The sequence below is a fragment of the Lepidochelys olivacea genome (assembly GCF_965140295.1).
Source record: "Lepidochelys olivacea isolate rLepOli2 genome assembly, chromosome: 3".
NCBI lineage: Eukaryota > Metazoa > Chordata > Testudines > Cheloniidae > Lepidochelys > Lepidochelys olivacea.
The window spans coordinates 156728119-156799713 of NC_140413.1; the positions used below are offsets into that span (position 1 = coordinate 156728119).

Below are 71595 nucleotides of genomic sequence, written 5' to 3' on the forward strand. Positions count from 1 at the left end.
ATGTCCACACTATGCTCTTTGTGGAGGCGGAGTGCATCCACACTAGCAGCTCTTGCATCAACACAGAAAGCAGCATGCTGTGGGTAGCTATCCCACTGTGCATCTGGCTGCAGGGTGCTTTGGGAAGGATTTCTCCCCCTCCCCCCGCAGCGATAGCCTGCCCTGCCTTCCTTGCCACAGCGTTCCTAGTGCTGGGGAGAGCAGGATTCCACATTAATGATTCTGTGATTCCCTCCAAGTTCTCCCACAGCTTCCTCTTCCCACAGACCAAGATGATCTACCCCTGTCCTGTAGTCCAGGCATGAATGCGTTTGCTGCCAGGAGCCAGAATGCCCAGCTGCTGGACAGTAGCTATGAGAGCTCTCCACACTGAGGAATGTCAACACGTCCCAACACTTCCCCAGGGTTTTGAAAGGGGAGGGGCGCATGCCTGTGTAGCTGGATACAGGGCAGCGGCATTCAAAACAGTGAGCAGAGTGGTCACGGCGGGTATTGTGGGATACTTCCTGGAGATCAGTTACAGTGACTTAACAAATGCAGAGTCTACACTGTTGCTTTGTCGCCCTAACTTTTCTGCAAAAAGCTCTATGCCAACAAGAACAAATGGATATAAACTGGTCATCGGGAAGTTTAGACTTGAAATTAGACAAAGGTTTCTAACCATCAGAGGAGTGAAGTTTTGGAATAGCCTTCCAAGGGAAGCAGTGGGGGCAAAAGACCTATCTGGCTTCAAGATTAAACTCAATAAGTTTATGGAGGAGATGGTATGATGGGATAATATGATTTTGTCAATTAATTGATCTTTAATTATTCATGGTAAATAGGCCCAATATCCTGTGATGGGATGTTAGATGGGGTGGGATCTGAGTTCCTACAGAGAATTCTTTCCTGGGTATCTGGCTGGTGAATCTTGCCCATATGCTCAGAGTTCAGCTGATCACCATATTTGGGGTCGGGAAGGAATTTTCCTCCAGGGCAGATTGGAAGAGGCCCTGGAGTTTTTTCGCCTTCCTCTGTAGCATGGGGCACGGGTCACTTGCTTGAGGATTCTCTGCCCCTTGAAATCTTTAAACCATGATTTGAGGACTTCAATAGCTTAGACATAGGTGAGAGGTTTATCGCAGGAATTGGTTGGGTGAGATTCTGTGGCCTGCATTGTGCAGGAGGTCAGACGAGATGATCATAGTGGTCCCTTCTGACCTTGATATCTATGAATAAGGTGGTTTTATTTTGTTTGCTGCCAAAAGTAGCATTGTTGTATGTCCACCTCTAGCTTGAGAACATCAAGTGGGGGGCAGTTATGTTTTTTGGAGTCATCTAGTTGAGGTGTGGTGCATAGAACCAGATTTCTGAACTTACAGTCACGTCTGAAAGGTTGTTTAACATTAAAGTAAAAATACCTGACCAGGACGATTGGTCTGCAATAATCTTTGTTAGGATCTTCAGAAGCTCTAAATAATGATCTTCAGTTCAACGCAGTGCGAATGAACTTTGCCAGACAGTACCCCAATACAACCACCAAACAGTGCAAAGTAAATTCTTCATGAACTGGACTCCTTTCCCGTTGACCTTCTGTAGCATTAGCATGTCTCCTAAGGCAGTATATAACCCAGGCCCATTCAGTGAGGTGATTTGTCACCTTTTAGTGATGACTGACCCACATAGCCAGGTTGATAAGCCTGCTTCATCTTGGGCTAACAGAGCGAGATCTTTTAGCTCAGGCGCCAGAGCTTATATTTGTAAGATCCAGAGGTTGTTGATTTGATCCTTGCTTATGATGATCCACCCAGGGGCACAGCATTACCACTGGTGTGTCTTCCCAGACACCAGAGGTGCAGATTACGCCCCTAAAGCACTTGAGGCATTGACACATTTAACGAGGATCTTATATGTACTTCCAGCTTTAACTTCATCTGAGCAATACGGGGTTGGTTGGTTGGTATTTGGTATAGTGATACATAAATGTAGACCTAGAGAGATTAGAAACATGGACAAAATATAATCAAGTGAGATTCTATTTGAAAACATGCAAATGAATACATCTGGGGGAAATAATCTGAAACAGAGATATTCAGTGGGTGGGAAATGGTAATGCTAAAAGAGACTTGAGAGGGAAAGGAGAGCAATTTAGACATGAGTTTGTGATGTGATAGAAAAGGGCAGTGTGATTTTGGGGCTGCGTACGCAGAAGCATCATACCCTAGGATTTGCAGACGCTGCACTTGTTTAGATTTGTAACTTGAGTCAAAGTAACGTTATTGTTATGAATAATAGTTATAAAATGATGTCATTTCTACTGCCTCTTTCGCCAGATTATCTCAGAGCGGTTAATTGAAATGGAAACCGCTGTGGAAGAAGAAATGGAAAAGCCATGCAGTAATTCTTTTAGCACCTTTTTTCTATAGTTATAATGTAATCTTGTTCACTTTCTTTTATCCAGACTCCAAAAGAAAAAGAAGAATGAAAAGAGAAAGGGAAAGAATGAGGCACAGAAAAAGTGTTTTCCCTGGCCATGTTTAATAAGGAAAACGGGAGAGAAAAAGCAAAAGAAAAAGGACTGCATGTAAATATTCCCTTCCCCTTTTTCATGACTCTTTCTTGAAATATTTTCAGTAGTTCACTGTAATAAGATAGAAGCCCCTGAATATATTTACCCACAAAGGGACAGATACCAGATCCAAATGAGAATAAACGATATACTGTTGTAAGGAAAAAATAAACCGTAGAAGGACTCGAATCAAACCCATGCATGAACTTCAGGGAATTTCAAACCTGGTTCCAAACTTCATGATTTGTGCCCATCACTATATTAAGTAAACCTGAATCCAGGATCAGGAATGCCACAAACTTTGGCAACATCTAGATCCAAATTTTGCAGTTCAGTCCCATCTCTGAAATAATGGCAGAGAAGAAAGGAAAAATGTTTGTTTAGTTATTTTCCTTGGTCAGATTATTATTATTATTTGTTTACAAGTGTGCCCATGATGTGCTAGGTAGAGCTGGGAGAAATTGTTTGAACAAAACTTTTTTTTGGCAGAAAACACAGATTTGGAGAGACAGAAACATTTCATCAATTCATTTTGACATATTTTGTTTCAACATTTTCTCAACAAAATGTTTAATTTTTTTCGTTTAAAACAGCTTTTCAATTCAAATTTCCTTTTAGTATTATTTTTTAAAATATGTTAAATGCTCAAAAACGAAACAAAATGTTTCATTTTGGGTTGAATGAAACCTGAAATAATTGTTCAACCTGAAATAATTTTTTCCAGCTTTTCAATTTGCTAAAAATTTTATTTTTGGCTCTATCTGAAACTACTTTTTCCCCAGTTCTTTGGAAATGCCAGTGAACCAGAAAATCCATTATTCTCTCACCTCTTGTGCTAGGTGCTTTCTAGACGTACAAGAGGAGCTCACAGACTAAGGTCAGACAAACAAGTAGACAGAGGTCAGGGACTGGGGACAACAAAATGGATTTTCTGTACAAATCAATAAGATTTGCTAAAAGCAGTGTGGCTGGTGTGTTGTAAGAGGGACTTGAAAATGGAGACGGCAGGGGCCTAGCATGAGTTCAAGGGAACTGAATGGCATGGAGGTGATTGTTTGAGGTGGATGGACAAAGGCAGTTTAACTGGTGAAGTGGAGGGAAAGGAGATGATGCATATCTTGACAAGGGAGGGCCACTCTATACAGATCCTTGAAGGAGGATCATGCATCATGTTGGCTCTTCCTCTGTGGGTTCTCTTCCTGACTCTGCTATACTATCTGTGTGACTATGGGTTTTCACTTATGACAAGATTTTCAGAAGTGTCCTATAATTTTTGGATGCTCAGTTTTTGGGTGCTCAGATTGAGACCCCCGAAGGGCCTGATTTTCAGAGGAGCCAAGTGCCTATAACTCCAGTTGACGTGAATAAGAGGCTGCGGGTGCATGGCTGCTCTGAAAATCCGGCCCCAAGTGTTCTAAGTTGGGCATCCAAAACAAGTGGCCAATTTTGAATATTTTGGCCTTTACTGCTTTGTGCCTCTGTTTCCCCAGCTAGTACGCACTTTGGCAGAGTGTTTAGAAATCCTCAGATGGGAAGTGCTACTGGTGGGAAAAGAGTTGTTTCTATTTATTGTTATAACTTTTAGTGTTAAAATCTGCTTTTTCCACTAGTGCTGTCCTCACCTGTCTCCCTGAAGAGTATTTTCTTGAGCTCACCATGTGGGTCACCTCCACGTTCACTCCGCTAGCCCTGTGCCTGGATGAAAATTCCATCAATGATGAGCTGATGAAAACAATATGTGAAAATCTGAACAGTACTGATTATCAGCTTCAGTCACTGAGGTGATCAGAATCTTCTAAGGTATCTTCCTGGTATCCAGGATAGGAACATAGGAATCTGCCAGAATTGCCAGAACCAGACCAGTTCTCCATTTGGTTCAGTAGCCTATCCCTGGCAGTGACCCGTACTAGATGTTTCTGAGGGCTGAAGTTTATACCAGCTAAGGATCTAGCCCCCAGTTTGACTTTCATGAAGGTCTTACACAGTAAATACTCGCCAGTGGGAATTACTCTTGAGTTGTTCATAATGAGAAATCCAGGGGTTGGTAGGGGGTCTAAAAAATAGATGTTCATGTAAGTTCAAAATATCTGTTACAGCAGTCATCCCTCTCCAGTTTGAAGTCTGGACTATCTCTGTCTATAGCTGTCTTTCAGTCCAGGGCTTGTTTAATCTTTCCTCTTTGTATGTTTCTTTTTAAAGCCTTCGCTCTTGCAGCATAACTCAGGAGAGCATGGCTAATATCTGCTCACTATTCCTCTGCAACACGGCAGTCTCCTTGGACCTTCAGAGCAACTCTGTGGGGGATGAAGGAGTTAAACTACTTGCAGTGTGCCTGAAGAGTAAAGGTTGCTGCCTAGAAAAACTGAGGTACAGTTGGAGAGAGATGCTCTGGTGTAACTGTTGATATGGAAAATGAGGCACTGTAACTAGCGCGTAAGGTGGTATCCATTGGCTTCAAAGCATAGTTACTAATATAGGCCCTGGTCCTGCAAATATTTATTCATGTGCTTAACTTTACCATCCATTTAAATGGGACTGCTCTTGGTAGGCCAGATAAGCATGTGCCTGTGGCCTGGTCTACACTAGAAAATTGTTGGCTTAACTATGTCTCTCAGGGGTGTGAAAAATCCCGCCCCCCAACCCTGAGCAATATAGTTAAGGTGACCTAACCCCCAGTGTAGACAGCGCTAGGTCGATGGGAGAATTTTTCCATCAACCTCGCTACTGCCTATCGGGGAGGTGGATTAACTACAGCGACAGGAGAATCCCTTAGTGGCTACCCTGAGTGTTTGCAGGATTGGGGCCATAGTCTAAGAAATGAAGAGCCGGATGATGGCCAGCAGAGAATTTGCTGTGTGGACAGGAGATCTTTTGCTGGCCAAGGCTGCCTCCCTCCTGGCAGAAGGATTCTGGGGATAGGGCATGGGCGGGATAGTGTGGGGGAGGCAGGGCGGAGTGAAGGCCTTCTGCACCCATTCCTCTGAGAGCTGAGTAGAAGACACACATCAGTCCAACTTTTCTTTCATGGTTATTTCAGCTTATCAAGTGCTGCCCTCACAGAAGACTGTGTTCCTGCCATCACCTCTCTGTTTTCCCGGAAGAACACCCTGATTTGGCTTGACCTGAGCTTTAATCACCTCGGAGATGGTGGAGTGAAAGCCTTGTGCTCTGCCCTGAAAGATAAGGAGAGCCATCTTGAGAAGCTAATGTATGTCCAGGCTCCATTCTTTTTCCTTTTGATTTTGTTGATGCCATAAAGAGTCCCGGGTGGGTTGTTTACAAAACCGTAATGCACTCCGTAATTCTTCATTTTCATGATGGTTTCAGTGATTTCAGGCAGCAATTAGGTTTTCAAACTCTCTGATTCCGAGTTTTTCCTCTTTCTTCCTATTGCGTAGCCTTGAACACAATGGCATCACTAACAACTGTGAGCAGGAGCTCATCCAACTCATTGAAAACACCCTGTCTCTGAAATATCTGTGCTTGGATGATAATGAGTTTACATCCACCTCCAAAGCCCACATCTGTGGCGTGTGGAACAAGTATCATGATGAGGAGGAGGTGGAGGAAGACTGACTGTGAGTCGCAGGTGCTGCACTCAATTCTCCCTTCTTGGCTGTGAAGGTAGGTGCAGATCTCAGGAACTTCAGTATGTTACACAAACATGGTGCTAAGGAAAGGTACCAAAATGAAACCACTGGGATGTTTACAGTATATTCTTTACACACTGAACAAAGTACAATACAGGGTGCAGCAGTGCAACCATTTCCTATACAGCTCTGCCCATGAGCCTCAACCCTGGCATGGATGGAGCACCTCTAAGGATGAGATGGTTACAGTGTCCGTGCTCACCCAGCCCTTGGCTTTTCTGATGTGACTGGCATAAATGGTGCCAAGCGGAGGTGATGGAAGAGAGAACAAAGGGGGCAAGAGGAAACCCACCTATACAAACCCAGAAATTAAAAACTGAATTTCAGAAATGACCTTATCAAGTGTTCTGACATTTATAGAAGGCAACTTTGAAAACTACAATCTCCTCAGAGCTGCAACCTGGTGGTTGTTCACTACACTAAAAGAAACTAGGGCAAATAACTCTTGCCTGTGAGTAAATGTTTACTGGTTCTTGTGTAATACTGAGCAGTACAGTGTAGTACAAATAGTTCCAAAATTAAAGGATAATGCAAGACATCACCTGTTTCATGTCCAATTTCCAGATTGTGAGCTGGCTGGGGCAGGGACTGTCTTTATGTCATTTGTTTATACTGTGCCTATTACAAAGGGGCCTGATTCCTCACATGGGAGTTTAGGAGCTACTGCACTAGAAATAATAGTATAGCCATGCAATAATCAGTTATTCAGTGTTTTAATGCAAGGATCAGGCCTGGATTAGGTCTCTCTTGTATATTCCATGCATGATCCTAGCACTCCGCTATTTCCCACAGAGGGGGCCAAAGGAGTGGAAAATCTGGTCCTTTGGGACTGAGATAATGAGGCCTCATCTTCCCCTCCCTCTGACCTCACAAAATCCTGTGAACAAATCTTGTGGGGCATATGGCATCCAGGGGTTTTAGGTGGATGTTGCTGGGGCGTGAGTTGTGGGCTCTTTGCAGCTTTGTTCCTTAGAAGCCCACGGAGATTTCCCACAGTAAATTAATTCTGCCACTCTCAGGGTTAGTTCATGCAAACACCTGGTCTGTACTTTTGGCCATTCCCCCATGTCTCCATGAGGGCACTGAGCCAGGAATGAGCAGCAGGGCTCTTTAGAGATCCATGCTGCCACAGGGATCAGGGTCTCACTTCCCAAGGCTGCCCAGAAACCAATGGGATTATCATACATCCATATGGTAAGAAGGCCACTCTGAAGGTGCCTCACCTTGAACTCATGTTGCAGAATAAACTCTGTGACTAGCATGGTTGCGGATCTTTCTCACTATGTGTGGCCTGGTAGTTGTGTTTTCTCAGTACGGCCTGGTCTAGACATGGATTTTTTTTGTCAGTTATGCACATTAGAAAAAACTGCCTTGAAAATTGGTATATCTTAGGTCATTTTTAGATTCCCTGGGATTCTATATTGTGTGAGCATTTCGTGTACCGTGTGCTGAATAATAACATGAGGATTCCGTTCTTATTAAACTAACCTGGCTCTTCATTAAAGCAACTGTTTATAGAATTACTCCAGCCACACCTTAACATTTCTAGCCGTGTGCACACAGACTGACTTCCCAGTTTCTCCTCCAAACTCTTCTCTCCTGCAACCTATTCACCTCTCTCCATGGTCCATGTACGTTGCTACAATGAGAATGATAGATTCCAAGTCCAGAAGAGACCATTGTGATCATCTAGTCTGACCTTCCATATAACATAGGCCATAGAACTTCACCCAGTCATTCCTGCAACGAAGACAATCCTACAAAGAATCAAACCCAAGAATATTTACAATAAAAATAAATTCCTTAATGTTTTGCTTTTGACTGTAACTCACAGCTCATAAAACAGCATAGTCTATAACCTCTGCAGATCAATACAGTCTGAGACCTCTAATGCCTTGTAAACTGGAACATTTAATGGGATTAGGACTAAAATGTACCAAGGCAGCTAATTTTTCATTAACTATTAATATTAATAGGCTCTTCTAAATGTATTTCACAAGTTTCAGTAACAACCTAGTAACTTGGTATGGCATTTTAGCAATTTATAATCCCCTTCTGTAACAGGGATCTGAATTAATCTTTATACATCTCATTAGTTTAGCCATCACAGATCTTTTACAAGGCAATTGGCTTTCAGCAGCCTTCATTTAATTTAATTTATTAATATCTCATTTATATTTCATATATGTTGTTTTAATTATTAAATCGCTTCATCTCAGAAACATAATTCTGTTATACAGCACCTACTCTATGCTTTTAGAGCCTGAAAAAATTTTAAAGGCATTTTTGAAACAAGAGAAGGTTTTTGTTTGTAAAATCAGATCTTAATTTTGAGCCAGAGGTTCATGAAGTTTTTCTTAGCAAATGAAATTGATTTTTGTTCTTTTTTAAAAAAATTTTCTCTATTCTATATATAAAATTTTATAATAGAATTACAAAAGTGCAAACTATACAGGGCAGAATTATCATTTGTAGAAGTACCATTAAACAGCAAATACAGATATTTGGGTGTTTGGGGCGTGGGGGTGGGGGAGGGGAGTGACCAGTAAATAGTCTTCTCCGATAGCACTATAGCAATATTCATATCTGCTATCCAGTGTAATAATTATTATTATTCATTTCAGTGAATAATCTGAAGTACATGCCATTAAGAAGAATAATTCATGTTCATAGAGCAGCCTTCATCCCAAGAATGCCAAAGCAATTACAAACAATGCACCATGAGTCCTGCTCATCCTCTTCTTCCCATTAGTTCCACTAACCTCAATGGAACTAATCACGTGAATAGAGGCTGTGGAACTGGACAGGATGCTGGGACAGGCATATAGGGTTCAGCTGCCTTATTCTGGTGTCCTGTTGTAGAACCCCACTGAAAGATGCAGAGCTGTTTGCTAACAGATGTTGGCAACCAGACCAGGTGGGGTCCCATCAGCTCTAATTATGGAGCATAAGTACTGTAATTCCAGAGTGTCTCTGAGGCAGAAGAGAATTAAGGATAGGAACAAAGTGGTCCTGCAGAGACAGGAACAGCCAAGCTCATCTTGAGATTATATTGTCAGTTAAATGAACAATAAAGACAAAGCCAAGGAAAGGGGTATGTTTGGACAATACCCAGGGCGATTGCTGTGTTAGGAGCAGGATGGGAATGCCGTCCACTTAAACAGATGCTACACACAGTACCGCTGAAATGAGTCCATCTCGGGGTCAGGGGGGATGCAAGACAGGGTATCAAACAGCACACACAACATTGCACAACAGGGCAGAGAGGGAAAGTTGTGACCATAGAGAACCAGGGAAGCGCCATTCCAAAAAATGTCATGAGATCTGGAGGGTCTGTTTTTTGGCACGGAGAGTGGCAAGCAAAGACCTAATCTGTGTGTAACCACTGTGACTGCCTGCGTGTATTTGGGGATTTGAAGGTGCAATAGCAGGAAGCGTGCCTCCGGTTGCACGTATTCCAAGCCACCTAAGCATTGAAAATCAGGCCTTTGGTGTCCATGTAGCGGAGAAAAGACTTGATATTTTTAAATATCCCATCTGAAAAATCCACTGGGCGTGCACTCAACTTACTGTATCTACTTCAGGCCAAGAACGGGCTGAGTCCCCCTGCTGTGATTGGTGCCTGAGGTTTCATGGAGTCTAGGGATTCCAGCTCTGATGCTGAGACCACCAAGCTCCATCCTGGAGAAAGATCTTCCTCCTCTCTCAGGAGTAATGTTCAGGCAAGAAGCCCAATCCTGCACCCATTGAGGTCAATGGGTATTTTGCCATTGACTTTCAATGAGAGCAGTATGGGACCTGCGGTACTGCGTGAGAGACAACAGCAAATGAATACATCTCTGTAACAATGATAGGGTCAGCTCCTCCTCTCCTGCAGGAAAACCAGGTGGGAGGAATTCTCAGTAAGGGTCCCCTTACAGCGTTTCCTGTCAAATTGCTCCATTGTGGGTTTCTATCCTCCCTCCTCCTACAGAATAGGCAGGTGGTTCCACCCTTGGGACCAGCAAATCCCTTGACAGTCACCAGACATAAAGAGCCACTGCTGCAGTCTTTGTTCCTCTACACTGCCTCCTGGCCCCCGGCTGCTCTTCCCTGACTCCCTGTCAGCAGCTTCCTCTAGCACCCTCATCAGAAGGCGTCCCATTCAGAAAGGAATGTTGTCCTAGCTGTGTCATGTTCTGAGCAGAGTTCCCACGAGATTGGGGGACGGGTGTGTGTGTGTTTCTCGCCACCCTACTTCCCCTCCCACTGTGTACAGATCCTCAGACCTAAGAAGGGTTCTCTGCAGGGCCCGGGGCAGTGTGGGGACAGGTGTGGTGATCCATGCCAGAGATTCCCTCTGTATGGAGAGCTGGGGTGCCTAATTGTCTTAACCCCTGCTAACAGGCTGTACTTGCTAATCATGCGCGTGTCACTGTGCATTAAATCAGCTAGGGATGTGAGTCTCCCTTGGGAGCTATTTGCCATGATGTGAGTAACCTCTGTCAGCTAAAGCCCTCCTGGAGGGAAAGTTTTTAAACAATGCTGTGTGTTCTATCCTCCAGTAGCAAGCAGGGCAATGAGCATGTTCTTCCCACGGTCACTTGCTGCTGTAGACCAGCAGTTCTCAAACTTCATTGCACCGTGACCCCCTTCTGACAACAAAAATTACTACAGGACCCCAGGAGGGTCATGGGGGACCAAAGCCCGAGCCCCACTGCCCTGGGCAGGGGGGGCAAAGCCAAAGGGCTTCAGCTCTGGGCAGTGGGCATTTAACCTGAGTCCTGCCACTCAGGGCTGAAGCCCTCGGGCCTCAGCTTAAACCCCGGGCCACAGCAAGTCTAATGCCAGCCCTGGCAACCCCATTAAAACACGGTCATGACCCGCTTTGGGGTCCCGACCCACAGTTTTAGAACCACTGCTCTAGATAAAGGTTAGTATCAATGAATAATATAAAGAGAGAGAATCAGGGCAGCAAGAAAATAACACACAAAGGACCAAGTTCAACTCCCAGTGAGATGGGTGTAAGTCTGAAATGATTCCAGAGTGACTGAGCATTGAATGAATGGAACAAGCAGTGGGGTGACTCCAGAATTACAGCAGTGTGACAAGAACGTGATCGGGCCTACAAGTGGTGAATGATGTTAGCGCTCTCTGTGCTGAACTGCTTCTGGCTGTATTTTGGCACTTGGGTTGTCCTGAGCAGGGTGGTGAGAGGCAGTGTCAGGGAAAGCAGCCATCTACAGTGTTTTATTTAAAGGGACATTATCAGTTTAGTTTAGGCCCCAAGTTTTAAATTTTGTTTGGGGAAAAAATGGGGAAGAGGGTGGCAGGGTTACAAAGGCTGACAAAAGTCACAGCTTGAGTTGGCATGGCTCCACTTCTAGGGGTAGCCTCTGGCATAGCTGTGCTAGGCAGGCAGCAGTCTAGGCCATCATATCTACTAGGACATCATGTCTACAAGGACACCACCAGAATAGACTGAGTGTGTTACTCACCTGCCAACAAGCCACCTCCTGCTTGAACTGTCCCCTGGAGTTTCTGCCCACCTGGAGTTCCCCTGTTTCTGTTGGTACCTCTGGCCTTAAAGTCTATACGTGCCTAACATTATGATCATCTAGGTTGACTTCCTAAATGTCACAGGCCATGGAACCTCACGCACCCACTCGTTGAATAGCCCCTAATCTCTGGCTGAGTTACTGAACTCTTCAAATCATGGTTTAGAGACTTCACAATTTATTCTACTTCAAACCAGCAAGTGATCTATGCCCCAGGCTGCAGAGGAAGGTGAAAACCCTCCAGGGTCTCTGCCAATCTCACTTGGGGTAAAATTCCTTGCCAATCCCAAATATGGCGATCAGTTAGACCCTGAGCATGTGGGCAAGACCCACCAGCCAGACACCTGCTAAAAAGAAAAGGAGGACTTGTGGCACCTTAGAGACTAACAACTTTATTTGAGCATAAGCTTTCGTGAGCTACAGTGAATGCATCCAATGAAGTGAGCTGTAGCTCACGAAAGCTTATGCTCCAATAAATTGGTTAGTCTCTAAGGTGCCACAAGTCCTCCTTTTCTTTTTGCGGATACAGACTAACACAGCTGCTACTCTGACATCTGGTAAAGAATTCCAATAACACAGAGCCCTCTCCATGTAGTGTCTCCTTTCCAGCCGTTGGACATATTTGCCAATAGCAGATGTGGCTGTGCAATATAGGCAACCTGGTCACCTGTGACAGGTGCCTTTGAGTATTAAATACACTGCAGAATCCTTGGGCTTGAACTACATTGGCACCTCCTTTGATCACCACTACAGCCAGCACAAAGGACTTGGGAGTTAAAAACACCTGCTGTACCCAAGTGATGAGGGGATCCCTTTAGAACTGGTTTCAGAGTGGTAGCCGTGTTAGTCTGTATCAGCAAAAACAACGAAGAGTCCTTGTGGCACCTTTGTTAGTCTCTAAGGTGCCACAAGTTCTCCTCGTTTTTTCTTTAGAACTGAGGACATGACAATAACAGGGCTGCTGAATTGGGTGGGTGACAGGGAAGAAGGGAGCAGGGGCTGATTGATCTGGGGAAGGCATCAAATCCCATCTTCACCTAGGAAACCATGGGTCATCCACATCGAGCCCCCACGTCCATTAGGCACACCAAGCCATGACACAGACCTGCAGGCAATGAGAACGAGCCCATGTGCACTGCTACTTGGTGGCTTCTGCAGCAACCTCAGCTCCCACGCTTGAGACTTTTCTAGTGCCAATGACGTAAGTTGTAGATTCCCCAGGGAGCGACAGCAGTGAGCTCTTAAAATAAGCGGGATTGAAGGCCTTTATGATCCAGAGTGAGGTAAACTCTTGAGGTAAACAGGTCACAGCCATGATAGCTTTGCTTTTGCATGGCAATGTCATACCAAAAGCAAAGCTGGGTGAAAGAAGCCCAACTGCTCCCTCTGCTGCTCATACCCAATATCTCATGGAGTCATGGCAAGAGTCTTTTTTTTTCATGCAACATACCTGGCTTTAAAAGAGGCACTTTTAATCCATGTGCCTTTTAAATGCAGCTGTCTGAATATCATTTGTAATACCTGGGAAATACATTCTGGAATAAGATTAAATTAAATTAGAAAAAAAAAGTGATCTATGCCCCAGGCTGCACTTGTGGACAGTGTCATTCTAGCAAGAATTATAGCAACACCTTCCAAAAAATAAAAATAATAAAAGAAAATACTTGAAAAATGTTTGTGCTTCTTTTGAGGGGTTTTCAGCCAACTCCATTCTTCAGTCCTTGCTCTTTGCTGAGGAAGGTGCCAACCAGTGCCAACTGAGGTTGTTTTGGTGATGAGTAGGCTCTTGGCATAGACTCTAAGTAACATAGTGACACCACCAAATTCTGACGTGTAGGCCCCTGAACAATCTTCTGATGGTTGGGCAGATCTTTGGGTCTGGCCTAGCTCTGCTCAGCGCTGAACTCTGGGGGGGCATAAGGGTTGCCATATGATACCTTTATGTTCTTCCAATCCAAGGGGCTCCCATAGGCCAGTTCAGCACCCCGCCCCCCCATGCAAGGCAGCTCTAACCTTCAATAGCTAGTAAACCCCCCAAAGCGTGGTTACACCAGCAAGCAATTACTAGATGCTACTGCCATGCCCTCTTCCAACCCTAGCACCACACTTCTATTCCAGGGAGGCTGGGAGAGGGTTTCTATGGATACTTTTCCATTAGGAACAGGACTGAGATATAATCAACTCATTTCACACAAGCACTGAGCCAGTGATGGCTTTACCCTGTAAAAGTCAGAGCTACCATTTGTTAGTGAAAACTTCCCCCCTCCCTCTCCTCTTCCCAAGATGGAGGTTTCTCTCCATTAACAATTTCATCGATGCATTACAGTTCTGCAGTCCAGGTCTTCCCTCTACAGCAGAGGTTCTCAAACTGTGGCCATTGGACCACCATCGGTCCGCAAGCTCCATTCAGGCGGTCCGTGGATAGTTCCCTCTAAGGTGCACGCCTGGGTGGCAGCACATGAGAGAATGAAGGGCCACCCACCTAACTAGTGGAGCCGTGCAGGCCTTGCTCCACTAATTAGGTGCCTGGACCCTGGAGAAGACGCACATGTAAGATGAGGTGGTGGCCTTGAGGGGAATGTGGGGTAGGTAGGAAGGGCCAGTGGGGTGAGAACAGGGGGTGGGGGGAATTTGGGACATGCAGGGCTGCAGAGGCCAGAGAAAAGTGACTTTTCCCAGCTCCAGGGCTGTGCCTGCCAGGGAGAGACCAACCTCCTTCCCAGCCTCAGCTCTGTGGCTGCTATGGTGGCAGGGAGACCCCCCCTCCTTCCTAGCCCCAGCTCGGGGACTGCCGCAGTGGGGGAGAGAGGGCACATCCATCGCATGAGAAAGGTAAGCCTACTGATATTAAAATACGAGTTGTGTGCTTTTATTTGTAGAACAAAAAAAGTTATTATTATTAAGTTTTTTAATGTAGTGCTTTTATCCAAAGCACTTTATAATAGTTAGCTAATGATACAAACAACATTTGGAAGGATCATTAAGTGGTCCTCTGAGACCGTCAGCAATTTTCAAGTGGTCCGCGGGAAAAAAAAAAGTGAGAACCACTGCCCTACAAGACACCAACATTGCTATTGATTTCAATGGGATCAGGTTCAAACCATTTAACCAAATGCCAGGGACTAGCATCCCTCTCTGAGATTCTGGGTATTCCTCCCACCCCCAGGATACAGGTGATCAGGCCCCAGGACAGCACAGTCCCGGCTATGCTGTATGTAGAGCATGTTGCCGCTTGTCCTGCAAGAGGCTGCTTTGTTATAAATGGTTCAGAGCCCCTTGGATTGGTGTAAACAGCTCTTTTGCCAGCCAGCCCAAGCAGAGTGGAGACCACTGTTGAGCAGAGGGCTGTACTCTGTCCAAGGTAACAAAAGCCAGCTCAAACTATTGCATAAAATTATTCAGAAAACGGTACAAAAGGGAGAGGGGAAGATGGGATTGGTCCAAACGACAAAGGCTGTTGATGCCGCCCAGTGACTGTGTTAAGGTAAATGAAAAGATAATGAACCCAAATTGCGGTGTTGGAAATTAGACCTAACTGGTGGGTAAAATAATGAGGTTATTCTACTCACCACTCCCTTTTGGGGTCCTTTAAAAAAGACTTTGTGGGGGGATCAGAACACCGGAGACAGCTGGACTGAAAGGAGCAAGTTTCACCCTCATGGCTGCCATCCCCATTATCTCCTGGGATCCATCACAACATGGTTGGGTTGTCATCATATGGTTCCTGAGAAATGTTCTGCACGGGCCAGACCAGAGAGAGGGAACCGCTGGCATTGCCACCTCCATCAGCTTTGGCTAAGTCCCGAACAAACCTGAAATGTGAGACTTGGGTTCTTGCTGTCTCCATCCGCCCCTCCCCCTCTTCCTCCTGCCGTCATTTCCTTTCCCCACCTTACTTCTGCTCTATCCTCTCTCTCTTTTTGCCTCTTGTTTAATAAGACTCCGGGTTCGCCAGCCAACACGGTCTCATTCGCGACACTGCTGTGAACTAGAACTCGGCAGCCTGAGACTGGTGTAGGTTTGCCAGGTCTCAGCGTGGCTGAGAAGACCGCGTGCCACGCCCGTGTTTCTCCGGCAGTGAGGCTGCAAGTACGAGCCAACACCAGAGACGCAAGCGGCACTGTCTTCCTTTGCTGCTCTTCTCTCTTCCCTTTTCATAGAATCATAGAATACCAGGGTTGGAAGGGACCTCAGGAGGTCATCTAGTCCCACCCCCTGCTCAAAGCAGGACCAATCCCCAGTTTTTGCCCCAGATCCCTAAATGGCCCCCTCAAGGATTGAACTCACAACCCTGGGTCTAGCAGGCCAAAGGTCAAACCACTGAGCTGTCCCTCAGTGGGTTTGTCTCATTTTGTCATCGAGGAAATGGGTTCAGGCTTTAACAGCACCAGCCCATTGCAACTACATTTTTCTCCGAAAAAAGGAAGTTAGGAGCCTGAATACCTTTGACGATCTGGGTCGTATTGCCAGCCGCCATTTAAAGGCTGTTTTTTCCTTATAAAAAACTCTCGCCAGTTAAAGGGAAAGGGATGCTGTTTAAATAAAAGCCTTAATTAATACTTTACATTTCAAATGCCACAGCTGTTTTCCCTTCTTTTTTTGTATCTTTAATAAAAGGTTATCAAAAATGTAACAGTGGATGTTGCCATGGGAATAAGCAGGCTAAGAGCTCTGTACCGGAAACCCTGTTTCACTGTTCAGTGTTGCACAGTGACCGGGTCACGTTAACATCTTTGACCTGCTAGGTCCATTTATTCTATTTATCTAAATTAACACAACAGCACTGACAATGGATGCCTGCCTAATATGGCTCCGTGGTTTTGCAATAGCTGTAAAACAACTGAATAAGAATTAGGAAGTAAACATGACTGGATATTTGTGTGAATTCCTCTTAGCTGCCCATCACCTCTTCCCTAGCACATGCAGAGAATTTAATTTTGAAGGCTGAATCTTTCTTTCCTCCGCCCTGCAAGTATTTTACTTTCTACGTCACCAAAGTGTCTCAACACATCCTCTACCAACTGCACCATTCTCTCCCTTCTGGAACCAATAATGTTTAAATGCTGGACATTCCAAACCGCATTCCCCCGAATCCTCCAGCTACTAGCTCTTTGCCGGCATTGGATTTCCCCTTGAGGCTCTAAGGAGACCAGTTCTAAGGCAAGCATTTTTAGCTAAACAGGATTGTTTCTGGTTACTAAAACTCAGGGGGGAAATCACAGACTGACAGATGTTGCAGAGTCCTTAAACCGTCCTGGAATGTGGTGGTTTTGAGTAAATGTTATTACTGGTAATGACTAGTTGATGTGAGGGTATGGTATAATTTATAGTCGCCTTATTTTAACTTTGATCACAGCTGAACTAAATCTCTGAAGTCAGCTCTGTGCCTTAATATTAAGGCCCAGCGGATACAAATCTTTCTGCTGAAAGATGCAGTGGGGCTACTTGTTTAGCTCAGTTTCAGAGCTCACTTAAGAAGAGCTGTCTCGTGGCTAGCACAGGAGGTGGGGAGTCTGTTCTGGGGTCTAGTCCCAGCTCTGCCACTGACTTTCGACGTATTCCTGAGCAAGTACTTAATTTCTAGGTATCACTTTCCCCAGGTGTAAAATAAATCTAATACTGGGTCACAAGGGTTTGGGGAGTGAATTATCATTATTAGTACTAGTTAGATAAAGCCCATTGTCCTAATAATGTTCTAGTGACTCTGCTGAGCCACTGAAAATGTCTTGCAGTGTAATTCATGCTGCTGGGGGGCTGGTGAGGAGCCAGCGCTCACAAATCACTGGCTGGTTCTACCCACTCCCAAACTAATACAGCTACAGCCACAGGAAAATAACCTTTCTGTTCCAACCCTTAGGAGGAGACTGTGACATGAAGTGTGGCTGGGCCAAACTCTGGTCCTACTGAAATTAGTGAAATCAATTTACCACTGACTTCAAAAGGCAGGTAGGATCTGGCCCCGGCCTTTTGAATACAATCCAGTCTGGTGACAAAGGCCTCTGCAAAGGTGAAGGTGTGATAAGATAAGGGCTAGCTTTTCTTCCTCTCTTTCTCTCTCTGTTCTGCTGAGTTGATTCGAGCAGGATCAAGCCCCTGTGATAGTGAGCTCATGTGTTGTGCGACTGGGATCTGGCTGGCAACACACATAATGCTGGCTGGCAGGTGACTATGTTAAATCCAACAAGCTCTGCAAGCTTGGATCAGTCTAAGTCTCCCAAGATGCGTCACTAAGACACTTAGGGTCAAATTTATCTCTGCATTTAACTGCTGAAGCCAAGATCATTATGCCCAGGATGACCTTGGCCCACTGTTCCAGATCAACATGCAATGTCCAAAAACCTGATAACTCTGCTGCTTTCGATGTCTGGATTTCTAACTCTATTTGTTGAATAGCTTGTCATGAGCCTTCCTTAACTGGAGGGACTTTACCTTTAAACAGCCCAGAGAAAGCTGTGCTCTACATAAGCCACACCCAGAAAGAAGGTAACCAGAGCTCACACTGCTGCTGGCTGGATTTAGGAGAGAGATCTCCATGGAGGAGGCCAGATACTGTTATATGGGAGGCCCTTTGAATAAGAATCAGTTAATGATCCTGTTCATCATCCTACAAGGAAGCAGCCCTTGTGGTATATACTGAATATATGCTCGTCTCATCTTCACGTCAGGAGGCAGCAGACAATTTAAGAGGTAGCTCTGCATTACCCACATACCCCCAAGCACTGTGTTTACAGTCTCTCTTCTGGGCTATATGTACAATATATTGGAATTTCCTGTCCCAGGATTTCTTGAATGGAGCCGTCAGATGGGGGCACACCAGGCTTGGTGAAGGAGCTCCCAACTCCCCCATCATGTACCTCTGATTTCTCACTAGGAGCTGAGGGCCCTGTCTACACTACAGAATTAACTATGCTTGAATGTGGTTGTGAAACATGTTTACAGCCCAACTGTTATAACATGGTCTCTTTTATCTTATGCAATGAGAAAAATCTCTGTTATAACCATGTTGAAGGACCATGTTTTAGCCTGAATATTTACCGGGACTAATCACTGTTCCAATCACATGGATTTTTCAGTCCACACAGGCAAGAACAAAATATTCCCTTGTTTTAATAAACCACTTAGCCTGCAACCATGTTTAAAGATGGTTGGTATTGCAGGATAGAGAAGAGATTCTGACTACGTACACAGTGGGAACACAACCCTGCTAGTCATGTTTAAATGATCTGCAGGATTTAACTGGTATCCAAGACGCAATGTGGACTGGACCAAGGCCCAGGCATCAGGAACCTCTCAGTTCTAATCAGCTCTGCCACTGTGTTGTTGGGCAAGCCACTTAATGTCTCTGTGCTGAGTCCTCTGTGGGTTCATTAGTTTAGGTTGCTTAGTGGTTTGAGAACATGGAGGGCTGCGTATTATTGTCCAGCATGTTTCTCTTGACCAGTCAGACCTATGCTAGGTAGACTGTCCTGCACAGATCCCGCCACATAAGACTGGTTGACAACATGGTTCTCCAAACAATAACCCTGTCCAAACTGACCAGGGAAAGCATGCCAGCAGCCTGCTAGCAACAGCCACGTTGACATGCTGCTGCAGCTAACGCTGTTCTGATCCAGGGCAGGGGCTTGGGGCATCTTCTGGTCAACTGATCTGAACCTGAGCCTTCTGCCTGAAGACAAACTTCACTAGGATAAAACAGCTGAAGTGAGCAAGAAAAGAAATGTAAAGAAACAAAGACCGCACAGTCCCTGAAGAGCTGCCCCGTCAGAAACAGAGTCACTCCCAGAGGTCTGAAAAGTAGGTTGAGCTGTGACGTTTCAATAATAATGATGATAATGATAAATTATTATTATTCTCAGCTCCTATATATCAGTAGGTCTCAAACCCCTTTATGAAGCAGATTAGTATAATTATCTCCAATTTACAGACATAGGAAAGCAAGGCACAGGGAGGAAGTGACTTAACTAAGGTCACCCATTGACCGAGCCGAGAATAGCACCCAGGCCTCCGATAGGCTAGTCCAGTGTGCTAGTCACTAGGCCATGTACACTCACTCAAGCTAGCAGCAACTCCAAACCAAACTCTCCAAGTAGCTCAGCTCAAGGTTGCAGGTTCAGTGCCTCCTGGAGATGAGCCCAAGCATTGAAGCTAGGAGCCAGAGCGAAGCCCACGCTTCTCCAGCCTGTGGGGAGGTTTGGATTCAGGGTTCCAGTTAAACCCATTATAGAGATGGCCCATGCTGTGTAGTTGGGATCCTGAGTCAAACTTCCTCAGGGCTTCAGGGAGGTTTCAGATCAGGTGTCCTGATCTGCACTCCTGGCTAGCCCTAACTGGCGACAGGCACAAATCCAGCACCATTCCAAGCTTTTGTGGCTTTGATTTCTTTGCCTGCCAAATCCAAGACAACTGGCCAGCTCAGATTCCTTCCTCCCTATTCTGGAATCAGGTCTCTGCTAGACTAAGGCTGCCAGCCCCAATCACAGAACACACTGAGCTCACTGCATATTGAGCCAGGTAGCTGCTCATGTGATTGGCCCTCCCTGCTGCCCCTCATATGGAGAGGAATTATCCTGCTTCTTCCCAGAGAAAAAGACTCCCTATCCCCTAAGAATGAGGGCAGAGATCTCCCTGCTCCCCCAGAGAGGAGGGGAGAGGCCATCCACATGCCCTTCCAAAGGACAGAAGGTAAGTCAAATGGCAGCCCTGCAAACCAGGCCAGTGTCACTTTAATGAAGTTTCCCTGGCATACATGCAGAGATGAGCAGCTGCTTTGGAAACACTTCATCTCCCCATTTAGTAATTAGCACTAGAGTCATTAAAAAGCTGAGCATGTTACCGAAACTGCTCATTAACTCTCAGGTCCCCACAGGACCAGCCACTTAGTGCCTCACTGGTTCCCCCACAGGATAGGTTTGAGCATACACAAGTCTCTGACGTACTGTACTCTCAGCTATAGAGACAGAAGAGCTGTGTAACTAATAACACCTGTTTGAACCTGCTTGCTACAGCGCAGTTTGCAGTCCATGGTGTGACAGTGAATGTTTAGAGATGGGCCTGTTCTCCATGTGTAATAATAAGGAAGCGTTGCCCTTTCCAGCTGAAGATTTTAACATAATTTTACACCAGTGCATAAGTATTATCACCCTCATTTTAGAGACTGGGAGTCCAAGGGATTTGGCCCAAGTGGCACAGTGAGCAATGCTAGGAATACAACCAAAAGCACTGTCTTCAAGTGATGGGCTTTAACCACTAGACAACACTGCCTCCCAGCATACAAGGTCTTTGTTTGATGTCAGTGGCAAGGCTGGCGTTTGGTTTTGCAGGCCCTTGTAAGAAGCAGGTGCTTGTCACATTTCCCCACACATCAGGCTCCGATCTGCTCTCATCCTTCCCCTTCCCTGCCTCCCACCCTGACAGCCTTCTGTAATGTGTACATGGACCCAGCTATTTACCTAACAAGCAAGCAGCTGAGGAATGGTAGTGGACAGTGCGAGGCAAGAGGGGCATGGCTGAAGCTCACTCTGGATAATATGCGCCTACCATAGGATGGGGAAAGTAGCTGGAAGATGTGGTGAAGACTATATCTGCCCTTTTAACTGAGCAGGTGTGTCCACCAGGTGTTACTTGAGCTCACTGTTGGTGGGGAGGGGAGTTTTTGCTGTTAGACAATGGGCTAGCAGCAGTGACCAGACTGACTTTTCAATCCCTTAGGCCAGCTACCTGCGTACGGTCAGCTGTCTACTCCCCACTTTTCTTCTATGTGCCCCACACTGAGATGACTCTGATCAGCACAGAGTGGTGGCTGGAGGGAAGATAGCAGCACTTTAAGCCTTTTTTCAATCAAAAAACATTTTATATAGTGTTCTTGAATTATCTAATGGAACTCATTGCCACAGGAAATTATCAGAGTCAACATATAGAATGCCCTGCTGTAGGATACTAATAAAGTTAGCCCATGGAACACACTCTTAGAGACCAATTAGGGCTCATAGTAAAGGATATTACTGAGATTAACCCATAGAACTCACTGTTGCAGCATGTTTTGAAGTTACCTTGTGGAATTCATTTCAACATCATATTACTGAGGTTAACTTGTGGCACTCACTGATGCAGGATATTACTGAAGTTAACCTATGGTGCTCATTGAAATGGGATAGCACTGAGGCTAACCTATGGAACTCCCTGCCACAGGATATGTATAAATGCAGCTTGGAACTCAACTTTCACAGTGCTTAAGACTCTTACATTTTATGGAAGTGCAAATCTGACCTGGATTCACACACTACATCTTGTGCCTGTGATTTCCACAAATTAACTTCAGTTTGACTCTCAGATCAGAAGTTTTGATTCTTCCCAGTATATACATAGGAGTCAGCTAATATACTGTGACATAGATCGAGTCCTGGATTGAGGGCTTGGAGGAAGGATGTTTTGGTTTGGGTCCATCCCTGCTGTCAAACACCCTTGACATTTATGGATGTTCCGCTCCAGATGTTCACCCTGTGTCCATCTCCAGTATTTAGATCTCACATGAGAGAAAGAGGGACAGAAAGGCAAATGTGCCTAGTCTTTTAGCCAGCTGTGATGAAAACATAGTGCTTATTCATCTCACCATAAGAAACCCATTAAAAAGGGAAAGGGGGCAACTCTCTGGGTCCATCTTAAAGTCTTTACATGGGCTGTGGCACCTTTTCACTTCTACACCACAGGAAAGCACAACAACACTTTAGGTTCAGAGGAGGGCAGGGGATGCGAGAGGTAATATCACATCCAGTTTTCTCTTTTAAACACATGGCAACTGACCAAGCTTCCTGTTCCATTTGGTATGAGCACACTAAACACCAGTGACCCTCCAATACGGCTGACCATATTTTCCAAAGAGAAAACAGGAGACCCCCAACCGCTCACCTGAGGCCTTCCCTCCCCCCGCAATGTGAGGCTGTTGCCCGTGGCTGAAACCCTGCTTCTCCCCCCTGGTTGCCTGTGGCTAGAACCCTGCGGGGGAGGCCCTCAGCGGCCTGTCGGCCATCACTGGAACTCTGCCGCCCCCAGGCTGGAACGCTGTCTCCCCTCCCCAGCTTTGCCTCCCGTGCTGCGGAGGGCTGGCACCTCGTTCCTCCACACTGCATGTGTCCCGTTTGCTCTTGCCAACTGATCATGTCAACAAGAGCAAACGGGACAAATGCCTCCTTTTGGAAAAAAAAAGGCAGGACGGCCAGGACAGGGCTCAACAAAGGGACTGCCCCGGCCAAAACAGGCCATATGGTCACCCTATCCAATAGCCATCTGCACACTGCGGCTACCTTTTCCCATCAGGCCGTGGTACCCAATAGCAGGACACGCTGAAAACCTGGGCACCCTTTAAAGGCTTTAGACATAGGGAATGGCATAAAATGATCTATTCCAAGTGGCCCCAAAGTAAGAACCCCACCAAACAACAGCTGGTCAAGCTACAGAATCAGGACATGAGAGCTTTTCAATTTCCTATTTGTGGATGCACAGATTTGTTTATCTTGGGTCCCCCTGTGTTGGCCTTCTAGGATCAGCAGCCAGATTTTTGCAGCCCTTGATGAGAAGTTGTGCCGTACTGTTTTCTTTATCAGGAATGGCCACCCATTTCCTCTTCTCTCTGCCTCCTTCCTCCTCCCCTGCCCCCAACTGACATGGGAATTCCACTTCTGTGTATTAGACACGCTCTTTGTCTTTGTGTCATGTAGTGCTGTGATCTAATCAGATCTCACAAGCTGAGCAAGGTCGGGCCAGGCCATAGCATCAAATGCCCTCAGAGAACACCAGATACTACAAGAAATGGTGGTGATGCTGGTGCTCTCCCCTCTGAGTCAGTACAGGACCCGGTGTCCCAGTGTGGTGTCAGTGGTCATTATGCTAACAAAGGGACCGATTTTCAGGTGAGATGTAAAACGAAGGTCCCGTAAAGATCCCATGACTATTTGCACAAGAGTACGGATGGCAGGCCTGGTGCCCTGGCCAAATGCCAATAAGGTAATTACTATTTATTTGGCTTCCCTAAATTCCTCTAAGAGTTTCAACTGGAGGAACTACTCCCCCACCTACCAAATTTATTCTCAGAGGTGGCTTCATTTCATTGGTGGGTGAGAAAGGAGCATGTACACAATCCATACATCACTTTTACAGTGCATCCTGTGGGATGAATGGTTTTATATCCGTGTCAACTGTTGTTACTATACGTTCACAGCCCACTTTTTCAACTTCCAGCCCCAAATGCTCTTTTCAGGAGACGAATGCAGGTGGTTTTCCTTTTAGCCTAAAATTATCTACTTTAGTTCTAAGACATCACTGAAAATGGACTTTGAGCCACAGGTGCGGGCACCTTCCCACAACCACAATCCTTCTGTTCCCCTTTTGGTCAAAAAAACTGTGTATCTTTTGTACAAAAAGAAAAGGAGTACTTGTGGCACCCTAGAGACTAACAAATTTATTTGAGCATAAGCTTTCGTGAGCTACAGCTCACTTCATCGGATGCATTCCTGGCACATGATGGCATATATCACATTGGTAGATGTGCAGGTGAACGAGCCTCTGATTGTGTGGCTGATGTGATCAGGCCCTATGATGGTGTCCCCTGAATAGATACGTGGACACAGTTGGCAACGGGCTTTGTTGCAAGGATAGGTTCCTGGGTTAGTGGTTCTGTTGTGTGGTGTGTGGTTGCTGGTGAGTATTTGCTTCAGGTTGGGGGGTTGTCTGTAAGCAAGGACTGGCCTGTCTCCCAAGATCTGTGAGAGTGATGGGTCGTCCTTCAGGATAGGTTGTAGGTCCTTGATGATGCGTTGGATACTCTCAACTTGTCCATCACTGTGAAATGGCCAACCTGCTCTGTTGGTGAGGTGCGTAACGCACTTCTGCTGTAGCACCAAAATGTAATTGGTCTGTCCTTTAGATTAAAAAAACAAGGCAGGAGGGCTGGTGAATGGATTATATAGTGAAACTCTAACTAAACCAAATCATCCTAGTTGTTGCAAAGCCACATGTTCCCCAGGAGGGGGCACACACTTGCCATCCAAGGCTGCTGCAGCAAAATGTTAGAATGCACCAATGTTTGCAAAGAGAAGATAAACTGGTAAAAGAGTCAAATTTTATGCTGGCATAATTCCACTGGAGTCAGTGGAGTTATGTTAGTAGAGAATTTGACCCATTATATGTACCGGGGAAAGGCTTGATCGGTCTATCTTAAGCAGAATTTCTCAACAGCAGTTATAGCTCTAAGGGCCTGATCCTGATCTTACTAACACCAAACTAATCAAGGGAAAAGTTTGTTGGCTTTCAGTGACGTTAATTTGATGTCCAGCTTGTGTAAATGGGACAAGAGGCAGCCCCCCAAAGCTGCATTTCAAGGGAAGAATCATGTGTTATTTTCCTCACTGCGTGCCCTAGACCCATGGCAGCCCCGGAGGGGAACTAGAGGGAAGCAATGCAGCTCCCAGCTGTCTCACTCCCCACCTAGGCTCCCACAGAGAAATCCCCAGACTTTGCAGGGGAGGGTGCTGACAAGAGCAGCACCTTTTCTGCTTTGTACCCCCCTCCTCCCCACCCTGTCCTCTGACCTCAGCAAAGCTCCATCCACATGAAACCCAGGAAAGGGGCGTCTGCACAGTGCAAAGAAAGTGCCATTGAGGAGGCACACTGCTCCCCTGCCCTGCACAAGCAAGGGGAGAGCTGCGCCTGGTGTACCCGGCCCAGCTTAATGATCTGCATCCTTGCATTGTTTTCAAGAAGGAGCCATTTGAGAACATCTTTATTCTAGTGTTTTGAGTAACAACACAGATAATGAAATGTTCTCACCACTAGAGGGAGTTTTTGTACTAATGTAATCCATGTAGGTTATGCAAAAAGAAAAGGAGTACTTGTGGCACCTTAGAGACTAACCACTTCATCCGACGACGTGAGCTGTAGCTCACAAAAGCTCATGCTCAAATAAATGGGTTAGTCTCTAAGGTGCCACAAGTACTCCTTTTCTTTTTGCAAATACAGACTAACACGGCTGCTGCTCTGAAACATGTAGGTTATGTCTACACTGCGATAAAACACCTGCGGCTGGCCCGGAGCTTGGGTTGTGGGGCTATAGAATTGCGGTGCAGACGTTCGAGCTCAGACTGGAGCCCTGGCTCTGAGATCCCACAAGGGGGGAGGGCCCCAGAGCTAGAGCCCCAGCCGGAGCCCAAACATCTATAGTGCGATTGTATAGCCCTGCAGCCTGAGCCCCATGAGCCCAAGTCAGCTGACATTGGCCTGCTGTGGGTGTTTCATTGCCATGTAGACACACCCATAGTGGCTGGTGTACACAAGAGGTTTTATGGGTCCTGAATAGCCCTCCTGCCCCAACTCCCTCCTTAGAGAAGATAGTTGGCTAGCTCAAGGAGTTGAAATGCATGCATTTAACACTGGTGATTTCAGGTTCAAAACCCTCATGTCAGCCAAAGCAGCATGCGTTCTCTTTATAGAATAGTACTTGATGATACCCATCATTGCACTTTACACAGCAAAAGAGACAATTTTCTGGGGGTGGGAGGAGGAAAAACAGCAATCCCCAGAACGATGGGTGCCGAATTTCCAGGGCTCCATTGGCCAGATAGTCAGAGGGGCTGTTGACTTTCTGATAGCCATTACGTTGATGGAACTCATAAGCTGCTCCCTATTTTCTGGGACTTGAAGATTGTGGGCGTGAAAGGCTGACACGAGCACGGAAGTAAGTGTGAGGCCAGGTCTACAGTAAAACGTTAGGTATATCCAGCTATGTCGCTCAGGGGTGTGAAAAATCCTCACCCCTGAGCAATGTAGTTAAGCCGACCTAACTCCCAGTGTAGACAGCGCTAGGTCGACAGAAGAATCTTCTGTCAACCTTGCTACCACCTCTTGGGGAGGTGGATTACCTGAGCCAATAGGAGAACCACTTCTCTTGAGCAGGTAGTGTCTATATTGAAGTGCTACAACTGTGCCACTGTAGCCTTCCAAGTGCAGACAAGCCCTCAGTTAGCTGTGGTTGGTAGAGCTAAATCAAGGTTAGAGAATGGCCCCAGTCACAGCATACAAATCCAGACCTGCAAAGAGGAAGGGTTTTGGTGCACTTCCATCCCTGGTAAAGATGTTACATATGCAGCATGCCTTTCTCATCTCTTCTGGACAGGCAGATTCGGTATTTATGCCACAGTCATCATCACTATGGTATCAGAGCGCACTTCTCCCAGCTGGGTATGCAGTTAACTGGCCTATTCTTTTAAGCAGGAAGCTGAGGATTTTACTGGATTACTTCTTGCCTCCCTGACAAAGGTAGATCCCTCTACATTAGGCTGAAGGTCATTGTTAGGCATCATAGTTCCCATTAATTGACCCCAGCAAGAACCTTTCACTAAGTGTGGAGGGAACTTTAGCCTCTGTCACTATTGGCCTCGTTGCCAGTGCATGCATGAACACACATACATGAGATGGGACCCCACCAAACCCCAGGATCCCAAACTCTGGGATCCAATCGTTGCCTCTGGTCCCTACTTCTATAATGGGCTGAACAAAAACCTCCAAATCTAAAGATACCAAAACTTTGGAGGAATTTGAGTCCAGATTTGGATCAAAATTTCCCAGCCTAGAACCATCCCTGCCACTCACTCGCTCACTGGCTGGGCGGAAGCAGCTGACTAACGCTCCCCAGTGTCAGAACCGTGCTGCTGCAAACATTATTCATATCGTGCTTGTCCATGGACAATAAAGTGTGTCCACTGATGGGTGGGGAAAGGCTGTTTTATTCTCCATCATCCCAGCCAACGGGTCGCAAAGGAAAAATATATGTATTGAAAATCGTTAACTGCAGCTGCCACGTGCTCCTTGTCTGCTTCTCAGCTTTTGTTTTCTTCCAACCCTCCCCCTTGGGCTCTACGCTCTGCCTAATCTTCTCTGTGTAACACGCCCTTTGGCTTCTTCTGCTGCTACTGGCAACTTGGCACTACATTTCCACTGTTCCCTAGTCCTGGAAGAGCTTCTCTCCTCCAGTTTCCTTGGGGATCTCTGTCTCCTCCTTCAGGTCCCTTCTTGAGACCCATTTCTTTCGGCACCACCCCCTCCCTGCTCTCAGCTCCAGTGCGCTCTCTCTCTTCCTTCCTCCTCCTAATTAATAAACGGAGACCAGGAAATAGAGAATGACTCAATGGTCTGAATTCTTTGTGTGCTGCAACTCCCCAGAGCCACTTTACCTTTTCCCCAGGTTTGCCCTCCTCCATGGCTGGTTGCCATCTCTCCTTATATTTTGTGTGTCATTTAGGACCCAGTCTGGCTAGCATTGACCTCCTGCTAGCTCAGGGATTGGGACCTTTCCTTGTTATCTCTCAAGTTCTCACCATACTATTGATGCTATCCAAGTGCTAAGTATTATGTGACTTACAGTCAAGTGAAATCAGCAGCAAAATATCCATTTATTTCATTGGGATCAGGACTGGGACTTTAAACTGTAAGCTTTATGGGACAGACATGCTGATCTTTGGTCCATTCTCCATTATGCAGCAGATTATCTGCTGTGGTCAAGATCTGTCTGGGGCAGCAGAGGATGGGGGGACCTCAGGGAGCCAGTTATACCAACTAGAACAATTTACCAAGGGTTATGGTGGATTCTCCATCACTGACAGGTTTTAAATCAAGACAGGACATTTTTCTAGGAATTATTTTGGGGAAGTTCTCTGGCCTGTGCTATACAGGAGGTCAGACTAGATGATCACAATGGTCCCTTCTGGCCTAAGACTCTATAGATCTATGAAGAGCTCTCTGCTCAGTCCTGCTCCAGCACCAGCTTTGGCATCTGGCAATGTTCCCAAAGGACTGCAGCCACGGGTAGCCCTCCCCTGAGACGCTCTCTTCCCTGGCGCAGCACAGGAGGGGTGGCACAGCAGACAGCTCTGCAGGCTCTGAATCCTGCTGGGGACTCCTCTATGCCAGGCAATCACCAGCTGGGGAAAAGGTGGTTTCTTCTCCCTTTCTACCAGCTGAGTGGCACACAGGGAGCAGAGAAGTAGGTTTGCTCCAATATAAAGCAGTTTTTACACTTACAATACTATAGTAACTAAACCAATAATAAGATGACTAGATAGACACAAGCAGTAACCCGGACATTGCTGCAGCACTTTGGGGGCTTAAACCTTCTGGAGGCTGCCGCCATAAGAGAGTGATGCAATCCCACACAGTCTAGATATGTCAGCAGTGCAGCTTGCGTAGATATACTGTAACACACGGAAAAGTGATGTGATGATGCATGTTTGAGTAAGCCTGGTGACACATACTGAGGGAGGACAAATACACACACACAAAGGTAGGCAGATAGTATATAGTGAGTTAACTGTAAGTACGAGTGTATAAAGTCCCAGTCAAAGAGTGTGTAATATTTCTTGTGCTCCAGGCCTGATTCTCACACTGCGAGTCATCATTTGCACTCGTGGAAGGTGGGTGTGAAATGCTGCCGTTCTGATCTGGCCCTGTGCCTTCCCCATGTGCTGGTGCAAATGACCACAGTATTTTCCAGGCAACCAGGAATCAGGCTCTTTGTGTTTCAATCCACCACTCCTTGGCCTCCAAGAAATCAATAAACCCCCAAGAAACAGTTATTTTATAGTGTAGAAAATAAATCCATGTGTTGCTCTTAAGCCCCTCTGCTGGATCTGAAAGTAGCAGGTAAGTAACACACACCCTTGCCGGGGATCCGTGCTGCTGACTTCCTCGGTAACGGTCTGGCACTTGCAAGGGAACAAATCAAAAGAGCCGTGTTTGGTTTCGGCTTTCTTTGAAACGCTGGAGGAGATAGAGCTTCCCACAGGGAGCAAAACTAACATGTTTAAACTTGTTTGACAATCAAGATGGAACAAAAGGAAAATCAATTTAAAAAACGGACGAGCACAGGGTTATTTTAGGTTTCAAGACGAGGGGCCTGATCCTGCACATACATCTATCGGTCATCTCTCTTGGGTTTTCTATAGTAACTATCACTGTGGTGTGTATGGCCTCAATTCAGCAAAGCATTTCTGCACATGCCTAACTTTCAACATGTGCTTAAGTGCTTCACTGAATCAGGGTTTTGTTGAAGGGACTTTATTGGTCTGCATAGCCAGTAGTATTAATCACATCTGCAAGGGCTACAGAATCAGCCTCCAGCCTTGTATTCTTCACTTACTGTGAAACAAAGCAAAGGGGTTGGTTACAAAAGTGGCTCTTATTTCTGTCCCCTTAGTAGCATCTCTAGCTACTACAGATGCTGCCACCAAATAGCACCAAGGCACTCTGGTTTGCCAGAATTACATTCCTTGCCTTATTCCTCACCCAGGCCATGAAATAACACTCTCTCTATCCACCTTTTGATTCTGTTCCCGCGTGATCGCCGGCTGAAATACAACAAGGATGTCCAAACGCTGATCTTGTTTTAAATTTCTGCAGGCTGCAGTGACACTCAAGCAGCATCTGGAAGTCACTGGGAAACATGATGCACTCCAAGCCACAAGACCCGCTTTTCCAGGGAGATATATAGCTTGACGCACTCTGCAGTTGAGGAGCTTTACAAGAAGGGGAACGTTTGCCTTGGGACAAACTCAGGTAGGGCAAACTGTGAATATTGTAATGTGTGGAGACAGTAAACATGCTATATGCTTTCTTCAAAGTGCCAGTTGCAACTTGCATGACAGGGTTATGGTTATTTTCTCCCATGATACTAGAGAAATGAGTAAAAGAGAAGCAGATGATCCATGGTCTGATCAGAGAGGATCTAACAGTCTGAACACAAGAATGGGAGTTAGGAACTCCTCTTGAGTTCTAATCCCAGTCCTGATGCGGCCTCTTTCTGTGGCCTTAATTCAACTATTCAGAAGGACACTGGCAGGTCCAATCTGGCCCCAAATTTAAATTTGTTAAAATAACTTTGTACAAAAGACCCAGACTCATGATTTTGTTTCTAAACTCCACTGAAGGGTTTATTTTTTCACTAAGAAATTTTCCCTGCAGTATTTGCAACCCTGACTGGGAGACACAAATGCCAAGTTCCATTCCCAAGTCTGGGGAGCCCTCTGGGCCTTGTTCACCCCATCTCTAAAATGGAGCTTGTAAAGTGTACCTTCATAAAGCGTTTGCAATCTAAGCTTTAATGTTTGAGTTCCCAGTAATATATTCATTATGATCATTTGTCATTTCCTGGTCAATGCACTTTCTGGCTACAACGGACTTACATATTGCTGCATTAGAAGAACAGTTAAATCCAAAAAGTCTGTTTCCATTAACATTTTAACTGTAAATGTCATGAAAACACTTGGAATAGTATAAGGTGTGATAAAGTTTTGGATTTTATTTTAACAAATCCTAAACTTGAAGTCTGAATAAACTACCTGACCTTGCCCCTTTTATTTCTCAGCTCTACAAATGCTCTACACAGGAATACTATTAGCCATTGTTTTCTGGCATGTTTCTCATGATCCTTTTATTGGCCAATTGTTACTGATTTGTAACATCACGGGGAATTCCTGTTTGTATTTGCTTGTGTCTTGTTGCATTATATTTTCCTGAAAAACAAAATATTGTAAAGATTGATCAAATTAAATTAAATTATCAAAGCAGCAACAGTAGGGACTAGAGCTTACTGGTATAAATCAATAGAGTTACATTAAAAATCAATTTACACTGACTGAGGATTTGAGCAGCATTGATTTGCACTGGCTAAGGATCTGGCCCCATGGGTTTAAAGGAGTGCAACAATGAGATGAAGGAATCTGGGAGCCGATGATTAGACAAAGAATAAAGAACTGAAAATGTTTCTATGTCAGGCTCCCTTTACTTGAACTGCCTGTCCACCAAAGTCAAATCATGGAACTGTTAAGGTGTATTCCATGTTTATCACTGGGACATGGGAGGTGGACTGTGTTTAGTTCTCATTTTCATGTAAATCAAAATTCTTTGAGCCTGGTTCTTCTCTCCCTGAATACTATTTTACTCCTGTGCAATGGCATGGCATTCACTGGAGCGCCTCCTGTTTTACACTAGCGTAAGTGGGAGGAGAATCATATTCAAGGATGTAATAAAAAGTGAGGAAATTACTGAGCAATGGAAGGGTTAAAGGCCTTTCTTTTTTTTTAATTGATGTGTTACGGCTTGTCTACACAGGGAGTTATTGTGGAATTAGTTTAATTCACTTTAACTTTCATTCAGAATTACAATGGTCTTAATATGGTTTAGTTTAATTCAACTGAATTAAAACTAAACTGAAGGAAGGCCACTTTAATGAAGAATGAGAGTGTTCACACAGAGGTTTAAAGAATTTGCTTTAAATTCACACCTTTAGTTAATTTGGATTCATTTTCCTAAGAGGTTCCACGTAGAGAACCCTAAGGATATATATGGCTTTTAATATCTATGCAGGATTTTTCTACCTACTGATTATATGGGGCCAAATCCTGAAGTCAGTACTCAGACAAAACTCCTGATGGTGTCAGTGCAAGGGCTTGTCTACCCTTGGAAATTTACGCAGATTAAAGTAGGGTGTGAATCTAATGTGCAATAGCTATTCCTGAATAACTTCATGTGTTGACATGAACTTTTAAGTATCTGTTTTCATCAAGCAACACAAATATATATTTTTAGTGGTCCATGCTCTCTTAGACCCAGCCCCTGGCAACCCCCTTAGAACCAAACGCTACCTAAAGATCCCTGTACCTATGGCGTGGAACAGGCCCAGTCTAATCTGACTTAAGGCCTGGGGTTCCCTGCTCTGCTTTTTCTATTAAAAAAACAAAAACAAAAAAACCAACCCAGCCAATGAGAGGAGAAACTGCTTTCTAAAAAGTCAGGGCTGGATTGAATTATTTGTTCCAGCCTTGTCCTCTGTCTAGAGTCAATCAGTTAGATTAATCACAAAACAGCCCTCAGTCAGCTTGGTACTTGAGAAATCAAGAACAAAAGACCTCAATCAGATGCTGCCATGGGAGCTAGGCCCAGAAGGATTAGGGGGAAGCCACAGAACTGAAGTGCTGCTAACTAAAGAAGCATTATTGACACAGAAAATTCAGTGTGTCTGGTTTAAATGGGACACTTTCTTTTTCTTCTTTTCTTCTTTTGTTATGTATGGACAACTCCATACAAATGGACAAAACCAGACTCTACATGTGTGCATGAGAGAGGCAGGGAGAAATTTCTGACGATCCATTAGAGGCAATTGAGAAAGGGCCCGATATGGAGAGTCCTCAGCTCCTGCTGGAGGCCAGGGTAGATCAGGGCACTTAGGGCCTGATTTTTAATGGTATTTAGATGCCTAAAGGGTCAGGCACCCAACGGGATTTTCTAAAGCACCTAGGCACCTAACTCTTATTATAGTTACCTCAGTACTTTTGAAAATCCCACTAGGCCATCTCCCTGAATCTTTATGTACCTAGTGCCCTTAAAAATCTGGCCCTTAGAATCTCACTAGATTGGGTCCTGGGTGTACAAAGTCAGTGACTATAGAATTGCATCTGTCTATCAGACCATTTGGTTAGGAGCAATTGGAGCGTGGGCCTGATCCTGAGCACCACTGATTTGAATGGGAATTGCTCGCCTGCACTGATTGCATAATCAGACCTTTTGATCGTTTTAGACCTGTTTTAGTCGGCTCAACTCATTGGCTCCAACATTTAAAAAACAAACAAGGCCCAAAATCTTATTCATTGTTCATGAAATCAGTTGGATTCCTATTGCTGACCTTCACTGGTGCCCATATGTTCTGGGGGTGGTGATAAAGGTTAAACTGATTATATTCACTTCAGGGTGAAATTCACCTGTGTGGAGACAGGCAGCATGAGGTCTATGCACTGCTTAAGTCCCATTTAATTAAGTTAAGCCTAGTGCTACCCTTTTGCACAGGGGTGATTTTTCACCCACCAGAACTTAAATCTGTTTGGGATGGTTTGATCAGTTCCTCATAATTTTCTTTAACCTGGCACAAAGGAGAGATTGCTGGCTCCTGATGCAAAAAGACCATTATATAATATTAAACTAGGCTATTCAGCTGTCTGTCGGGCCCAGTGGAAAACACGCACACCTATGGTTTTGGGGTGAATGGGTGGGGCAACATTTGGTTTTAAACCCAGCTTTCAAAAATTAGAGTTTTTAGGCTTGTTTAGTCACAGGGGGTAAAATTAGGCTTGTTTAGTCACAGGGGGTAAAATTCACCCCTGTGCAGAGCCACTTCAACCCTATTTAATATCTCCTTTTATGGTTCGAGGGAGATTAAGTGGTGCACAGGCAATGTGATGGCCCTCTGTTTTGGGGTGAAGTTCACCAAAAGTGAGATGATGTGTTATGGACAGAGTGCCAGCCCTACCTCAGACTCCTGTTACCTTAAAACAGTCACATTGCTCCTGGAAACTAGTGGGCAGATGGCACTCTCAGCACACTGGTGTAAATGCAGTAACTCCATTAGCGCCTGTGGATTGGTACCCAGGTAACCAAGAGCGGAGTCTGGCCCAGCCTTTGTGTTTGTGTGTGTATGAGTGAGGGAGTGTCATTGACGTGGAGCGGAAAAAACCCAGCACCAGCAACGATTCCTTCCGCCAACAAAGAAGCATAACACATTAAAAATAAGATCCAACATGAAGAGCCAGGGTGAAAAAAACAAAAACTCAGCCCAGCAATTTGTGATCACGCAGCTCTTCCTCCTCCCACCTTCCCATGGATTATTTTAAACCTTGCTCCTATCCAGATTAGGCAGCCCAAAATAGAAACCAATAGTGCTCTCTTCTCTTCAGCGTCTACTCGGAGGCAGCAAGGTAAAGAAAGCAGGGGGGTAAGGCAGAAAGCTGAAAGGCGGTGGAGTGGCCGCTGTGATTGGTTCTAACAGCTCAGTCTGGGGGAGAGCCAGGCGGATGGACCGGACAGAGATGATGGCGCTGTGCTTGACTAGCTCGTGGGCCTGTGCTGCCAGCCACCCTTTCAATGAATGGGATTTTTTTTTTAAAGGAGTGAGAGTGTAAACGCCGCACGCAGACTCACTACCAAAGCACTTAGCACATGCGGAGCCGCCCCGATCTCTGGTTTCTGTGCAGAGCTGCACGCTTGCAAACCCAAAGACGCCGCCCAGGGGAGAGGGGCTCGGTCGCATCCCGAGCGAGAGCGGGGCTGGGCTGGGCTGGGTAACAAGCTGCGGCGGCGGCAGCCCGCGCCCCGCTGCGTCCAATCGGCGCTCGCCAGCCCGGGCTCCCAGAGCGGCCGCTCGCCGCGGGGCTGGAAGCTCGAAACCATTCATGATTTTGGTGACGTCACCCAAGGGAGGGGGCGGGCGCTCTGGGCAAAGCCACGCCCCTTCCTCTATATAAGCGCCTTCCCGGGCCGCTGGGGCGGCTCAGGGCTGTAGAGGCGGCTGGCAGCGCGTCCTTTGTCTTGTGGGTTAAAAGCCGATCGGCGCGTAGCCTCCCCGCCGGGCTGCTCTGCCCCTGGCCGTCTCGCACTGCTCTCAGGGAAAGCCGCTGGGCCCTTACGCGCTCCCTGCTTTCGCATCCCAAGGACGCGTGTCAGCCTTGGCGGTAGGACTTCATGTCTGTATTTTTCCCCATTCACTGGTGAGTACCCTCCGGCGCGGGTCCCGGGGGCGCTTGGCTAAGGCTTTGGAAGGGGGGCGGGGGACATTCGTCCTGCAATGGCTTTGCAGGCAGAAGTCCCAGTCAAGGTTGTGACGGGAGGGGGAGGTGTGAGGGAAAGGAAACAAAGGACGTGGGCTTGGGGGCCGCAGTAAAGCGTGCAGAAGGGCTAGGGGAGGTTGGCTAGAAGACGTGGCCTGATCTTCCTCCTACCCGCCCCAGTCACGAAAATCTAGGGGGTCTGGGAGCTTGTGCTGGGGTGGGGTGGGGTGGGGGGGGGGCGTTGGCTGGTTTGGAAGCCCCCTTGAGAGCGGATGCGTGAGCTGCCGCCAGGGCTGTGCCGGGGAGAGGGGTTTTATTCACGGAGGGAGTCTCTGGGGCTGCAACAGGCGCTAGCAGGGGCCTGAGCCTGGCAGGGGCGTGGGAAGGGAAGGGGTGTTGCAGAAGCGATCTGGCTGCCGTGGATCGCACATGCTGTAGCGGCTGCAGTGTCCCATCCTTACACGCGCACACACCCCGCGGTGGCTCGCTAGCTCCTCTTCATCCTCTCCCTGGCTTGGGAGAAGAGCGCGGGCGGGACCGTGCGGGGATCACGCCGGGGAAGGCAGGTGGAAATGCTTTCCCGGTGTGTGTTTGTCCAGCAGCTGGAACTTGCTAGGCGGTTTGCAAATCCCGCACCCGGTTACCATCTTCCTTGCGCTGAGCCTGGCCAGCGTCAGCCGCTGGGACCAGCAGCGAGGGCAGAGGCGATCAGGTCAGCTGCAGAAAGTGACCAACACCTTGGCTGCAGCTGCTCATCCTAACTCCCATTTCCTTCCCTAGGGAGACAGTGTAGCAGCCTTGCCCTTGCCCTGCATCCTCCCCTCACTCCCACCTCAATAAATCCACAAGGCCAGACTGTGCTCTGTTATGCCAGAGTAAACCACTGAATTCAGCAGTTACTCCTGTGATGAATTTAGGCCATTGGCCTCACTGCGGGTTCCTCTGGATTTACACCTATATAACTGCGGGCACAGGCTGGGCCAGGCTCCCGTATTGCCTGTACACTCCTTTTCAAGTGCATCCTTTGAACAATCAGTGTGCAAGTCCATTTGAGGACTGAAATCCGAATAGCCCTGGACTAAAGCTAAAGCAGATTGTGTGGGAACTTTAGTGAGCTTGTCACTTTTAGCTGCCCCATGGCTACCTCACAGTAGTACGTTGAAGTTGAGGTCCTAAAACCCTGCTTTTCAGTTGCTTATGGCTTTCTTCTCCTCCATTTGGGCTGAATTGGAGGGGTTGCTCAGGTCAGAACACTGGCACTTATGTTGCCCCTCCAACCTTTCTTTCCAAATTAAAAATCACCCTACTTAATATCCTTAATGTTGCTTCTGGGAGTTGTAAAAGGACACTGAGTTAAGAAGCCTTCCTCCCCTGTTAATACCTTGTATTCTTAGAGCTGAGAGTTCTAAACATCTGACTACATTTCACCAACACTCTTGTTCACTTCCTTTCTTTTTGATTCCCTCGATGAAAATAGACACTGTGGCTCTTGCAGTAGTTTGGATTGCAAACGCTTTGGGGGAATGGTTGCAGGCAAATGTTGTTGTTTTAGTGCAGTTTAAGACAGTCCTAGAAACATGCATGTAGATACTGGATTTTGCAAAAACCCTTGTTTTTACTAATCCTGTGCTGACTAGCTAGTATCCTTCTAACCCATTTAGAGTTGGAAAATAGAGAGCTCCAGCTCATCAAACAAATGGCTCTGTGTAACTTCTCTCACTCCCAGGGCTGGTGTGTTGCCGCAGAGGCTAGGAAATACACAAGCTACTATTAGCTTAGGCTAGGGAGGTTGTATACTAATCTGCAGTGCACTTGCAGAGATCTCCCATCAGCAAGGTTCTTTGTGTGCCGCTTAGTGAAAGTTTGGAAAAGAACACGGTCTTTTCCAGCTCTCTACCAGTTACTGTATGGGTGACACCTATGGTGGTGCAGCTTCACAAGTTGTCATGACTGAGTGGGGTATATGATATAGTGAAACCTGCATCAACTCTAATGCTACAGCTTTCACTGCTGCTACTTCCAAGAGCTGGTGCATCATATGGTCTCACTTTGCCAATGTGAACAAAGCCCTTGTCTGTGCTTATCATTCTAGATCTGTTATCTGTGTATCTTGTGCTTTGGGATGCTTTTGAAAGCCTTAGGTCTGCTGGTTCATGCATAGTAAGCTGGAGTGGCATTGGGAGGGCAATGTGAACTAGTCTGAAGTGACTTCATAGGAGCAAGGTGCAACAGATGGCCAGTATTTTGGTGACAAATGTGAGTTGACTTGTGTGCGCAGATACAAAGTACTGCGGTTATAAATAGGCTTAAAGAATAGCATAACGTAAAATAGAGGAACCACAAGCTGTGAAAATCAACTTCACTTTCTCAAATTGTCGAACTGGAAACTTCATTATGACTGCAAAAGCAGAGCTGGAATTGGCATATCTCCTACTCAGCCAGTGTGGAACTAAATACCTGAGGTAGCAAAATAAGTCAGTAGGGGTTAAAATGGATTAATTTTTAAAGCTGGGTGGGGGAAAACAGGAAGTGCTAGTGCTTGGTGTGATGGGTGTTGGTTTGTTTTTTTGTTTTTTTTTTAAACCTACACTTAAGGATAGGCTTGGAGGAAGTGGAGTTAAACTTTATCAGTCTTGGTGAAATCTTGTGTTGCTCAAAGTGAGAGATCCTGCAAACTACTTTTTGGGTGCATGATATCGTGTACTGATTCTTTAGGTGAATAATTTTAGATCCCTTATGAAGAAGGGGATGGGGGAAGAACAGAAATAGGATTCAGTGGTTTAGCACTTAGGTTCTTATATCTGTGACTAGCTCTGCAGCAATATAAAGCTTTAGTTTTTTAGATACCACATAATTTTGTTCAAGGACAACTGTGATCTAATGGCTCCATAAGAGCTGAAAAAATATCTCTATCTTTGTTTCCAGCCCTGATTATCTGAGATCAGCTGAAATGACTGAGGTGATGATGAATACTACATCTATGGATGAAATCGGGCTAAGCCCCCGCAAGGATGGCCTATCATATCAGGTAAGGTCTCTATTGACTGGACAGCATTGTTGACTGGTTAGGTAAGAACTGTCCAAGCTAGGTTGAAAATTTCTAGCCTAATGTACCTTTCCATATCTGAGCTAATAAATCTTGCCGTAGTGAGAACAAGTCAGTGGTCTAGAATGTTTGCTTGGCAGCAATTTATCAAAATTTAATTTCAATCTTAATATCTGATTGTATTAACCGAGTACCTCTTTGTTTTTTACATAATCCTGATCATGTAGCATTCTTGGAGGGGGAGGGGTTATGCCAGGGGGAAGTTTCCTAATCAGGAATTTGGATAGCCCTAGTGGACAATCTAACCCTGGAGTTTCTTTTGACAGAGCTGCAACTTGGCACACAAGCAGTCTGCCTAGAGCAGATGGGAGGAGTTATTTGTGGCACTTCAGTCTTTCAAGATAATTCTTTGTTTATACTGAGCAGATAAGGCTATTTTAAGCTGTTTGCATGTGCCCTATGAGACAGTCTATTTCCCCATTCTCCCCAAAAACCCTTAATATGAATACTCAGTGATATAAGTTCCTGGCACTTCAATAACCTTTGGTAGGAGGCTATAACTTAAAATGACTGCGTTAGTAGAACTAGCTGGAAACTGGATTTTTCCATCCCACAAAAATTGCAAAAGCCAAAATAGTGAAGTGTTTTGTGTAAAATAATTAATAAAAAAACCTCCAAATAACAGGGTTCTAAAAAAATTTTATTAGAAAATAAAGCAAATTTTAAAAATCAAACTATGTTATGGAAAATCTAAACTTTTTGTTCCAAAAATATCAACATCCTGCTTCACTGTTTCTGGAAACTTCAGTTTTTCAAAGCAAAGTTTCATCAAAATTGATATAATTTTGCAAAATGTTTTGGTTCCGCTTAAGCAGCATCTTCAGATGTGAAACTTTTGACAAAACTTTCAACCGGCTCTAGTGACTAGCTCTGATATATGAGCCATTAAGACAATATTGGTGGGGTGGTGAGCTCTTGTATGACTCTTGATATTAGCCTATTGATTGACCAACATTTCAATGCTTGTCTCAATCTATTTTCTGCATCACCTTACATGTGCAAAGGATGAGCATTTGGATAATTGTACCTTCCCAGTCCTCTCAAATGGAGATTATTCACCCTTTAACTACCCTGTGGGAAACTTACTATTAAAGTTTGATATGTGAGCTTGTGCATGCAAGTGGCTGGCTTATGTGTGTGCCTGATCTGTGCATAACAGGGCAGTTTATAAAAAATAACTTTGCACTTGCAGATGCTGTTACAGCTACTGTATGTGTAGGTTTTAAGTATGCATGCAAATTGGTGCACCGTTGCACGCCTAGCTCTTGAAAAGGGCCTTAAATATACTAGCATAGAGTGCATCAACATGTTGGATCCAATCTAAACCAACCCTCTGGACAGGGAAAACGTGGCGTGTTTGGTTTGGTTCCACGTGCTGTGCTCTGTTTACATGTCTGTATGTGAAATAGCTGTTTGAGTGGCTCTAAAGGTTGTAAGGATGCTCATGAGTGAGTTGGGGCTTCTAGAGAGTAGGCACACTTCAACAAGAAGAGTCTTCAAACCCCGCTTCATCATGGTAGCACACAACCAGCCATGGCAATAATGATGTTAATAGGTCACCACAGGAAACCAAACAGCCAATCAGGCCAATAACTCCCTTCCTCTAGGCTCCTCTTAAACTGTCCAGACAGATCTGGAGGTTTTGGAGAACTAGTCAGAATCTAGGTGCCCTGTTTGTCCTAACCATATTGCGTGAGCATTAGCGATACTAGGACCCAGGTCTACACTCCACACTTACTTCAGTTTTCAGAGTAACAGCCGTGTTAGTCTGTATTCGCAAAAAGAAAAGGAGTACTTGTGGCACCTTAGAGACTAACCAATTTATTTGAGCATAAGCTTTCGTGAGCTACAGCTCACTTCATCGGATGCATACCGTGGAAACACGGTATGCATCCGATGAAGTGAGCTGTAGCTCACGAAAGCTCATGCTCAAATAAATTGGTTAGTCTCTAAGGTGCCACAAGTACTCCTTTTCTTTTTACTTACTTCAGTATAACTGTTCCTTTGGGGTGTGAAATATCCACACCTTTGAGCGGTGTCCTTATGCTGACCTAACCCACAAATAGACAGGACTGTCTCAGCGGGAGAGCTTCTCCCGTCAACATAGCTACTACCTCTTGTGGAGTTGGCATTATTAAGCCGACTGGAGAGCAATCTCCTGTCAACTTAGCATCTTCATCAGAAGCTGTGCAGTTGTGCTGATGCAAGTTTGTAGTGTAGACCTGCTCTAGTAAGTGTCTCTATTTAGACCCTAACATGGGGGGGGGGTGGAAACTGATTGGATGCAGCATTCAAGTTGCTGGGAGTTCCACTCACATTTGCAAGTTGCATTTAGTACTAAGCATTGCAAATTACTGTAACAGCAAAGTGTTGTTGGCTCTCAGAGCTCTTGCTTCTCTGTAGTGGTCTGGTCCTATTCAAATGCCTGCAAGCTTCTTATTCGTGTGTCTACACTTGCTTGGCCTAACTGACAGCCTAGTTGACTGTAAGAAGCTACTTTCTCCCTCTGTTAGCGTACAGTCCTTGGCTGGCTGGGTTGAGTGAAAAGTGGGTGGTCACCTTTTAGTAGGACACTAGCGACATGCTGGCAATCTTCAGAAGCAAATTGTTATGTACACAAGTGTCCTGCTTTACATATGTAAAGTGTCCTGCTTTATTTACATTCCCTGTAAATCAGGTTACAATGGGGAATGAAGGTCTAGATTGTAGCCCTCCCACTAATGCACTGGGATGGAAACTATTTGTCATATTGTGGTTTGGATTACTGAATGTGAACAGTGATAGAAAATAAAACAGCCTTGTACAGTTTAAAGTAAAATCAAACACTAAGAATGAAAGAGAAACCCCCCTAACAGGATGCAAACAAAACCACTAGGCTCACTGCTTTCTGTGACTGGCACGGCTGACCCACCCCTCCTGCTGATTGTGAAAGATTTTCTATATGGGAAACTGTACACTAGTCTATTGAGTGCCTGAGCTTAGTATTTTACAAGTGGACAGGGCTAATGAAGCATGAATGCTCCTGCAATACAAGCAACATTGTTCTAAGCTACAAAATCTTCTTCTACCCATCTTGCAGAGTTGAATTCCAATTATAAGAACCGCAGCACTTGGACATAAGAGGCAAGGACTTGTAAAACCAGAATTGGAGCTCTGTTGGTTTTAGTATTTTCTTGGCTGGTGGACGTATGCAGTCCCTTAATTTCAGCATGACTCTTCTGTACCAGTGTTCAACTTAGTTTTGGATTGTGGTGATGAGCTTGACATGGAGTTGTAAATCTAACCATGGGTCTCTAGATCCCTGAGCATTTAAACTGGTCCCTAGTTGGATCCTGATCCTAGAAGGGGACTGTTCTTTGGAAGGTGGCCCTTACCAGTAGAAAACTCATGAACTAACTTGCAAGATTTTAGTGCCCTTAAATCAGAACCTTGGTCCTAAAGTAAATGAGCATAGATTTGGTACTCAGCTCTGTTTTGAAATGCTCTTGTGATCACTGGAAAACTATAAAAGGCTCTGTGCTAAGAGAATGTAAACCTAGAGTTCAGCAGAACTTTGCAGGAAAGATTAACCAGTGATTTCTAAACTTTATTGTAAGACTCCTGCTTCTGTCCCGCACCAGCTGTTGTGCTCTGTAGACTTAAAACACTGATCTCTTCTGTACTCCTGGCAATAGAGTATCGCTTCTGTCTAGATATACAACTGAACTAATGTACCTCATGAGTCCAGTGCATGTCAGGAAAACTAACGTATCCTGGTAAGTTTGCTCTTAAATTAGCAATGTGAAGGCCTGACTTCCAGAAGGATGAGGCAAGCATGGTCTTTTTGTAGATGTCTATACCTACTTTGCATGTGCTGTTGTACTCACATTGGCCCAAATTCTCCATTTGTATGCAATTATATGTACACAAACGCATCTCAGTTGTCAACTTTCTGTTCCTTTGGCTTTAATGATAGCTAGCATGGAACTATACTTAAATGCAGCCAATAGACTGTCTTGGAGAGTTTTAAGCTAATGCACTTAAAACTCTTTCCTTGTAGGACAAAGTTTTTATTAATACATTACCTAGCCAGGAAGATGGCTCAGCCGCCAGGTTTGAAGGGCCAGAATAGAAGCAGGTGGTGAAAGCAGAGCAGGAGTCTGGCACAATAAAAGCATATCCCTATGGGAAGCCTGGGCAAAATATATCTGAAAAAATGAAGTCAGACTGGGTCTTGTGACTGCAGTGAAGAGCTATTTTTGGATCTCTAATGGCTGTCCCATAATTCCTGTGGGAATATTAACACAGTAACTCATTCAAATGCAGCTGATGGAGCAAGATGCCCCTCCTACGGAGACAAATGTGCACATGAAGAGTTTCATTCATTTCCAGTCTGGCAGCCTTGTGCGAGTCCTGTCTCTTTACAGCCAGTTGGAGCTAATGTACGGTGCCCCTTCTTCTCTCTCTCCCAGCCCCGAGAAGGGCTGGTTATCTGAAAAAGCCTAATAGCCACCTCTCTGCTGGCTCACCGTCGCCTAATGTCATTCCACAGCAGCGCAAATGATGTGGGTGAGAACAAGGCTCTCAAGACTAAATTAATCATTTTTGCTGCACTGTTGTCAAAACAGTGCCTTGACCTGAATCGCTCTTAATTTCTTGGAATGGTAGCTGGGGTTGAGCACAGTGAAAACATCTTGATGCCTGAGGCAGCTGTACTGAGCAAGGAGTGTGCCAAACTCTGAGCCAAGAGTTCTTTCCTGTGGACTAACTGCCCTGGACAGGTGACTGATTTATGTCTAAATGGGATAGGCATGCAATGACTGAGCTGGCTTAGTCACATCAGCCCTGCTCTGGTGGTCCTGGGAAGCTCGAACTCCTTCAGTCATGGTATTTTCATGGTGGGATCCTAGCACTGGCTAGGGATCTGATCTGTCTGATATGTGTAACCCTCACGCACATGGCAGAGACTTAGAGGTTTCTTCCCCTCATTGAGACTAGGGCTTCTCACAGCACTGTCTACCCGTGGAAGCCAGCTCCTCTTTTGTTCTGCTGGAACAAAGTTGATTTTCAATAGGAAAAGGCAATATTGGGTGTTGCTAGCTGACTCCATATAGGGAGTCACACTAGTATTACAGATTGGGTTGTAAATCCAGAGTAACTCCACTGACTTCAGTGGAGTTGAACTGATGTTGCTGAAACTAGATGAGTAACGAGTCAGACGTGAGGGGTTGTAACCCATGGACAAAGACACATGTATTGCCAACCTGATCGCTAATGGGGAACTTAGTATGCCTTCATATTCATCTCTTGTGTCTTATAAGACACCTTTATACTAAAGTAAGGAGGGCCATATCTGTACTGAGGCAATCCTGTGTTGGAACTGATATCCGTGCACTGTGTAAAACTGTCCCCGGAAGGGATTCATTCCACTGTATAAAATGAAAGCCTGGATGAAAGAACTTCACCTGTTACTCAAATCCAGCTGTGCATAGTACAGGCAGTGGCTCAGGAAGTTGCACTGGCATGTGCTGACACATGTCTACTGCATAGATCAGGCTAAACACTTAAGCCTAGGAGCACAGTAGTGCTTCAAATGTTAACGAATATGATCAGAGCTAAAAAGGATAGAGATGGAATTGTTAGAACTAAAGGTAACTTTCTTGTAAACCAAGGAACAGCATTAAACTGAAACCCAGGATGATAAAGGGACCATCTGATCTCAAGACCTCCATGTAGAATTTCTTACCCTCCCCTATGCAGCTTTTGCAAGGGGAGATCTGTTCTCCTGATTGGCAACGTCACCCACAAACACCACTTTCCTTACCACTTTTCATCAGTCTGGACACTTGTCTATGCTATCCTGAGTAGTCATGGCAGTAACAGGTGCCCTAGCGTTTCTTACCACTTACCTCTAAAGAGAAGGATAATCCAATGTGAACTTTCATCCTGTCTCTCAGAAGGGCTATTGTATGTTCTGCTTCTGGGGATGGGAGAGTGGGTTAACTTTTCCCTTGACCGCTGTCCATTCAGGTTTGAAATAAGATGTAGTTGGTCTCGGGCTTCTTCAAGAACATCTAGCTTCTAGTATCATAGATACTACCATCCTTAGAGGTAGAGCCGTGTGCACCCTTGAATTCCATTAGACTGGGTTCTCTGCTGTGACAGTAGTGAAGGATATCCCACTGGATGCAGACTGAAGTGCCAACGTCAGAACATAAGTCTCCTAGAACTGGTGTCCATACCCATATAACATAGGTGGTTAGACATGTATGGCTCTGTCCAAGGCAGCAACTGGCTTCATTTGGGAGTATCTTTTGTGTCTGGAGGGAGCTATATTCTCCCACCAGTGCATTCTTGCTAACAACAATTTTCAGGGTGTCTGGGGAAGAAAAGACCCAGCAGCTGGAGTCTGATCTCTGTTACACCAGTGTTGATCCGAAGTTAACTCCCTCTAAGTCAATGGATGTTGCTCTGGATTTACACCAGCGTAACTTTGACTGGAATATGGGCCTCTGTATCTAATGTTGTGATCCTTCCAAGTCTCCCATTCGCCTCCCAGAAAGCAGGATGTTCATGCTGCTGTCTCGTTTTGTACTGACAATAATTAGCCCATCGTGTACTGTTAACGACACTGCATCTTACTGTCCAGTAGTATCTGGTTTCTTTATTAGCATTTCTCAGCTTCTTGCAGTCCTGCATGAAGTTAGCAGCCAAAGGTTAGTTTAATTATGGCAAAGCTCTGCTGCTCTAGGGTGCTGGGAAAGGGCTCTGGCACCATCTGCCTTTCCGGGGTGTTAAATATTTTCCATTCTCTGTGCCAAGCTCTCAATCTAGGAAGTCACTTTTGGGTCACCTGGCATGGAGATCTACATGGATGACCTTAAGTTTGGGGCTTCAATTTCTGGTATTGCCTTTCAGTTCACCTTCTAGGCGAAAGGTGAGAACTCGGGTTGCATGTACCTGAGCTGGTGCTGAATCTACTGTGGAACAGAATGGGATTGCCAAAAGACCTCTGAACAAAGTCTGGATTTGAGAAGGCAAAGTATGCTGCATGTCATAGTTAAGGCAGCAAACCTATTACTTGCCCTCTGCAGCCTGCAAAGATGTGTCCCAGAGTTCTTTGCATAAAGCTTGGAAGCCAAGACTTGTGATTCAGTGACCACAGTTGCTGTGATTGCATATTCAAAGTTGTATGCAGTCATGTAGATGGCAGGGGAAATTTAGCCCATCACAAACGCTCTTCTGTAGCATTTTTGGATGGTGGAAGGTGCCAAAAGCTCATGTCCTACGCTGATCTTAGCTCTTTAACTCCAAGACTCTCTAGTGAAGCATGTAAGTACAAGCTTTAATATCCACACTGTATGAGCATTCACACTGCATTTCAGGACAGGATTTTGAGTGCCATGAGCTCAACATAAAACCTGCAGTGAGTTATGTGGGTGCAGATTTCCCTTTTCGTTTCCCATTCCTGCTCTGGAGGGACATCCCCCTCAGGCTATTTCAGCCTATGCTGTATTTCAGATCATAGAGAGTTCTGGCTGAGGAGGGTGGGTAAAGAAGTGATTCTTCTCTTCTGTACAGTGACTGGGAATCTGCCTCTCATTTTGGAGTGGCTAGGGGTCAGAGTGCATGGGGTAATTTGCCTGATCTGTTCCCTAAATGTAAGTGGCAGTCTTATTATGACAAACCTTTTTCTTTAGTTCCCACAATAAGGGCAATAAGCGAGGCTATCTGTCACATGCTAGGAAATCTGGCTTCATACGCTTTTTCCATTGACTGTCCACACCCTTGGAAAGGGTAATTGCGACATCTCCTTTTTTGTGCTGCCTCTGATTAAAAAGCATGACTTAGTGGAAAAAAAGCTTGACCTCCTTGAGTTCAGCCTCTCGTGCAGCTGTTCAAGATAAGATTGTGCTAGTAAGAAAATAAAGCTGAACACCACATTTGGGGATGTTTGTTTGTGAGGAAATGACTCGCTCCTTGGCCTCTGAGAGACCCAATCTGTCAGTCTATTTTCAAAACTACTCCATTTGATCTAATGCAGCTAAAATGATAGCAGCCAAAGGTTAGCAGTATAATAATTAAGCTGTTTTCCTACAGTGTAGGCTATTTTAGTGGCATTATCAGCATATATAACCTACTATAATACACTTTCTTTCCATTGCAGCCCTCTAAACAATACAGTGTCAAGGTTCTCTGTATTCCAAGTCTGGGGAGTTAATACTGAAAGTTCAGTTCTGTCTACAGCTCTTAAGCAATGAATTGGATGTCTGGGATTGGCCTGGCTGAAGCCACTAAATTGTATGAGACCCAGTTGCGTATGGCTTGCTCTGGGAATGAGTAATAGCACGAAGCACACACCTGCAACTGCAACACACCTGTTAACGTCACAGCATTCATAGGCCTTGTCCATACTATACTCCTCTTAGCTTCCTAGCAGTGCACTGAAGGACCTGGCTAAGGTGCCCTGGAGCAGTGTGGGAGAGCTGGAATTAGACGCCCCTCTGCCTTCCTGCCTACTGCTCGCCTAGGCTGCCTGTCTGAAATGTGGCTTTTTGTTTTGATCCATCCCTGACTGGCAGTCTCTAGTGGCCATACTGAGGCTGTTACTTCACTATCTTCTCCCAAAGTTAGTCTTTCCTTTCCCTCCCTTCTTTAGTAGCCATTTAACTGCTACTAAACTGGCAGGAACTCAGGATTAGGTCCCAAAAAGTTTTCCATTATCTAAAAAATAACACAGCTTAAATCCTGTGAAACCCTGAGTATTCTGAACTATGCTTCCTTTGGCTCTTGAGTCCTGGCAGTGAATCTCAGAATACTCAATGGAAACTGATCTGCAGAAGGGGTTAATTGACTGCCATGTTACAGCATATCTCTAGTAGCGCCATTGAAGAGGTTAGGCCAAATTTTCCAAGAATGTCTACTGGGTATGGGTGCCCAAGATAGGACTGGAAGGGGACTTGTTGGATCACTTTGTCCAGCCCCCTTCCATTGCAGGCAACACCATCTTATAGTCCCTTTCATAAATTTATCAAGCTCCATCTTAAAATTAGGTAGATTGTTTGCTCCTGCTCCAAACTCACAAGAAACACCTCAGGCTTCTGACTTGAGCATTTGCAGTTCCAATTGTAGTGGCAAATGCTAAGTGTTATTAAAAAAACACAAACAGGCCTTGCCTCTCAAAAAATGAGGCATTCCAAACTAGTGGATGCTTCTGAAAATGTAGGCATTGGTCTAAGTGAGGCACTACTCTAATCTCCTCTGAAAGCCTCAGGAAAATGGAGTAGCAGTAGTGACTGCTGTATCATATTTTGAAGACTAGGTTTTATATTTAATGATGCGCAGGTAAATGCTTAGTTGTAAACAGGACAGGAATTTTTGATAAATGGCTAATTGTTTAATTATCCACTGGATAATCAGAGTTGGTAGCTGTCCCTCTTTTTCTACTACAAATTCTTGTCTGTGTGAACTGGGGGGTATTAAAGACATCCATTGGTAACCCCCAATTGCACTGTATTGCTCACAAGCAATAGTACTTTCTTGCCTCTTTCCTGCTTTGAAGGTTCAGTAAACTTGCCATTTGGTCTCTAACTTCAAGTACTCCTGCAACACACTACTACAAAAGCAGGGTGCTTTTCCTAGGTTGAGTTTCTGCCTTGACACCTAGCACTGACAGTATATTCTGCTCTAGAAAACCACCTGGGTGCTCTCCCATCTCCAGCATTATCCTACCAAAATGGCACCAGTATTTGGGCTTGAGTGGTCTGCTGGGGTTATCAAAGGGTGGGATCCAAATGGAAGACAGCAGGAGGTCCAAATCAGCTTTAGGACTGGGAAATGCATCTCAGGAACTTTCAGAGCAATAGAAAATACTGGCCTTGTAGGACAATCTGAAACAAACTCCATAAACATTGAGGGATAGTTTATTCTAGCCTCTAAATTTCATCCTATGACTCCTGCATACTGTCTCCTAATCCTGGAAATGTTCTCTAGGTGGACTTATCTTTACATTTCAGTAAAAGAGCCACTTTCTCCATGTTGACTCTGAACAAGCAGTCTTAAATAGCAGGTCCAAACCCTTGAGGCAAAAAGACCAAGAAGCAGAAGAGCTAAAATAGCAGAGCCTGTTTTCACAATATTTCTGGCCTGACCAAAAGCAGGAAATGCAGACATCAGATTCTCATAGCAAGGTTTTTAGCTCTGGCTGCAAATTCATGAGCATTGGCAGTAAGCAGTGAATCTCTGGGAGGCTTACTTGATATAAGTATCTGAAAGTATAGAGATGTCCATCTTGAACTTTACTCCAGCAGCCTGTCCAGTTTGGAATCCCTCAGACAGCTGCCCTGGCCCGTGTTTTTTTTTTGTTTTTTTTTGGGCAGCATTCTGGTTCTTCAGGTCCTAGCCTGGCTCATGAGTTTTTCTGAAGCTAACCTGCAAGTTCAGGAGTTTTCAGAATTTCATTTATGGTTGACTCTGTCCCTTGGAACCCGACCTCTTGAGATTTGGCTCTTGATAGTTGTGATGCTCTGTAAGCTGCTAGCCAATATCAAAACGCTAAAAGGTACTAATGAGGCATTCCTTTTTTTGTTTCAGATTTTCCCTGACCCCTCAGACTTTGACCGTTACTGTAAGCTGAAGGACCGCCTGCCTTCCATTGTGGTGGAGCCAACAGAGGGGGACGTGGAGAGCGGTGAGCTGAGATGGCCACCTGAGGAATTCCTTGTCCAGGAGGAGGAGGAAGAAAACTGTGAAGAGGCAAAGAAAGAGAACAAAGAGCAATAAATGGCAGCTGAAGAAAATACAAGGGATTGTATTGTCTTGAGGGAAGCGCCACACCTGTTCTGAAGGTCTTTTTTTCTTAAGAAAAGACAAAGTTCAATTTTGCACCTGCAAGATCTTAGGTTTTTTCATATTCTCTGTGTCGAGAACTGAAGCCCTCGATGTGACAGACTCTCCAGACCTTCTGAGGAAGGAAGTCATGCAGAGAAAAATGTTTGCTGTTCTCAAGATCACTCTCTGATTATATTTTTTTTTTAAATTTTTTTGTTAAGACTGAGAGGCGGCAGTGAAATTCCAAGGCCCTTGGTGGCTGGTGAACAAGCAGGGTTGTTTAATGAGTTGTGGGGAGGGTGGGAATAAAGCGAAATGTAAACTGCAGTAGTGTTGAGCAAGGAATTGCCTCTGGCTACAAAAGCATGAGACTAAAGTCTTCATCTCTTAAATTTTCCTTTCTTATAAGCTTCTGTTTGTGTATCTGGAGTGGAGGGGAAATGTATGGTGACATGTCCCAAATGGATGCTCTGCTGACAATTGCTGGGTGGCATAGAGAGGCAAAGGGGCTTGTAGTCTTTGCCCAGTTGCACATCTCCTGAAGTTACACAAGCATGTGTAAGAGTAATGAATTTCTTGTGTTAACTATCAAACCTGATCCCAGTCTTTGCCCAGAAGATATTTTCTCTCCTTCTCTTCTCTGTCTGCATTTAATCCTTGTAATGCTGAACAACTCAGCTGGCAGGGTCAGTGTGTTCTGCTACTCTCCATCTGTTCTGCAAGATCCTCATTCCTCTTGCAGATTAGCATGAGGTAACAAAGAAATTTCGCAACATCTAAATCTACCCGAGATCTTGTTCTAGAAGTAGTTAGGATGTTTCTCTCCTGCTAGCTGAGCCTGCTGTAGGAAGAGACAACTCATGGTGCATGAAGCTTGCAAGGTGAAGGGGCCACCTGCCTTCTAGATGATTCTGGGGCTGCATGGTTTCAATCTCAAACATGCTGGGTCAACAGTCTGATCAAAACTGGCTGAGTAGAGGGACATGAGGAGAATCTGCAGGGAATTGGTAGGTTTGGGTTTTCTTTATCAGCAGTGCTTTACCAGAGTTCCAAGACCTGGCAATGCTGGCAGACCAAGATGCTTGCAAAAATCAACTCCATAAGAATGGATGAAATTGAAAATTCGCACAAAGTCAGAGAAGAATGTTGCCAAAAGTGAAATCAAAGAGGCAGTCCTAAATCAAATAGCTGACTTGAAAGGATAAGATGGGGGTGGGGAAATGATTCCTCTCTTCACAGTATTTCATGGCTTTGGAGTGTTTTGGACAAAAGGATGTGCTTCTGATTGTAACAAAGTATTAGTAGGGTTTAATAAAGGGCAAGCTGGTTTGTAAGGTCTAAGGTATCCCATGCAACTTGTTCAGTGCTGAGTTCTGTCTGTCTTACCTGACCTTTGTCTACTAGGGGAACTGGTTGAAAGGCAGGCTGATTTGCCACTTTCCACAAAAGTGGCAATCCAGCAACTTTATGGAAAAGCTCCAGGGGGCTCCAAGGCATCTGTTGGGGAGCTGACAAGTCTAAGAATAAAGTGCTGGTAGTTTCCACCTTAAAACAAGTCTGGAGACATTAAAGGAAGAAAGACCGATGTTAAGGCCTTAACCAGACATTTTGATAAAACCCAGTGCATCCCATCTGCTAATAACTGGTTCAATTAAAAATATATTTGGACTGTGTGTGTATATGTGTGTGTGTGTGTATATATATATATATATTTGTATCTAATACCTCATGAGTAGTTTAAACGCTGGTGGGGGTTGGGGGATTGCTTTTAACATATCGGCAGGATTGTTTTAGTCTTTGTCTTGCTTGTGATTAAAGATAATGGCAATAACTTACCAGCTCTGTTACAATTTCAGACAGACCTGAGGGATTGGAGACTGATTCTTTTTTGCATTGTTCGGACTAGTACCTATGTAGAATGCAGCTTGTCTCTTCCTCCTTTTTAGCCGCAAAGAACCAGTCTGTCTGTCTGTCTCTCTTGTCCCCCCCTCCCCCAAGGTTTGGTGGATGCTTTGTCATCACTGACCTCTCATCATGATCTAGTGATATCATTTTTAAACTGATGGATCCAGCTGTTTGTATCTGAACATCTGTTCTAGTCTTGCTGTCTAATGGAATGAACTTGTACACCTGTATACCAGCCAGTCTCCTTTTTTTTAAAACTGTTACTAGTCTCCAGTCTGTGCCATCATGCTGAGACTTGTTAACAGAGGTTACTACGTGGGTAAAAGGATGGAAATCCTTATCCCCCAGATGTGAGCAGAAGTGTCTGCCGTAAAGACTGGCATATTCCTGTCTGCATCCTCTTCTTTTTTTATGGTATTGTGTATTTCTATTTGTCAAATGTATTTGAAGAACAAAGCACTCCAGTAAAACTCCTGTTGTCTGATGTACATTCTATTTCTGTAATTCTTTTTTGAGCCTCAGGGAGAAGCTAGCTTTTTTTTTTTTCAAACTACTTTTTTGTCACTGTGACAGTTGTAAATAAAGTTTGAAAATGCTTTCCAACTTGGTGGCTTTTTTAAATTCTGCTTACAGAAAAGTGGGTTGGGATTTCAGGTTTCCCAGGAAGCAACCTTTCACTTTAAAAGCAAGGCCATATTATGCAAAGCACTTAGGCATGTGTCCCAGTAAAGCTGATACAATTTAAGCATATGTTTAGACTTACCCGGTAATTATAGTTCTTAAGGGGCTTGTTGAGCTAGCACCTAAATCACTTAAAAGGATGAAATCAAGGGACTTGACTCTTCTTTGCCTTGCACCTCTGCAAAGAACTAAGGGGTGGGGGAATTTGCAAAGGGACTTGGGCATTGCAAGTTGGGCACCTAGGAAATCACAGGAACACTGCGATCTACAAAACTGAGTTGGGCACCTAGTGTCCCAATCCAACAAATGGGGAGAGAGACAGGAGCCTAAGAACATGATCCACAGTCTAGAAGCCAGTATACTAGGTCTCTCCATGTCTAAGTTAACCAATGGGAGATGCGCATGTGCTAAGCCCTGCCCCTTTCTCAGAGATGGATGTCAAGGTGTAAGCAGGTGCCTAGCTCTGCTAACAATCCATGAATGGGTGTGTAATTTCTTGTGGGAACAAGTTAGGTACCTGCCTCACTCCCAAGGAGGTGGTGGTGATGGTCCTACTGCACCCGAACTTTAACATGGTGGTTAAGCACTCTCCTGGGATGTGAGAGATCCAGGTTCAATTTCCACCTGCCTCTACCAGAGCAGGGAAGAGGATTGCAACTGAAGTCTCTCACCTCTCAGGGCAGTGTTCTAATCACTATGGGATATTCTGATGTGGGGCTCCTTCAGTATCTCCTGTTGAGGCTGTTCCCCTGTGGATAAATGAGTGACTGGAGCAGGGGGCCTGGACTTGGGGTCTCCCCCTTCCAAATGGTGTCCTAATCACTCAACTACAGCTTCTCTCTCACCCAATGAGTGTTCCTCTGTGGATAAACAAGTGTGTGCTCATGGAAGACACTCTGTAGTCTGGTGGTCAAGGCACCCAGCTGGGCTAAAAGTTCCCAGGTGGGGGCACCACCAGTCTTCTCCAGGCTTTTTAATGGGACTCAGTTTGGTAAGCATGCTCAGAGTACCTACTGGATTGGGCTGTTTGTGTTCACCCCCTTAAGTCACCCAATCTTCCCCAGGGTTTGTGGATTGTTCTGGGGCTTGGTGGGGAGACAGGTGTCTGGGTGCTTAGAGTGAGCCAGCAGTGCTTGTGCTGAGGCAGAAACGTAGGTGTTGGCCTGAGGGAACTGTGGCCTCTAGCTGGTTTGACATGACTTTTGTGGACCATAGTGGGGGACTCGGGTGCCTAAGTAGTCTTGTGGATTCTACCCTAGATTTTTTTTTTTTCAGAGGCACAAATGGCACTTGAAAGTCTGAGTTGAACCCCACACTCTTGGGACATCCACCCCAAAGTAGTGACAGTCGAGAACTGGGCACAATCTGAAGCGCTCTTACTGACTGACAAATTGCTTGTAAGTGTAAAAGCCAAATCCATCTCCTTACCCAAGTCTGTCCTGATACCTGTATGTTACACTTTCACCCCTGCTGCTTAGTTCAAAGCACAGCAACACTACCCTAAGAAGGCCACAGAACACACACACATGGACTACAGAGACAGTAATCAAGGAAGGCATTGGTTGAAGATTAGGGCTGTCAGCTGTGCTGACCCTTCAAATTCAACAGGCCTGCTATATTACTATATGGTTGTTACTGACCCAGCTACAACACCATTAAAACGTGTAGCACAGACTCCACCTTAATCATTCTGTGACCAGACTAAAGCCTTAGTCATATCCAAAAATGTTAGCTGTCTGACTTTGTTGAGCTGGGACCCTTAAATGGAATCTCTCTCTTTTAGACAGCTTTTCTTGTATCGGAACATTTTAATTGCAGGTAGGTTACAACCAGATTGCCAGGCTCAATTAACTGAGAAGGCCCTCTGTGCTTAATGGGGCTAAACTTTGCACTAGGAAATCCAGGTGTTAAGGGCCAAACACCCTCTGAAGTCTAATTCCTCCAAGAAGAGGGAATTTGTAGTTTTATTGGCTGGGTATATAATGGACTACAACCAAATCTCCTCAGACTAATTGGCCTGTGACTGGAGCATTAACTTTACACTAGACTGGTTTAAAGATACTAACTTGGGACCTGACACTAAAATTAAATGCTTAGGAATTAAGGACACACTTAGAACTAAACCCCAGTTTAGAGATGCTTAATGCTTTCTTGCTCCTGTGATGTGGATATTTGCGTGAGTGCTTCTAGTGGAAAAATGTCAAGTTTGCTCTTTCCTGATGGGACTGTGGTTTAAGCCTCTTTCCGAAGTGCCCCATTTTAATTTAGTTTTTCACCTCTCCTTAGGCCTTCAAATTCTCTCCATTATAGCAATGTTGCAGCAATCTCTGAGATTACTTGGGAAGCTGTATTTTCTGCACCAGAATATTGGTTCTCTGATGGCAAAGCGCAGAGCTGGTAAGGATTAGAAATGAGGGAGGAAGGAGCTGGGAGCAAATGAATGTGCTTGCCTGCCACGTTGGTGCACGTGAGCTGAACTTGTTCTCTGGCTCAGATTAGAACACCCCGGATTGTGTGTTGTTCCATAAGGGTGCATTTTAATTCTTTACCAGCACTGAAAAGGTGGCCTGTCAATCTGATCGGGTGAACATCATTTGGAGTAGAAGAACTGACCTGGCGGAAGTCAAAACTAAAATGGGCCTAGCAGAACTATGCTGGGGGGGAGGAAGTCTATTATATGGTGCTTGGCTTTAGCCAGTGTAGTCACTGTCCTCCTTGTGCGAGCACCACCAAATGGAAACAGAATTGGCCTGCTGTCAAATAGGTGGCCCTTATCATGCTGGTGCTTTCTTACAAATAGAGTGCATGTTCTAAAGCTACTCAGTGATTGCTTCTCCCTCTTCCCTTTTGTTTAAAGGTTTAATTCCTTCTGGAGGGAAGGGGAGACAATGGGTAGGTCTACCTAGCAATTAAACACCTGTGTCTGCTGACTCAGGCTCAGAGGATTTGGGCTGCAGGCCTGCAAAATTGCACTGTGGGCCTGGGCTCTGGGATCCTCCCCTCTCGCCGGTTCCTAGAGATCAGTCTCCAGTCTGAACCCAAATGTCTACACAGCAATTTTACAGCCCCGTGGCCCAAGTCAGCTGACTCAGGCCAACCACAGGTGTTTAATTTCTGTGTAAATATGCCCTGTGTGGCTACCATTTCCACTTGAAGCATTAATTCTTCTGAGGGTAGTGCATTTAACTGTAAGGCAATGCAAGCAAATAGCTATATACCACTGAGTTAACAAACACTATTCCTTGTCTTGGCCTTTATCATGCATTCATTTTGCCCCATCTTTGAAATTAGTGGCATGTGCATTTCCAATGTGGTGCTGAGCAGATGAACTTCCACTAGATTTGCTCCCTTTTGTGTGCACCTGGCCCCTGCAAAGTGCTTGGGTCAGTAAAGTGAAGCAGTTTTGCTTCACCACCATCCAGGGGTTCATAGCCTGCTAGTGCAGGTAACGATATCTGCTGTGGTATAGAAGAAGCATTGAATCAGGCTTCTACTTAGCAGCACTTAAAGAGCTAATACCCTCTCTTTGGTAATGAGTAGGGGATAACCCCAAATTCCTGTCCCTGACAAAAAGTTCATAATGGTCTAAAGTTTGTATTTGAGCTATTGAGAAGCACATCCCCATACTGCCTTGGCATTGCTTTGGCAGATCTTGAAGCACAATTAAAAAAAATACTTTAGTCTAATAATCTGCAACTAAATGAAAGCCAAGGAGCAATGCATTTTAATAGACATGCTTCAAGCTCTCCAAAGCAATCGAACAAACCCAACTTGTATACGTAAACTGGAGCAACTACTAAACCCTCAATCCTTTTCAGAGTTTTTATTTTCAGCTCTGGCATGTTCCAGATTTGGACTGGGTGATTGCTTTCTGTTTATGTTTGGCAGGATGGGAAAGGAACAACAGTGAGAAAATAAAAAGTTTAAAAGCTGAAACTGGCTCCCTTAACTGAAGTTTAATTATGCACAAATCTGATCCGAACCATCCCACCACAGCTGTGCATGATATTTCAGAGTAATTTTGCTTGTCAAGGATAAATATTAGCTGACACTTATGTAATATTTATCACCCCTCCCAGTTTAGAGAGATGTATCCATGTTTTACAGTTTAAAAAACAAGCATAGCTGTCTTTCTGTGCTGTCGCTAAGTCGGGTGTATGGTGCTGCCATCATATATGAGATAGATCTCTAAGTTTCTATAAGGACATCACCTTGGTGTCTGAGAGATTCTCCTAGATAAAGACCAGGACTTGAGGGGCAGGAGATGAGAGCTCTGTTCCCAGCTCTGACACTGCCATCCTGTATGATCTTCAGCAAGTCACTTAGGCCAAGAGCCACAAAGGTATTTAGGTTCCTAACTTCCAGTGATTACAATGGAAGCGATGACCCTAACTATTTTGTGGATCTCAGCCTTACCTTCCTTTGCTCAAAACCAAGCTCAAAGGGGTCTTTAGGGTAAACCAACAAATAACTGTGACAGGTATTGAGATGCTCAGGTGGGAAGGTGCCACTGATGGGCCAGGTACTGTGGTACATCATGAATACCAGATGCTTGAACCCCTGATGGAATTGCTGCCCCAAGAGAGCTTTGGGAGGCAGCATGCCCTGGAAGCATCAGCTGTAGACAGAGAAACAGGTGATCTGGGTTCTTCTCCCAGCTAGGCCACCGCCTTCCTGTGTGAACTTGGATTAGTCACTCTGCTGGAAGGTATTCTAAGAGTCCACTCACTACACTCAGAAGTGTAGGGCACTGACCCTTCTGTGGCATTTCCAGGTCATTGCTAATAAAGCATTTACCTTGTGCTGCTACCACCTGGGCCTGCCTGTGCTCATTATCCTTGCCTACATCCCAACACTAGTCTCTCTGATCTTTCTGTGCTTCATTTTTCTTGTCGTGAAGCTATGGATAATACCTACCTTTGTAAGGAAGTTTGAGATCCTGGCATGAAAGGGACCAGGTGTAGGTAAGTGCAAATTTGTAATAACAGAAGTGAAAGTTTGTGAGTGCTCCTTTGAGGGTATAAAGATTTTGTGCTCAACCTGGTGTAAGGCAGAACAGCTGGGGAGTGAGATGAGTTCAGAGGCTAGTTTTGCAAATGGTGGCTAGAGTCTGTTAGTTTACAAATCTAGAGATCATGTTAATGTAATTTGTCTTGAGTACTTTATGAAGACAATTGTGTCCAGACTTACTGTGGAGGGAGGCTGAGAGCTGCCCTAGAACAATAAAGTGGGAAATGAGTGTTGTTTTATACATACAGCATCAGGAATGAATGTCAAAAGGTTTGGTGGTTCAGTTTGGGTGCTTCTTTGAACTTTCTTATATCCCTATGCTTTGGAAATGGAGCTGGCAAGGCAAGGAGATTGTCCGGACTTGTTGGGCTTTTCTTTGGGGGAAAGGAGACATTGGGGATGGAAGGCAGGGCTATATATCAGAAGTGACACACACACTTTGATCTTTCTCATGTTGTTTCAGTTCTACCTTAGCACCTGGAAAAACTAAAAAAAGCCCTAGCAGCGTTAATGTTTTAAATCCTCCACAGAAAGTTCTAACCTTGATTCAGTGCAAATGTGAGTGAAGGTCCAGATAGGTTCTTATTGTATCTGACCAGATTCATCCAACCCTAATCAGGGGTATGTCATGTCAGTGATCCAGTGCACACAGAGGCTACAAAGTATTGTTCAGGACAATTTATTTAGTCTTTCCAATGTTCTTTTTAGTTAAGCTGAAAGTTTGTGTGGAGGGGATGGAGGAAGGGGTCAATTAGCCCTGGTTTCAGATGCAAGTGCAGTTCATAATGCTGCATGGTCACTTGTGGTGATACTTGAAACAATTCAGAAAATACTAACAGCTGTTTTTTAACTCTCTGATGTGGTTAGAAAGCTCAAAACCAGAAGATTGACCAGCTTGAGTGTGGGATGTGGGGGTTTATTTGAGGGAGAAACTGAAAGACTATAATGGGCCAAGTTCATGCTGGGTGAAACTCCACTGAAATAAATGAATTGCGTTGAATGGGGCGTCTGTTAAGGCTCGGTGCTGAGCTCTTGACTTCCTGATGTTTGCTACAACGTGCCACAGTGGTGGAGAGCTTTCTAGTGAAGTAGAATAGCTGTTCACTGAAAAATTGGGAGGGGTCCATACCACAGATGTTTGAGAAGAAGCATTCACCACAATGAGGATGTTTTTTTCCAGAAAGATTTAAGGAAGAGGGTGATAGGCTCCAGAGCCTCTCCCCATTAGGTCACCAGTTTCATGGCAGGGCAGGGCACGGCAGTAGTAACTGAGTGACTTTATCACCTGATGGTTGTTTGATGACCCTTGTGAAATAAATGGGCAATTTCACCACAGTTTCCAGTGGATGGAAGTGCGCCCCAGTCTTTATTCTCTAAGCCAGCACCTCTCACTGGCAAGAAATCCAAATAAACAGAACCACCAATCTACAAGGGGAAGGGATGGGTATTGTTTTTACGGTTGTGAATCAGGCTTCATCCCACCAGTGCAAATATTCTCCACTACCCCATTGTTGTAAGTGCCTTGCTAGCTTTGGCTGTGGTGTGGTTTTTTCCATGTACAAAGAGCAGCAATAGTCTTCGGGTCAGAATTACCTCTATTTTGCACTAAGAAAACAGTGAAAGAGTACAAAGCTAAGGTCCCTGTGTGTGTGTGAGAGAGAGAGCACAGTGTGTACGTCTCCTCTGAAGCAGGTGGCCTCTGAATACACAAAGTCAGCAAGGAGAAGGGACCACCTCATCCCGAAAAGGTTCAGAAGGCAGAAAAAAGTCATAAAAAGATACAAGCTTCATAAACCCGTTTGTGAGACAGTGGAGTGGGAGCAGTATAAGGAACATGGTGGTGGGGAGAGGAAAGCCACAAAGGAAGTGTATGCTGAGCACTTGCTCTCTACCAGAGCTGTAACTACACAGTGTTACCGTAGCAGCGACCACCAGCTTCATCTGATAAATATAACCAAGGAAGTAAAGAGCATAAGAGGAGAGCATGTCATAAGCCAAGCATGAAAATGTCACAGCAGCTTTGGTTTTATTTTCAATACTTCCTTCTTTCTTCTGCACTTGACTTGTTTATGAAGCCCGATATTTCCTGCAGAATCGGTCTGTACGTGTGTAATGCTATCATTCTCCTTCTCCCAAACATTGGTATGACCTACGTGCTTCCCTGACTCCAGGCATTCATGAAAAATACCCTGTTGGAGTTGGTGGGACTCTCATGAGCAGGGAATGCCCCCAGAACGAGGGCTGCAGCCTGCTTGCTTGAAGGAAGAGAAACACCAGGGGCCAGATCCTCAGCTGGGGGTAGGCAGCACAGTTGCATTGACTTCAGTGGGGTAGCATCAGTTGATATCAGCTGCGGTTCTGCCCCCTTCCTCCCCCCCACCCGATGTACAGAGGTGCCCAGAACTGAACCAGGAAGGTGCAGTCAAATTGGAAGGAAGGAAGGAAGGAATCTGATTACAAAACTCACTTATGGCCCAGTCTACACTTCCAACTCGAGCTATGTTGCAGCTGGACTAGTGGACAACAAAACTGCAATCACCTGCTCTGTCATGACGGGTTGTTGTTCCTCAAGAACCCTGATTGGCCACTCTTTTCCATCATGGTTGATGCCAGCACAGCTGCATTATGGTTGCCATGTCATCTCTGGACATGCTACAGAGGGGCAAGACCCCATCTATACTTCAAGAGGCCCATTATATCCATTTTGCAGTTAGCAGGGGGAAGGCCTTGAATACGCTGACAAATTGAATGACACGGTACCTGGTGCACTGTAGCTGGTTCGGCCGGCAACAGAGTGCCTTGTGGGTCCAAACTGTGTTTCTTTGGAAACCCCTTCAAACAGGGTCACAAGCCCCACTCTGCAGAGGGCCTGTCTCTCATGTTCCAACTCTGAGGCAGCTCTTTACCCTTCCCCTGGCCTCTTAAGTAACTGGACACATTTTTAATGGGTCAGTTTAATCCATTAATGCTCCAGCCGATGCTGTTTGTGACACTCTTGTGAGGAGGGGAATTAATGACAGAATTAGAGCAGGATTTAGACTGTTAAACGTGGCCTGATGGAAAGGGAGGACGGGGTAGGAGGTGGAACACAGTGTGAGCTACGTATGTCATAGAGTGCAGCTCTTCTCATAGGACACGCGGGGGCTTGTCGCTCCAGCCAAACCTTGATTTATTATCCCTATGTCTGAGTGGGAAGGAATTTAAATAGTTACCATTCTTGTGACCAGGCTCTTCCAACCCCCCTCCCCCCACCTTGTTAATCTGAATTAAAATGGAGTTTGCCAAATAATTCAGAAGTCTTGACAGAGATTCATGGGATTCATCATAGCTGGGTGTACAATCTGGGGGTACATGGGGGAGGGGGAATTTGGGCCTGTGATCTTGGTCTGCAAAGTAGGTAATATGGATGGGAGTTATACAAACCACCCCCTTCAAAACTAAACATGCAAGGGGTGACCTTCTCTGCAGAAGGTCAGGGGTTCCTCAGGACATACCTCCACTTGTGCTTTGTTGAATTGGTGCCTTGGCTTCATCCCATCTTGCAGATGGCGATCAACATTGTCAGCAGTGTGCTGGGCAAACCCATCTAGCCGAAGCCTGAACACACCCTTGTGTTTTGCGTCCAAAAGTTCGACTCATGCTCAAAAGCTGTCAGATTCATTTTCCACTGTGGAAAAAGGGGAAGGGTTAAACAGCTCGGGGTAGAGGATGTGGGTGGGGAGGGGGGAAATGGAGCAGGGAAGTTTCTGAAATAAAGACCAGAGAGGGGGGATGAGAGAAAATCCAATGACAAAATACACATGGCATGTACCTTCCTGTGCCATCTTCAGTTTGGTGGGGAGGGAGAATCCCTCATACAGGCCTGATTCAGGAAAACACTTAATCACATGCATAACTTAAAGCATGTGCTTAGATTGCATTGACTTCACCGTGTGCTTGAATGCTGTCCTGAATAGGTATGTTTTCCTGAACTGGAGCCATGTAGCAAAGGCCTCCCTCTAGCTAGGAAAACATATGTTTTAAATATAAATTCCCTCGGGGATAAATTAGTTTTAAGTACAAGAAAGAAAAGGTTCATGAACTCAGGTTCATTTAGTGAACCTCTGATCCCAACAAGAGCTGGAAAGATTTGTGAACCCTTGAACTTTGTGAGGTTCTCCCTTCCCAAGCTGTGAAGATCAGTTAGGTCCATGAAGATTAAAAATACTCCCCTCCTTCCAGATACAATAGGTTTGAAGGGCTCAATCCTGCAAACTAAATCCTGCAAGTCTAAACCATTGCATGGGCACACACATGACTTGACTCACTTGAATAGTCCTATTGAGGCCTATGGGTGTATGTGGGCTTGAGTGGAGCAAATACCTTTTGTCGACCCTCCACACACAGGTGAGTTTCACTTCTAACAAATGGCAGAATGGCACAAATCTATTGAGAGGAAATTCACTGAATAAATTATTCACTAGGAATTATCCTCTCTGCTCTTATTCTGAATACATAAATGCTGCAGCCTTAAGTAAATATTTCTCTTTAGTATTAATCCACCATCAATAGATTCCCCTCTGGATTATTAATTATACCTGACACTTATATGGGGGCCTGATCCAAAACCCACTGAGGTCAGTCAGAGTCTTTCCTTTGCAGCAGGTCTTGTTGGATCATTCTCATAGAGCAGAGGTGGGCAAACTACAGCCCGTGGGCCACATCCGGCCCGCGGGACCGTCCTGCCTGGCCCCTGAGCTCCTGGCCCGGGAGGTTCACCCATGGCCCCTCCCCCACTGTTCACCCCCCTCCCCCACTTAGTTACGCCGCTGTGCGGGCAGCAGGGCTGTGAGTTCCTGCCGCTCTGAGTGGCATGGTAAGGGGGCGGCGGTGGCATGGATGCACGGCAGTCAGGGGGTTGGGTAGGGGGTCCCAGGGGGTAGTCAGGGGACAGGGAGCAGGGGGTGGTTGGATGGGGCAGAGGTTCTGGGGCCGTTGGAGAGCAGGGGGGGGTTGGGTAGGGCGTGGGAGTCCCAGGGCCTGTCAGGGGGTAGGGGTGCGGATAGGGGTCAGGGCAGCCAGGGGACAGGGAGCAGAGTGGGTTGGATGGGTCAGGGGTTCTGACGGGGGCAGTCAGGGGGCGGGAAGTGGGAGGGGATGAATAGGGGGCAGGGGCCAGGCTGTTTGGGGAGGCACAGCCTTTCCTACCTGGCCCTCCATACAGTTTTGCACTCCGATGTGGCCCTTGGGCCAAAAAGTTTGCCCACCCCTGTCATAGAGCCTATTGCCAGATGATCTTCAAGCCAGATCCTCCACCAATGAAGAAAACAGGAGTACTGTTATTGTCTTAATGAGAACAGGATTTAGCCCTTAATTAATGTAAGCTTTGCAATACCACCTGGAGGTAGGTAAAGAACTGGTAAAACAAGTATCTGTGTTTGTATAATGCCTAGCACAGTGGGGTCCCAGTCTATAACTTGGTCCCCTAGGGGCAATGGTAATATAAATAAATAATAAACAACTTCTTTTCATTCACTCTTCAGCTGGCTGCAGATTCAGGAGTGGAAACTAAAGTCCTTGTGTGTGGTGTGTAAAGCAGTTTGCTCTCATACAATATGAAAGGCACTATAGCAAGGCGGTAGCATCATTAATGGGAGGGGCACTTCATATATCAGTAACTAGAAAGAGAGGTAATAACAGTGCTTCTGAAATTTTATTTCACCTCTTTCTATCTAGCTTCCTTCCCAAGTGCCGGATCCTGCAGATACTTCAGTGAAACTACTCACATGCTTAAAGTTACTCTGTGTGTGTATGCAGGATTGGGGCCTATTTGTTTCAATCCGCTGTCACATTCATGCAGAGAAAAGCAAACTCTGGGAACTGACTGCCAAATTTTTGGCTGTGACCAAAACAGAGCAAGGCCTGGCATGAGAAGAGGTTACTGACAAGAGCTGATAACAAGCTGACTTTGCTAATTACTGTTTTTAAGGCCAAAGTCATCGGAAAAAATGACTAAAATTACTTTTCGCACACCAACAACAAGAGAAAAGCTTACTGGAATGTCTGAGTCATTATTCCAACTACTCTTAATTATATAGAAATGCATATTTTATACACTATATTACTTATTATGAATGTACATAGATGCTTCGGAAAGCGCAACAGTTATTATTATAGACCCAGCTGACTCTGGGTTTGGTGAACCGGCTGAACTGAGATGGTGGTGGTTGTGTTTTGAGGGTGTAAGGCTTAAATTGCAGCAAAGTTTCAAATGAGTAAACGGAACTTTTTGCAGATACAGACTAACACAGCTGCTACCCTGGAACTTTGAATGTGTCTCAGTTTCTGGCTGGGCTGGTTCACAGCGCGGGGTGAGCAGATTGGGGTCAGTCCGTCTGTCTGACTCATTCACCCCTCACAGTGTGTCTCTTTGTTCTGCATTTGTATCGCACCTATCACAATGGGGTCCTGGTCCATGACTGGGCCTTTTAGTGCTACCAAAATGCAGTACAATTGTATATATATTCTGGGCATAAAAGAAATGTTCTAACTGGGTGAAAATCTTCTCTGTGCAGAGGACCAGCACAAGACCTATGCACCAAATATGGGTTTAGGTGGGACTGAGGCCAGGTCTACAGTAGAAACTTTTGCCAGTCTAGTAATGTTGGTTAGGTGTGTAATTTTTCTGCAACATTCTTACATCAGCAAGGTAGAATAAGACACAGTTGTACTGGAATAAAGGTGTTTCTGCTGGTATAGCACAGGGCTGACTGTCCTTAACCATGAATAACAACCATTTAAACATTCGAATCAATAGTAAAGAGAAACCATGATCAAAGGAAAGTGAAACTAAACCTATAAACCCCAATTTCCCCTTGAAAAGAAGCATCAACAAACTAGCCAGTGCAAAATATCAAAGAGCAAAAATCAAACAAGATGTTTAGCTGGAGCATTCAGCCACTTTTCTTTCTATTGCTTCCTTGTTCCCATTAAGGGCCTGATCCTGCAAACACACGTAAGGTGCCACAAGTACTCCTTTTCTTTTTGTGAGTAACTTCGTTCATGTGAGTGGTCTGACTGAAGCCAGTGTGGAAGCATTTGCAGGACTGGGATTTAGATGATAAATTCTTCAGGGCAGGGACCTTGATATCTTAGGGCTTGTCTATATGACAGAACCAGACTGATATAATTAAACCACTCTAATTATACCACTATAACTTCCCATGCAGGTACTCTTATTTAAGTGTAGCATATACCGTTTTTAAAGTGAAATAAACTACACTAGAAACAGGCCCTTTTATACTGGAATAAGGGTGTCTAGGGGTATGTCTACACTTAAACTGCTACAACGGCACAGCTGCAGCACTTCAGTGTTCACACTGCCTACTCAACAGCAGAGAGGGGCCTCTCATCACCTCCCCGAGAAGCAGTAGCTATGTCAAAGAAAGAATTCTTCCCTCCACCTAGTGCTGGCTATCCCGAGGGTTAGGTTGGCATAGCAATCTCACTCAGGGGCATGGATTTTTCACACCCCTGAGAGACACAGCTATGCTAATGTAATTTCCCAGTGTAGACCAGTCCTAGATGGGGAGCTGTACTGGAATAACTACAGCATAACTCATTCCAGTGTAGTTCTGCCAGTAAATTTCCCTGTGTAGGCAAGCACTCCTTGTCTTTAAAGCCCCCGGCACATTGATGACAATATACAATCATAGGGCCAGATCCTAAGCTGGTGTAAATTGATGTACTTCCACTGAAGACAACTTACAAGCCACTTTGCAACAGCGCGGATGTGGCCTGGGATATTTAGGACTTATATTGCACATCCCATTTTCAAGGCACTTTACAAACCTTGATGCAGGGAAGCCCTTCAGTATGTCCTCTAGTGCCATTGGCACCGGTCAATGCCTCTTGCTCCCCACTTCTCTTGTAAAGGACTCACACTTCAGTGCACGTGCCTGATGTTTATCAGCAAGGGATACAGGGAGCTGAATCCTTTCACCAGCAGAACTTTCGGAGGCCAGAGATGATGGCCCAGAGCCAGTGCATTGCTAGCTCCCAGGAACAGCCCCATGTAACTGGTGTCATTTATATTCTTGTTTTTCCTGGGTTATTTTTGCATCTATGTGACTGGGCTTTCACAATAAAGCAATAAAGATGCTGAGGCCCTGGTTAAGAAAAGAGCCATGTGAGTAAAGTAATGTAGCTAGTATCTTGAGTGCAGTTACAGATCGCTGCGAGGCACAAGACTGTGGAAAACTCCAGCATAGAAAGGGTTAGGAACGCAATTGCATAATTCCTTTAATGGGTTGTTTTGTCATAGGCCATATCATAAACAGGCAGGCACAGAGGAGAGGGGGAGGAAGAAAGATTCCTTAGTCAGACTGAAGCAGGACTGGGGCTGTAATTCACTGCTGGGTGACTAACTTAATTACCTGCTTTTTGCAAATTCTCCCGCTCCCCCTCCCAAAGTGGTTTGTTTCTTTTGTGGTTTGACCTCTTTTACTCTTCCTTTGTTCTAACCACCCCTCCCTGTCCTGATTATAGACACTCGCCCCCTCCTACCCAGAGCCAACGCTTCCACACTGTTCTGCAAAGCAGGAAAAAGAAGGAGCTCCCTGTATGCACCCAGGGCTCCAGCTGCATTGATAAGAAGAGGTGGGTTTAAGATGCTGGAATGGAATGTCTGGGCGTGTCTGGATTTGCAGGGCCTGTTTCTCAAGGTCAACGTTGGAGCTGGATCCAAGCTTTTCCAGGACCATTGCCTTTTAAAACATACCTGTAGTATTTATGGTAACGGTCCCAAGCCATGCAACTAAGCCCTGGTCTACACTAGGACTTTAGGTCGAATTTAGCAGCATTAAATTGATGTAAACCTGCACCCGTCCACACGATGAAGCCCTTTATTTTGACTTAAAGGGCTCTTAAAATCGATTTCCTTACTCCACCCCTGACAAGTGGATTAGCGCTTAAATCGGCCTTGCCGGCTCGAATTTGGGGTACTGTGGACACAATTCGACGGTATTGGCCTCCGGGAGCTATCCCAGAGTGCTCCATTGTGACCGCTCTGGACAGCACTCTCAACTCAGGTGCACTGGCCAGGTAGACAGGAAAAGAACCGCGAACTTTTGAATCTCATTTCCTGTTTGGCCAGCGTGGCAAGCTGCAGGTGACCATGCAGAGCTCATCAGCAGAGGTGACCATGATGGAGTCCCAGAATCGCAAAAGAGCTCCAGCATGGACCGAACGGGAGGTACGGGATCTGATCGCTGTATGGGGAGAGGAATCCGTGCAATCAGAACTCCGTTCCAGTTTTCGAAATGCCAAAACCTTTGTCAAAATCTCCCAGGGCATGAAGGACAGAGGCCATAACAGGGACCTGAAGCAGTGCCGCGTGAAACTGAAGGAGCTGAGGCAAGCCTACCAGAAAACCAGAGAGGCGAACGGCCGCTCCGGGTCAGAGCCCCAAAGATGCCGCTTCTATGATGAGCTGCATGCCATTTTAGGGGGTTCAGCCACCACTACCCCAGCCGTGTTGTTTGACTTCTTCAATGGAGATGGAGGCAATACGGAAGCAGGTTTTGGGGACGAAGAAGATGATGATGATGATGAGGTTGTAGATAGCTCACAGCAAGCAAGCGGAGAAACCGGTTTTCCCGACAACCAGGAACTGTTTCTCACCCTGGACCTGGAGCCAGTACCCCCCGAACCCACCCAAGGCTGCCTCCTGGACCCAGCAGGCAGAGAAGGGACCTCCGGTGAGTGTACCTTTTAAAATACTATACATGGTTTAAAAGCAAGCATGTGAAAGGATTCCTTTGCCCTGGCATTCGCAGCTCTCCTGGATGTACTGCCAAAGCCTTTGCAAAAGGTTTCTGGGGAGGGCAACCTTATTGCGTCCTTCATGGTAGGACACTTTACCACTCCAGGCCAGTAACACGTACTCGGGAATCATTGTACAACAAAGCATTGCAGTGTATGTTTGCTGGCGTTCAAACAACATCCGTTCTTTATCTCTCTGTGTTATCCTCAGGAGAGTGAGATATAATTCATGGTCACCTGGTTGAAATAGAGTGCTTTTCTTCAGGGGACACTCAGAGGAGCCCATTCCTGCTGGGCTGTTTGCCTGTGGCTAAACAGAAATGTTCCCCGCTGTTAGCCACAGGGAGGGGGGAGGGTTGAGGGGGTAGCCACGTGGTGGGGGGAGGCAAAATGCGACCTTGTAACGAAAGCACTTGTGCTATGTATGTAACGTTAACAGCAAGGTTTACCCTGAAAGAGTGTAGCCACTGTTTTATAAAATGTGTCATTTTATATACCGCTGTCCCCTTTTTTTTCTCCACCAGCTGCACGTGTTTCAATGATCACAGGATCTTCTCCTTCCCAGAGGCTAGTGAAGCTTAGAAAGAAAAAAAAACGCACTCGAGATGAAATGTTCTCCGAGCTCATGCTGTCCTCCCACACTGACAGAGCACAGACGAATGCATGGAGGCAAATAATGTCAGAGTGCAGGAAAGCACAAAATGACCGGGAGGAGAGGTGGCGGGCTGAAGAGAGTAAGTGGCGGGCTGAAGAGAGAAAGTGGTGGGCTGAAGACAGGGCTGAAGCTCAAATGTGGCGGCAGCGTGATGAGAGGAGGCAGGATTCAATGCTGAGGCTGCTGGAGGACCAAACCAGTATGCTCCAGTGTATGGTTGAGCTGCAGCAAAGGGAGCTGGAGCACAGACTGCTGCTACAGCCTTTGTGTAACCAACCACTCTCCTCCCCAAGTTCCATAGCCTCCATACCCAGACGCCCAAGAACGCGGTGGGGGGACCTCCGGCCAACCAGCCACTCCACCACAGAGGATTGCCCAAAAAAAAGAAGGCTGGCATTCAATAAATTTTAAAGTTGTAAACTTTTAAAGTGCTGTGTGGCATTTTCCTTCCCTCCTCCACCACCCCTCCTGGGCTACCTTGGTAGTCATCCCCCTATTTGTGTGATGAATGAATAAAGAATGCATGAATGTGAAGCAACAATAATTTTATTGCCTCTGCAAGCGGTGATTGAAGGGAGGAGGGGAGGGTGGTTAGCTTACAGGGAAGTAGAGTGAACCAAGGGGTGGGGGGTTTCATCAAGGAGAAACAAAGAGAACTTTCACACCATAGCCTGGCCAGTCATGAAACTGGTTTTCAAAGCTTCTCTGATGCGTACCGCACCCTCCTGTGCTCTTTTAACCACCCTGGTGTCTGGCTGCGCGTAACCAGCAGCCAGACGATTTGCCTCAACCTCCCACCCCGCCATAAACGTCTCCCCCTTACTCTCACAGATATTGTGGCGCACACAGCAAGCAGTAATAACAGTGGGAATATTGGTTTCACTGAGGTCTAAGCGAGTCAGTAAACTGCGCCAGCGCGCCTTTAAACGTCCAAATGCACATTCTACCACCATTCTGCACTTGCTCAGCCTGTTGTTGAACAGCTCCTGACTACTGTCCAGGCTGCCTGTGTACAGCTTCATGAGCCATGGCATTAAGGGGTAGGCTGGGTCCCCAAGGATACATATAGGCATTTCAACATCCCCAACAGTTATTTTCTGGTCTGGGAATAAAGTCCCTTCCTGCAGCTTTTGAAACAGACCAGAGTTCCTGAAGATCCGAGCGTTATGTACCTTTCCCGGCCATCCCACGTTGATGTTGGTGAAACGTCCCTTGTGATCCACCAGAGCTTGCAGCACTATTGAAAAGTACCCCTTGCGGTTTATGTACTCGGCGGCTTGGTGCTCCGGTGCCAAGATAGGGATATGGGTTCCGTCTATGGCCCCACCACAGTTAGGGAATCCCATTGCAGCAAAGCCATCCACTATGACCTGCACATTTCCCAGGGTCACTACCCTTGATATCAGCAGATCTTTGATTGCATGGGCTACTTGCATCACAGCAGCCCCAACAGTAGATTTGCCCACTCCAAATTGATTCCCAACTGACCGGTAGCTGTCTGGCGTTGCAAGCTTCCACAGGGCTATCGCCACTCACTTCTCAACTGTGAGGGCTGCTCTCATCTTGGTATTCATGCGCCTCAGGGCAGGGGAAAGCAAGTCATAAAGTTCCATGAAAGTGCCCTTACGCATGCGAAAGTTTCGCAGCCACTGGGAATCGTCCCAGACCTGCAACACTATGCGGTCCCACCAGTCTGTGCTTGTTTCCTGAGCCCAGAATCGGCGTTCCACAGCATGAACCTGCCCCATTAGCACCATGATGCATGCATTGTCAGGAATGTTCCCCGCTGTTAGCCACAGGGAGGGGGGAGGGTTGAGGGGGTAGCCACACGGTGGGAGGAGGCAAAATGCGACCTTGTAACTTTCAGAGAAATCTGTGTCCATGTCCTGATCACTCACGTGACCGTGCTGACGTCGCCTCCTCGCCCGGTATCGCTTTGCCAGGTTCTGGTGCTGCATATACTGCTGGATAATGCGTGTGGTGTTTAATGTGCTCCTAACTGCCAAAGTGAGCTGAGCGGCCTCCATGCTTGCCTTGGTATGGCGTCCGCACAGAAAAAAGGTGCGGAACGATTGTCTGCCGTTGCTCTGATGGAGGGAGGGGCGACTGACGACACGGTTTACAGGGTTGGCTTCAGGGAGCTAAAATCAACAAAGGGGGTGGCTTTACATCAAGGAGTATTTCAGGCAGGACTTCACGGTGGGTTCCAATAAGAAATGGTGCACCTAAGTTATTGTTCTTATTGGAACAAGGAAGTTAGCCTGGCCTCTGATTGATACATGGCTAGATTTACCTCGCTGCACCTTCTCTGTGAGTGACTGCAGTGTGACCTAGAGGAATGAGTCCCCTAGACGGGGGAGGAGGCAAATGAGTACAAAACAAATCTGGTCTATTTCTTGTTTTGATCCACTCCATCTATCTTTTACATCTTTAGCTGGCAGCAGACGGTGCAGAAGGACTGCATGCCATCCACATCTCATGGCTGCTCAGCAGAAGATGGTACAATATGACTGCTAGCCATCCTCATCTTTTGCCTGCCCGGCAGAAGATGGTACAGTGTGACTGCTAGCAATCCGTATCGCCTGCCTGCTCACCATAAGATGGTTCAATAGGACTGACTGCAGGACTAAAGAGAATGACCTGGTCAAGTCACTCCAAATTTAGTCCCTGCACCCATGTCTGCCCAGGTGCTCCCAGCCGACGTGGCCAGGAGCACCTTGGACACGACGAGGACGGCTACCAGTCGTACTGCACCATCTGCTGCCAGAAGGCAATGGGTTGCTGCTACTGCGTAGCAATGCCGTACCGCGTCTGCCAGCACCCAGGAGACATAGGGTGACGGTTACCTGAGCGGGCTCCATGCTTGCCGTGGTATGGCGTCTGCACAGGTAACTCAGGAAAAAAGGCGCGAAACAATTGTCTGCCCTTGCTTTCACGGAGGGAGGGAGGGAAGGGCGGGCCTGACGATATGTACCCAGAACCACCCGCGACAATGTTTTAGCCCCATCAGGCATTGGGATCTCAACCCAGAATTCCAATGGGCAGCGGAGACTGCGGGAACTGTGGGATAGCTATCCACAGTGCAACGCTCCGGAAGTCGACTCTAGCCTCGGTACTGTGGAAGCACTCCGCTGAGTTAATGCACTTAATGCACTTAGAGCATTTTCTGTGTGGACACACACACTCAAATATATAAAACCGATTTCTAAAAAACCGACTTCTATAAATTCGACCTTATTCCGTAGTGTAGACAGACCCTAAGGGCTTGTCAATGGAGGGGAGGGGGAAGAGACTGGAATAGCTATTGCTGAATAACAACTCCTCACTAGCTCACAGGGCGGATACCCTTATTCCACATGGAAAAGTGCCTTTCTGCAGTTTAGCTTAATTCACTTTTGATGTGAACTAACAGAACCCGCACACAGGCACTCTGCTGGGGTATGTCTACACAGCAAGTGAAGGTGTCCCTGTAGCACAGGTCGGCATACCCACACTAGCTTTAATCTACCTAGTTCAGGTAACCGTTGTAGTACAGACGTGGTGGCATGGGCTAGCTGCCCAAGTACAAACCCGCTAGGGACCCTGGGTATGTACTCTGACAGCTAACTTGCACTGAAGCCTTTGCCGTCACATCTACACTCCTATTGTTACTGATGCTAGCTAGAATAAAGCTAGCACAAGGTTCTACAATCACAGCATCACTTGCAGTGCAGACATACCCTGACTATAGAATAAGAGTGTCCACATGGGTCACTACCAGTGGTGCTGGAACCCTTTTAATAGTGGGGGTGCTGAAACCCAGCCCCCTTACCCCTGTTAGCCCCCCGCCCCCCTAGCTGGGGCTGGGAGCAGTGCTGTGTCTCCGAGGTGGGGGTGGGACCCAGACAGAGGCAAGGGGGCAAAGGCTGGGGGCGGGCACAGGGCCAGGAGCAGAGCCCCGGACAGGGGACCTGCAGCTGGGACCCCAAGAGCAGAGCCCCAGGAGTGGGAAGCCAGATGCACGGCCCTGGGCACAGGGCCAGTGGCCAGGAAGCAGGGCCGGCAGCTGGGACCCAAGCCCTGGACACAGAGCCAGTAGCCGGGGTGCAGGGCCAGTGGCTGGGACCCAAGTCCTGGGCGTAGGGCTGGGGAGCGGAGTCCCAGGCATGGGGCCAGGGAGCAGGGCCGGTGGCCGGGACCCAAGCTCCAGGCTGGGGAGGGGAGGCCTGGGCATGGGCCCAGCAACCCCGCATAAAATCTGGAGTGCTGCCGCACCTC

The 71595-nt window shown here is 45.8% G+C and overlaps 2 protein-coding genes across 4 annotated transcripts in view; both read left to right on the forward strand.

Moving 5' to 3' along the window:
- LOC311517403 (NACHT, LRR and PYD domains-containing protein 3-like) overlaps window positions 1-8005 on the forward strand; it is a 20968-nt gene extending 12963 nt beyond the window's left edge. For all 3 annotated transcript variants that reach the window (XM_084622223.1, XM_084622225.1, XM_084622224.1), the window contains 5 exons: window positions 2441-2563; window positions 4159-4329; window positions 4748-4915; window positions 5586-5756; window positions 5947-8005. In XM_084622223.1, the coding sequence (XP_084478349.1) occupies window positions 2441-2563; window positions 4159-4329; window positions 4748-4915; window positions 5586-5756; window positions 5947-6124 (811 nt within the window). In that variant the 3' untranslated portion in view covers window positions 6125-8005. The remainder of the gene's footprint in view (window positions 1-2440; window positions 2564-4158; window positions 4330-4747; window positions 4916-5585; window positions 5757-5946) is intronic.
- Window positions 8006-35092: 27087 nt separating this feature from the next.
- Window positions 35093-51794, forward strand: LBH (LBH regulator of WNT signaling pathway). The gene is made up of 3 exons (XM_084622922.1): window positions 35093-35311; window positions 38297-38399; window positions 49050-51794. The coding sequence occupies exons 1-3, from the start codon at window positions 35286-35288 to the stop codon at window positions 49236-49238; spliced, it is 318 nt and encodes a 105-aa protein (XP_084479048.1). The 5' UTR covers window positions 35093-35285; the 3' UTR covers window positions 49239-51794.
- Window positions 51795-71595: the final 19801 nt, after the last annotated feature.

Coding starts and splice junctions, on each gene's coding strand:
- LBH (XM_084622922.1), top strand. CDS start 35,286: ATGTCTGTATTTTTCCCCATTCACTG. Junction 35,312..38,296: donor GTATTTTTCCCCATTCACTG/GTGAGTACCCTC, acceptor CTTTGTTTCCAG/CCCTGATTATCTGAGATCAG. Junction 38,400..49,049: donor AGGATGGCCTATCATATCAG/GTAAGGTCTCTA, acceptor TTTTTGTTTCAG/ATTTTCCCTGACCCCTCAGA.